Source organism: Chionomys nivalis, chromosome 1 (assembly GCF_950005125.1).
Source record: "Chionomys nivalis chromosome 1, mChiNiv1.1, whole genome shotgun sequence".
Lineage (NCBI taxonomy): Eukaryota > Metazoa > Chordata > Mammalia > Rodentia > Cricetidae > Chionomys > Chionomys nivalis.
Window position 1 is genome coordinate 20,533,102 of NC_080086.1, and position 72,089 is coordinate 20,605,190.

The 72,089-nt window shown below is 40.5% G+C and overlaps 2 protein-coding genes across 3 annotated transcripts; both read right to left on the reverse strand.

Annotated features, from left to right (window-relative positions):
- Positions 1-23,783: 23,783 nt before the first annotated feature.
- On the reverse strand, positions 23,784-47,852 carry LOC130879673 (C-type lectin domain family 2 member D11-like). 2 transcript variants are annotated; one of them, XM_057778431.1, is made up of 5 exons: positions 47,809-47,852; positions 37,593-37,724; positions 27,491-27,669; positions 26,814-26,920; positions 23,784-25,965 (listed from the first exon to the last, which is right to left on the reverse strand). In XM_057778431.1, the coding sequence occupies exons 1-5, from the start codon at positions 47,837-47,839 to the stop codon at positions 25,797-25,799; spliced, it is 618 nt and encodes a 205-aa protein (XP_057634414.1). In that variant the 5' UTR covers positions 47,840-47,852; the 3' UTR covers positions 23,784-25,796. The 2 variants fall into 2 exon arrangements, with proteins under 2 accessions (XP_057634414.1, XP_057634405.1); XM_057778422.1 differs by having other exon boundaries at positions 47,800-47,844.
- Positions 47,853-52,926: 5,074 nt separating this feature from the next.
- LOC130888649 (eukaryotic translation initiation factor 4E-binding protein 2-like) lies at positions 52,927-54,444 on the reverse strand. Its single transcript, XM_057791891.1, has one exon. It carries the CDS (start codon positions 53,957-53,959, stop codon positions 53,597-53,599), a length of 363 nt encoding a protein of 120 aa, XP_057647874.1. The 5' UTR covers positions 53,960-54,444; the 3' UTR covers positions 52,927-53,596.
- Between the last annotated feature and the right edge of the window lie 17,645 nt (positions 54,445-72,089).

Below are 72,089 nucleotides of genomic sequence, written 5' to 3' on the forward strand. Positions count from 1 at the left end.
CAACTATTTGTAGAATGGAAGCCTATGGATTGTGATTGGTTAAAACATTACTTTGCATTGCACAGTGAGTGATCACACCACTCAGGTCTTTATGTGGGAGAAGCACATAAAGGAGACCTGAGAGTGCAGACTCTTGAGCAAGCCAGTTACAGGCTGCCAGTGTTTCGACTTCTGGGGATACCCAGGAGCATGTTGTGCCATGCTTCTTATCTAGAAATGCAAAATGCCAGGAAAGCTGACACCCAAGTCATGAATATATTTTCTCATACAGTTCCCCGACCAGATGATTTTGCATTCCTGAGAGCAGAGCTTCCAGATCAAAGAGCTGAATATGTTAACCAATACATAACAAGTAAAGAGATAATAACACAGATAAATAGATTAGGAGGGTTATGGAAACACAGAGGGTGTCTGGGCATGGGAATTATGTCATTTCAAATTTTAGAATCTTTTCTTATACTATTTATATCAGGAAATAGGTTGGAAACATTACCAAACAGCTGAGTACAAGGTCCTCTGACCTTCACTTAACAAGAAAGGATTAGGTACCTATACTTAATGAATTCAGCATTGGAATTTTCTGAACTTTGTGCAGTAGGTAAACACATGAGCAGGACAGGTGCTTGCTACTTTTTCTTGCAGCTGCTCAACTTCATCTGCTGTGTTGCTCAAATCAGCTGTCCAGCATCTGGTGAGCTGGCAGGGATCCAGATGTGCTGAAGTCTGTTTTCGGCAAAGACACAAGTGAAATATCTTGCACTGATAATTAATGGGTTGATGATTACGATTTGACCTGTTATTAATCTTTCCAAGTCACCAGAGATACCCTTATAGGCCCTGTCAAAGTCCAACTACAATACCCTGGAAATAAGGAAAGAAATGAGAGAACTCTTGGCCTCCAAAATTTTTAGAAACAGTTAACATTCTATTACAAAATTCAGTGCCCTACATGAATGAAGTCATAGAGAGGATTATATACCATATAATCTATAATTTAATTCTTTGAAAACTTTGTTAAAATTTTTTTGTTCTTTATTTCTCAGTTTATATTTTTAATTATAGTGAACTAAGAAATTTTGCAAGCAATGTCATTTTACTTTATTAATTTTTTGATAATTTTATATAACAGCATGTCATTTTAGTTTTACTTTTTATTTGATTCATTTAAGATCAGGAAAGAGTTAATTAGTGAGACTTTTAAAGTATTTGATGATATTCTTGTAATAGTTTCCATTTTCTTGAGTTGTAAGACCAATATATTTTAGTTTTTGTTTGATAATTTATGGCACTGTGCTGACAAGTCCCAAAAAAGATAAAATTACTGCTTACAAACCTCTCCTTAGTTAATTCTGTCTTCTTACTGCATTGACATATAGATTAGAGTAACTCACACATGTTTAGCAAGCCTCCAGTATTAATCTCTGCCTCCATCCCCTTCTATAAACTTATTTTCTAACAAGATCTCTATGTAATTCCTAGATGGCTACAATTATGGGTACATATTACCACATAGGCTTTATCATTAATATTCACTTTTCAATAAATCTTCTGTCCTATCAGTGTTTTTCTTTGCTTTAAGATTTATTTATTCATGTTTTTGAGTGCTCTGTCTGCATGTATGCCTGCACGCCAGAAAAGAGCATCATGTTATATCTCTAAAGGGAAAGGCCTCACCAATGAAAGCGTTACAGACCTGAGGAGGAAGGTTCCCACAATAAAAGTGATATAGCTCTGGACGGAAATGTATCATGGCAGTGGGGACCAAAGAATCCACAAAGTCATACTGCACAACAAACATCATGCAAGAGATTTATTGGGAGGGAAAACCCAGGAGGGTGGCTCTCTCTGCTTGGGCAAGAAGCAGCAGAGAAGTGGGCAGAAGGCAGGGATTTGTATAAAATTTCATGGGGAGGGGATAGTGGAGTTTTCTAGGGTGGAAGTCAGCTTGAGTTCCCCTTTGTTCAAGCTACATTCAGTGCCATAGACAATTCATTTCCTCTTGCCTGTGGATCAAGACATAGAACTCTCAGCTCCTTATCCAGCACCATGTCCGCCTGCATATCCCCCTGTCCTGCCACGATGATAATGGATTAAACCTTTGAAACTGTAAGTCACCCCAATTAAATGTTTGACTTTATAAGAGTTGCTGTTGTCATGGTGTGTCTTCACAGCATTAGAAACCCTAAGACAAAAGTTGGTACCAGGGACCAATACTGGGGTATTGTTAGGCCTGACAATGTTTTTCTTAATCTAAAAAGCAATTTTTTCATTTATTTTGCATACTGACCACAATTTCCCCTACCTACTCTCCTTCCATTCCTTCACCCCACCTCCCCATCCATTCATCCTCCATCTGCTCCCTGAAATGCAGGCCTCTCATGGATTTGAACAAAGCATGGCACATCAAGCTGAGTCAAGACCGATCTTCCCATGCATCAAGATTGGGCAAGGCAATCCAGATGGGGAACAGGTTCCCAAAAGCCAGCTATGCACCAGGGACATGTCCTGATCTCATTGCCAAAAGCCTTGCAAAGAGACCAAGCTATACAATTGTCACACACATGGAGTCAGCCTATGTGGGTCCCATGTAGGCACTGTAATTTTTGGCCTAGAGTGCATGACCCTCATGAGCTCAGGTCAGCTGTCTCTGTGGGTGTCTGAATCATGACACCAGAGGCTCATACAATCCCTTCTTCCCCTTTCCAACAAGTTTCCTAAAGCTCAGCCCAGTGCTTGTCTGTGGATCTTTGCATCTGCTTCCATCAGTCACTGGATATAGTATCTCTATGACAATTAGGGTAGTCACTAATCTGATTACAGTAGATGACCAGTTAAACATACTCTACACTATTGCTAGGATTCTTAGCTCGTGTAATCCTTGTGGATTCTTCGAAATTTCCTTGACACCAGGCTTATCCCTAACCCTGAAATGACCCCTCTATCAAGACATCTCTTTCCCTACTCTCCTCCTCCCTCCCACCATATCCCACCCCCCAATCCCAGCCCAACCAACCCATTTACTCAGGTTTCTATCTCAGTGACAACCCTCCCCTGTTCCCAGATCACCTAGGAGATCTCTTTTATTTCTCCTTCCCAGGAAAATCCATACATTTTTCTTTGGGCCCTCCTCATTATCTAGCCTCTCTGAGGCTATGGATTAAAGGTTGGTTATTCTACACTTTAGTCCTAATATCCACTTATGAGTGAGTACATTCTATCTTTGTCTTTCTGGGTCTGGGTTACCCTCAATCAGATTGATTTTTTTTCTAGTTCTATCCATTTTCCTAGACATTTCATGGTGTCATTTTTTTTACAGCTGTGTAACAAATACACCATTTTGTAAATGTACTGTATTTCCCTTCTCCATTCTTTGGTTGAAGGGCATATACGTCATTTCCAAGTTCTGGTTATTATGAATAATACTGCTATGAACATATTTGAGCAAGTGTCCTTGTAGTATGATTGAGCATCCTTTGGTCATATATCCAGGATTGGTATAGCTAGATCTTGAGGTAGATTGATTCCCAATTTCCTGAGAAACCACTATATTGATTTCCAAAGTGTTTTTTACCAGTTTGCACTCCCACCAGAAGTAGAAGAATGTTTCCCTTACTTTATATCCTCTTTATCATAAACTGTTATCGGTATTTTAGATCTTAGCTGTCCTGACAGGTATAAGATAGTATCTCAGAGTCATTTTGATTTGAATTTCCCTGATGACTAATGATGCTGAGAAATTTCTTAAATGTCTTTTGGCCATTTGAGATTTTTCTGTTGAAAATTCTCTTTTTAATTGGTACCTTATTTTTGATTGAATTATTTGGTATTCTGATGTCTAGTTTCTTGAGTTCTTTATGTATTGAGATCAGCTCTCTGTCAAATGAGAGGTTGGTGAAAATCTTTTCCCTTTCTGTATGTTGCTGTTTTGTCTTATTGGCCATGTTTTTTGCCTTACAGAAGTTTTTCAATTTCAGGAGTGTGGTGTGACTCAGTTTCCATCTGTAGTCAATTTTCCTCAAGTTCAGGCTTGCTTACTTGGCCTGCGTCCTTGAAGGCTGTGAGAAAGTTCTGATTAAGCCCGTGGGAAAAAACATTTTGCCCAGAAGTAAAGGAAATACTGTCTAGTAGAAAGAATACTGCTCATGCCAAATCCCAGGAAAAATGAGATAGAAATTGAAACTGCTCACTTAAGGACAGAAATGGTCTTGCTAGGTACTGTGCTGTTCTGTGCTTTGTTATGCTTTTGTATATAAGCAAGCTCTGAAATAAAATTGGGACAGGTTGGTATTCAACCTTCGTCCTCCCGGATCTATCCTGTGATTCTGTCACCTTTTCTCTCAATCTGCCGTTTCCTTTACCTCTGTGCACTTGCAGATACCCCATGCTGAATCCTGTCAGAGCAGGCTCTGACACAGGAGGTCACCTTTATTAATTGTCAATCACAGTGTCTTTGCTACTGGTGTTATATTTAAAAAAAAGTCTCCTGTGCCAATGAGTTCAAGGATATTTCCCAGTTTCTCTCCTATCAGTTTCGGTATAACTGGATTAATGTTGAGGTCTTTGATCCACTGGAACTTGAATTCTGTCCAGGTTAATAGATAGGGATCTTGTATTTTTCTGCATGCTGACATCCAATTAGACCAGCACTGTTTATTGAAGATGTTCTCTTTTTTTCCACTGTATGATTTTGGCTTATTTGTCAAAAACAAGATGTTCATAGGTGTGTGAGTTTATGTCAGGGTCTTCAATTCAATTCCATTAATCCACATGTCTGTTTTTATCCCAATACCAAACTGTTTTTATTACTATAAGCTTTATAGTAGAGCTTGAAGTTAGGGATGGTGATGCCTTTGCAAGTTCCTTTATTGTACAGTACTGTTTCAGATGTGCTGGGTTCTTTGCTGTTCCATATAAAATTGAATATTGTTCTTCTGAGGTCTGTGAAGAACTGTTTTGAGATTTTGATGGAGATTGCCTTGAATCAGTAGATTGCTTTTGATAAGATTACCATTTTTACTATGTTAATCCAACCTATTCATGAGCACGAGAGATCTTTCCATTTTCTGATATCTTCTTCATTTTTTTTCTTTAAAGACTTAAAGTTCTTGTCATACAGGTTTTTCACTTGTTTGGTTAGAGTTGTTCCATGATATTTTATATTATTTTATATAATATTATATTATTTTATATTTGTGACTATTATAAAGGGTCTTCTTTCTCTGGTTTCTTTCTCAGTCCATTCATTATTTGTATATAGGAGGGCTCCTCAGTTGTTAAATTAATCTTGTATCCTGATACATTACTGAAGTTGTTTATGAGCTCTAGAAATTCTCTGGTAGAATTTTTGGTGTCACTTATGTATACTATCATATCATCTGCACATAGAAAAAGTCTGACTTCTTGGTTTCCAATTTGTATCCCTTTGATCTCATTTTGTTGTCTTATTACTCTAGGTAGAACTTCAGATACTATATTGAATAGATATAGAGATAGTGGACAGCCTTGTTCCTGATCTTAGTGGAATTGTTTTGAGTCTCTCTCCATTTAATTTGATGTTGGCTGTTGGTTTGCTGTATATTGCTTTCATTATGTTTAGTTGAGTTCCTTGTATCCCTGCTCTCTCCAAGACCTTTATCATGAAGGGGTGTTGGATTTTGTTAAAGGTTTATTCGGCATCTAATGAGATATCATGTAGCTTTTTTCTTTCAGTTTATTTACATAGTGAATTCTATTGACAGATTTTCTTATGTTGACCCATCCCTGCTTCTCTTGGATGAAGCCTTCTTGGTCATGTTAGATGATTTTTTATGTGTTCTTGGTTTTAGTTTGGCAGCAGTATTTTATTTAGTATTTTTGCATCAATGTTCATGAAGAAGACTGATCTCTAATTATCTTTCTATGTTGCAACTTTGTGTGATTTGGTTACCAGGGTAACTGTAGCCTCATAGAAAGAATTTGGCAATGTTTCTTCTATTTCTATTGTGTCGAACAATTTGTAGAGCATTGGTATTGGGTCTTCTTTGAAATTCTGCTCTGAAAACAGCTGGCACAGGGATTCTTCTTCTTGTTGTTGTTTTGAATTTTTGTTTAGAAGGCTTTTAGTGAATGTTTCCTTTTCCTTAATCTTAATAGGTATATTTAAATCATTTATATGATATTGACCTAATTATGGTATGTGGTACCTAGCAAGAAAATTATCCATTTCTTTTTAGATTTTCCAATTTTATGGAGTGCAGTCTTTGAAGTACAACCTGATGATTCTCTGGAGTTCCTTAGTATCTGTTGTTATATTCCCCCTTTTCCTTTCTGATTTTGTTGAGTTTGATATTCTCTCTCTGCCTTTTAGATAGTTGGGATAGGGTTTGTCTATCCTGATGATTTTTCTTAAAGAACCAGCTCTTTGTTTCATTGATCCTCTGTATTGTTCTCTTTGTTTCTATTTTATTGTTTTCATTCCTGTGTTTGATAATTTTCCTGCCATCTGCTCCTCCTAGATGAGTCTGCTTCTTTTTGTTCTGGAGCTTTCAGGCGAGCTGTTAAGCCACTAATGTGCAATTTCTCCAAATTCTTTATGTAGGGACCTAGTTCTATGAATTTTCTTCCTAGCACTGCTTTCATCATATCCCACAAATTTGATTATGATGTGCACAAATCTTCATTGAATTATGGGAAGTCTTTAATTTATCTATTTCTTCCTTGACCCCGTGGTAATTCAGTTGAGAGTTGTTCAGTGTCCATGAATTGGTAGACTTTTGGTAGCTTGTGTTTTTGTTGAATTCTAACTTTATCCCATGGTGATGTGATAAGATATATTTTTTGTTGTTTGTATCTGTTGAGATTTGATTTGTGTCTGAGTGTGTGGTCAGTTTTATAAAAGGTTCCATGGGGTACTAAGAAGAAGGTATACTCTTTGTGTTTTGGTGAAATATTCTATAGGTATCTGTTAAGTTTATCTGAGTCATAACGTCTATTACCTCCCTTATTTCTCTGTTACGTTTCTTTCTGGGGGATGTGTTCACTGGTGAGAGTGGAGGTTGATGTTTTTAATGTGTGATTTAGACTTTAGTAATGTTACCTTTAAAAATTTGGATGCCATTGTATTTGGGGCATAAACGTTCAGAATTGAGACTTCATCTTAATATATCTTTTCTTTAATGAATATGATATTCTTCTTTACCTCTTTTAATTAATTTCAGTTTTAATATTTTATATTTAAATAATTTAATTTAATATTTTAGATATTAGAATAGCTATACAAGCTTGTGTCTTGGGAGTCATTTGTCCCTAAACCTTTATTCAGAATCCAAATAAGTCTTTGATATTCTCCTACCACACACTAGTTTATACTCTTGAGTTAAACACTTGTTACCCTGCTGTAACTCTAAAGGCCCTTTACACCTGCCCCTTTCTTGTTGCAAGGAAAGGGGGCCCCTTGTTTATCCCAGCCATCCGGCTAGCTTACACCTGATATAACCACACAGAAATTGTATTCATTAAAACACTACTTGGCCCTTAGCTCTAACTTCTTATTGCCTAACTCTTACATATTACTTTAACCTATTTCTATTAAACTGTGTATTACCACATGGCAGTGGCCTACCAGGAAATATTTGACAAGTCTGTCTCTGGTAGAAGTTCCATGGCATCTCTCCCTTTGCCCTTCTTCCCAGCATTCAGTTCTGTATTTTCTGCCTACCTACGTTCTGCCCTATCAGGCTCAAAGCAGTTTTCTTATTCATTAACCAATGAAAGAAAAACATGAACAGAAGAACCTCCTATACCATTGTAACATGAGGGCCTACCTGTTGGGGTTTCTGTCCTGCCTCGTTTCTGTCCTCCCACCAGGTCCCACAGCCTTTAGCCCCAAAGAGATCACACATAGGTCTACAAAGTTATAAACTGATTGGCCCATTAGCTCAGGCTTCTTATTGGTTCTTAAAATGTATATTAGCCCATTATTCTAGTATATGTTAGCCACATGGCTTGGTATCTTTTTCATCGAGGCAGGTCACATCTTCCTTTTTTGTTGTCTGTACAGGACTGCGGGGAAAGAGCTTTCTTCTTCCCAGAATACTTCTGTTCTCATTGCCCTGCCTCTACTTCCTGGCTGGATGTCCTGCCTACACTTCCTGCCTGGCTACTGGCCAATCAGCTTTTATTTAAAACATAATTGACAGTATACAGAATTGTCTTGCACCACACCATTTTCTTATTTTAAAAGATGCACATAAATCTCTTTTGGGCAGTGAGTAATGTGGGTAATTAAAATTCTGAAGATGACTGGAAGAAGGATAATGACTTTGAAATTGATAATTAATAATCTATATTGACAACAAGCTGAGAACCAGTTTAACCATCATGTTGGTGATCTGTATATGATTTTAGAATATCTCTGATCTACAATAAAACAGAGGGGTAATATAAAAATCTGTTATAGTTTGACATGGTGTGGTTAAGTGTGTCAAAAAGTTGTAGTTTTGAGTTATCAAAAATGAATGTTAGTTTAGAATGTTAGTTTTATCTATTAATCTTTGATTATGATTAATCTGTATATTGATGAAACATTATTAGAAAAGAGTTTTCCTGAATTAGCAGTGAGCATCTTTAGGATCAAGGCTGTCATTGAAGGTTGTCTACTAAGTGAAATTTGTAACCAAGGCAATAATAAACAATATTAGCTATGAGAGGACATTACCACCTTATCTCAAAATATACATAGCAGGATTTTCATATACAGAACAATCTCCAGGAATACATATGGAGAATATCTGATAATATGTACATTACAGGGTCATAGGTTGAATTTATACAATCAGTAGTAGACTATTTTTAAAAGCAGTCCAGATCCTAGGCTGTAGAGTTTAATAGGGGTAAGTGACATAGGGAGGTAGAAACGGCTAATTGTCTCTTCCTGCTGATGTGAGGGCAAAACTGCAGATCTTGAAGTCTGGAATACAGTGAAAACTTGAGAAAAGCAGGGTGTTCCATACTTTGTGAGGCATGTAGATAGCTTTGGAGCTGTGTCTGGAAAATGCAACAGCGCCCCCTGCTGTGAGAACTGGAGGGTGGAGCATAGGGTAGTAGCAAGACAGCAGCCATGGCCACAGGATGAGCAATGCGTAACACTTTAAAATGTTTATGAATCTGGTGGAATAAGTAAATATTAAGGACAAAACATGGAGTTAAGGAATTTTTGAAAGGAAACTTTTTCTCTTAGGTGTGCACTTGGAATTTTTAATTTTATGATTTGGGCAGATGAAAGAAGGGCATTTCAGGCCCAGGAGAGAGGGAGAAGGAACGCGCCCCCCCCAAAAAAAATAGGCAGAAAAGCAAACTGTAGACAAGTACGGCTTACCTAAGTTTATTTTGATCTGTGATGATGTTGACGGATGTAAATTGATTACTTGCAGCTTATAAGAACCTTTCTTAAGAGGCAAAAATGTGAGATATTTCAGGTTATTATTATTTGGCATCACCCTAAGGAAGTGAGGCCTGTAACTTGACTTTCACCTAATGAGAAAACTGAAAAAGCATCTTAAGCTTTGGGGAAGGATGTTTGTTGTATCCAGCCATGGCTTAAAAAGGGACAGTGATTGCAGATGTTAAATGTAAGTTTTGAGATTATGTTTGGCAAGGAATAACTTGGAGAATTGACCCTGTCTTTTTAACAGATAAAAGAAAGTGACTTTAAAGTATACATAATTAAAATAAAGCCCTTGCAGAAATTAGAACAGGCCATACTTTTGTTAATTTATGAGAAGTTTAAAAATTTTAAATGGCAGCAGGCTAAGTAAGAAATTATTTCTATCAAAAATAGTATATTCATAGTTTTAGGTTAAAGTATATAAGAGAACATATTCAAAATTATTTAAATATATTGGAATAACATTTTAAAAATTAGTCAGTAATCTATATTTTTAATTAGTATCTTATAAATAAGTGAATTTTTAATTAATAGGCTGTACAGTTTTAAAAAATTATTCTTAACAATTTTTGAATTAGCTGTTCAGATAATTAGGCATGAGATGGTATTTCTTAATTATCCTTAATAGTTTAGGATTTAAGTAAAGTTATTGTTAATAGTTTATAAGTTATTGTAGCATCTCCTTCCGACTCTAAAATCTTTGGACACTAAAAACTCTAAAGAGTGGTATAAAACTCTGTAACTGCCTTACAACTTGGAACCCCAGAGCTGCTGGAGCTCCTATTTAAATAACAGAGCAAGTTTAGCTGACAGCCTGACAGCATCAGGCTGTTCTAAACAGACAATTTGTACAGCTTTTCCTCCTACGGTTAACCTCAGTTTACCCCTACCCTACTAGGGCCAAGGAAACAATCAGCTCAACAAGTCCCTCTTATTGTTCTGTCCTGCTGTAAAAGTGTCAACTTATATTGGTTATTCTTTTGGTCCCTGCCCTAGCCACACCCACTCCTTTTTTTACCTCTGACCTCCGCTGCCATCTCTCTCTCTCTCTCCTTTTGTTCTCTCCCGGTGTACACACGGGGCTTTGCCTCTCTCTCTCTCTCTCTCTCTCTCTCTCTCTCTCTCTCTCTCTCTCTCTCTCTCACTCTTCCTCTCTCCCTCTCTCCCTCAATAAATGTTTTATGGCTACCTTTGTGTTAATGGGTCTGCTCACATGCGCCCGCTGCATTGGGAATTCCACTGCGTGGCTCCCCGCTAATGGGAACTCTGCCGCCGCTTGGGTGCTGGACTCCAGAGCCGGACACCCGCACACCCTGCTGGCACCCGCTGGAGCTCGCTGCTCCTCCGTGAGCCCCGGGGGGACTCCCCCACATATTTTTTAAGAACAACAATATTAACATGCAAACACAATTAACAATTCTCTGGCAAAAGCATGGGTATCAGGCATGCATTTCAGGGCCATGAAAACAGATAAGGGCTCACAAATAGGGCAAGGCACACATCTTATCTTACTTACTGGCTCAGGGAAGCATGACTTGTGAAATGCCTGGGCATATCTTAGGAGGTGAAAAGGGTCCATAGAGGGATGGGCTATGATTTCTAAAAGGGAAGAAGGGGAGTTTATGTGTTAAAATACATTTGTGACTAGTTAAGATAAAATTTTGTAACTAAATAATTGTAGAAAAAGGGAAAGAAATGTGGAGCACTGTACACTTTCTAAGCACTTTCCTCTGTTTCTGCAGTGACTGGGAACACAGTGTTGTGGCAGTCAAGGCAACCAGTGTAAGCTGCTGATCCACATTAAAATTTTTGCCAAATATCTAAAGTGCCTAGATCAAAGGAAAATTTTATGGCTATGTATAGTAAAATCCAGAGGCTGACTCTTCCAGTCTTGGGCTAAGTTGTTCCCACTGATACCCTCTAGGGGTAAAGCTACAAACAGTAAATTTTCTAGACAAATATCTTTTATCAATAAAACCCAGGTGAAGTCAAATAGTACAGCAGGAATAAACTGAGATTGACCTCTTCCAACTAGACTGTGGGAGGATTTATGTCACCCAGCATATATTCTATATATCAAAATTGTGAATCCAAATGAAAAGTCATCTTCCTGATTAGCCACAGATATATGTGTCCACTAGATGAAGTGTTTTCATGAGCTAAACACACAGGCAGTGGAAAACACACAAAGCTCTTCTTAGGGAAGAAATGAAGCTCTTTGGGAAGAAACGAAGTAACTCATAAAAGAAATTCCAGACAGGAGCAACTGATTTCCATAGCCAATAACCCCACCGTCTTCTCAGTTGGGCTCCTTACCATAGAATCACTCATCTGGTAGGTCGGACTCTTGAACACTAGTTACTTGTATTTCCCATGGTCCTTGACAGTGAGTGAACATGGACTACTTACTACAGAAGGAGGGTCAATAACTCAGATCAAGTTATGAGCCTGCTAACAGCCTCTCATCTTCCCATAAGAACTATGTCCACGATATTCACATATATTCAGTCATAGTCCACAGTCTATCGCACCAAGCAGACAGTTTTACCAACTCTAAGGGAAACAACTGAACCAAAGAGGTGACTAGAGCCATGTGACTCCAGTCCTGGATCCTTTTCACACATGACAGGACATCCTCACTTTAAAACCTACATTTACGATCATCCCCAGACACTCAACAAATTCTATCCTATCTGTACCAGCTCTTCCATCCTAACAGGCAAGTTTTGTCTCATTTCATTAGAACTGATTTACAGCCAACCACTGAGGGCTTATCTTTTCTAACGTATGTCACTACTTATTGAAAAATTTGTCAAACTTCAGTCTCAGCTGCAGGCATTAGAATCTTCCTTTCTCCTCCCATCAAGCCAGGGAATCTCTACTTGGAACAGAATGGCAGCTCACTTTCACCTGTATGTCCACTGTTAGACACTTCAAATGCTTTTTAGTTCAGGCAGACACATTCTTAGGAGGGGGAGAAGCTTTTCCCCACCTCTAGTGAGGAATCACAGTCTCCAGTCTCCATCTCAGGGAAATCATTTGTAATTTCAGAGTTCCAACTTCCTTTCAATCAAAAATGGCCCTGTTTAAACATTCTCTAAAGTCTAATTTCCTGTGGTATAGTCCTTTCCCTTATCATGCCCAATCCTCAAACAAGGTCAAATGAACCAATTGCTCTCTCACAAACAGCTTTTCTAAGCTCTCTGGAACTCCATATAGATTGGATAAAACTCCTGCCATTGGCTCTCCTACAACTGATAGCCCTCCCAAAGAAATGTCTCCTCCCCTAGAGATGGTCAAGACCACTCCCACAGGGTACTTAAACTGCCCCCAGACAGCAGATGCCTGCTTTCCAGTCTTCCTTTCAAGTCACTCTGTGGGGCTAGAAAATCATCCAGGAAATCTTTCCTTGCTTTGTCTCTGTCCTTCTCCCATCTTGACTGTCCCATTCCCTCATTTTCCTTCCCCTCCCATTCTCCCCTCCTCCTCCACTTCTGCTGTCCCTTCTCCCTCCCCCATGCTCCCAATTTTCTCAGGAGATCTTGTTTATTTCCCCATCCCAGGGGGGAATCTATATATGTTTGTCTTAGGGTTCTCCTTGTTACTTACTTCTCTGCTAGTACCCACTTATGAGTGAGTACATATCATGCTCATCTTTCTTGGTCTGGGTTACCTCACTCAGAATGATTTTTTTTCTAGTTCCATTCATTTGTATGCAAATTCCAAGATGTCATTGTTTTTTACTTCTAAGAGGTTGCTGACTCTCTCTCTCTCTCTCTCTCTCTCTCTCTCTCTCTCTCTCTCTCTCTCTGTTTGTGCCTTTCTCTCCCCCACCCCCCGCCCATCTGTTTCTCTCTCTCCCTACCCCTTCCCTTTTCCTTTCATAACCAACTAAATAAAGTCTATACTTAAACTCTCTCTGCATCAATATCTGTCTGTCACCTTCAATGGTCTCTCACCAGCATGGGACCTGCCAAGGCCCCCAGTGGTGGTACCAACTGTTCCTTGTGGCCAGCCCCTCAGGGAACAATACCATCACTTTTAAGAACCATAACACACAGTCAGTATCTGCCACCAGAACATAGGGGATTAGAAAGGAATTTCCAAGACTATCCATAGAGGGAGATAGCTCTTGGCAGGGGTGTTCCCTGAAAAGAATCCCCCCCAAAATATGAGAGAGACATTTCTGTAATCTGGCAGCCACAGACAAGCCCTCATTGACTGGATTCTGCAGATTCAGGGTCTTGAGCACCCTACAAGGATGACAAGAGGCAACCCCAGGAGGTCCCTTCTGGAGGAGACAGTTTCTCAGAGAGTCCTCACTGGTAGAATGCTACAAGTTCCAAGGACACTAATACCCTGTTAAGGGTGAGTAGTTTTGACGCCCAACACTCTCTAAGTGCTTGATTTATATGGTTTTTTTTTCTCTATGGGTCAAACAGATCTACAATACAACAGCTAACTGTTCAGATTAGCAGATCAAAAGAAAATGCTAATAAAAAATAAGTCAGACTCAAAAACAGATAATGACAGACACTGGAGACTTTACTCTTTCTTCAGGAGAGGACTCTGCTGCTATCTCATTCAGTTTCCTAAGGACAAACAAACATCAAAATACCATAATCTTATTTGGCTTCCTCGGCTAAGCTTAATTTTTTTTTTTTATCACTCTGCTTGACCTCCTGAGAGAAAACCCACAGGGGTTGGCAAAGGTTCCCAAGCTCTCCCCCAGCTTTCCAGGGCTGGCAGCTAGAATCCTGCCTGCTCCAAACAGCTTTCATTGCTTTGTCTCACTGGGAACTAAAGAGTTAACTTGTCCTTCAGCTTGGAGCTTGGAGCTCTGTCAGCTCCTTATTTAAATATCAAAACTGGCTTCACTGAAGGGGAGCCGGACAGCACCTGCTTCTTCAGGCTGATTTATAAACTCAAATGGTGATTCCCCAACATTCACAAACCGTTTCTCCACGCTGTTTATCTTATCGCTGCACAAAAACTGTTTCTTCTCTCTTTTTCTCTCTATGGATGAGACTACAGCTGAGCTCCTGGTTTGTTTACAAAAACTCGAGGCTGCAGCAGGAACTTCCGGTTAGCGCATTCAAAGGAAGACGTAGGAAAAAGCCTTATCCATGTTGTAAACATTCTACACGATTTTTCAATTTGGTTGGAGATGTCCACAAAAACTGGATAAAACTTGCTGTATAAACGCTTATTAACTCTCTGCGTCTTTACTCTCTGTTTTAAATTCGGCCTGTGTCACCGCCCTTCCCCCCCAGGCTCTCTGTTGGTAACTCTTTAACTGCCCAAAGCTACTCCATTCTCCACCCCCACACCTTGCTTTAAACAATCTTCCTGCCTGCCATGGGCTGTTTCATCTTGTCTGTCTTCCTGTTAAAATGTCCTTTTGAATGAGAATGTGACCCCAGTGCGCCTCATTTTTGTCTGGTTTTGAATGTCTGAATTTGTGTGTTCTGTATGTTTTGCTGATGTGCTCACAGCTTGCTGACTGCTTCCTTTTCTGTTTCTCATTTTTCATCTGAGCCTACTTTGAAATAAACCCTTCTCTCTTTTCACTCATACAACAAAAATTTTGGTTTCCTTAATGCACCTATTATATTCCATGATGCCCTAGAAGGATGTATAAAGTTGCCAGTCTCCCTATATCTTGTTTTTGTGATTAAAAGGTTTCATGTCAATGATAATAGAACTTTGATTCAAAATGATTATTTTTAGGCTACATATAACAGGGATAAAACATAAAATTCTAGATCTATAAGGGCAACTCATTTATAAACTGTTACCGCGCCAGCGCGGGCTGGAACCAAGAGTCTCGGCGGAGGGTGTCCAGGCTGAATGAATACACAGACCAGAAGGTTGAGGTGGAACAGCTTTCTTTATTGTCTGCTGGGCTGGTTTTATAACATGGCACCAAATGAGGAGGGGGCTGCGAAGGTGCTGTAACCTGACCCTGGCAGGGATCAAGGACCAGTCACCATGCACTCAAAATTCCTTCCTTCCCCACTCCAGGAGCAGAGGGAATTTATTATGTTTTCCTTGCAGATAAGCACCTCAAATGGGGGCAGGGATATCAACTCGGGGCTGCAATTCCCACAATTCCCCCTACTTTATTTTATAATGAGGGGTCCTGTCTTAGGTCCTGCGAGAGATGTACCTTCCCTTACCCGTCATAGGGCCCCCGATGCCCTGTCTTAGGTGGGGGGTCTCCCCACAGGTTGACCGTCCTTGGAGACCCTCATTTTTTCAGCATCTGTAGCCACACCTCATGACTTCCGGGAGAGTCATGCGCCAGACTGAGTAGCACCTGATGGTGGACAAGCTCAGTCAGGGTGAAGATGTTTAGGACTCGTTTTAAGAGGAGCAGGCCTACTGCCACCCCTACTAGTTCCAAGATCCCCAGGGATAAGGCACCTCCCCATCGCTGTGCCCAACCCCCAATCTGGGCCATGGTATTCCACCATCCCTCAGCAGATACAGGTTTAACACGAGTTTCATTAATTGCAATAATTTGATGTACCAAAGAGTGGGTAAATTTTACAAAGGTAAAGTTTCCAAGGTCCCCTAAGGTAAGCATTAAGGCGTTGAACCTCAAAGGGCATATTTTTCACTTCCATAAGGGTCACACAGGCAGAATGATAAAAATGAGAACAAGAGGCTTGTTGCACCATCCACAACACATTAATCTGTTACTGTAATAAGGCCGTTTGCTGGTTTAAATTTAACATCCCCAACTGAATATGTGAGTTAATGGTATTTTGAGTTTCTAAGGCCTGGGTAACACGGGCAGCAAGAGTGTTAACAGTCTCTGCAGTAGCTGCACTCTAGGACACGGTGATTCCTGCAATGGTGGCGGCTGTGGCTGATATGGCGATAGCTGCGATGACTGTGGCAGTGATTCCAAAATCTCTCCTTTCTCTATACAAGATAAGCTCTCGTCCATCATGTGGGTCTTCTACCACCAGGGGAACCAGGGCAGGAATTCTCACCATCAGCACGGACTCATCCGTCGGGAACCAGCAGTTGCTCAAAAAGCAGGAGCTGGAAGAACAATTAAGGACACCATCTTCCCCGACCAACCCATTAAAGGAGACAAACATAAAGGGAGGTAGAACACAAGCTAGGCTGACAATAGAGAAATTCATTCCCGCTGCATAATTAATCTGGAGGGAGGTTTCAAAGATGTCCGATGTGTTCCATCAGGCGGTGGCATTGAAGGCCAAACCCCTTTGAAGGGCTAAAGATCTAATATCTGTACATGCACAAGGGCCATAGAGAAACATGCCTGAGAACATAGGTGAAACACCTGCCATATTTGAATTTCTATAGGAAAAATCAAAGGCCCCTCCTAAGGAGTTTTTAAAGGTAGGTCGGTGACCAAACCACCATAAATATTTATCTCCCTCCAATTTTCATGGTTCCTTAGGAGCACAATTTCCCCAAGGCAATGGTAAATATAATTTGAAGGATTGTGGCGTCTTCCAACACAAGGGAGCTGGTCTCGGAGGGGTAGGGAGTCCAGAAACATTTCTTTTAAAATTTATTGGGTAAAAGATATCTCTCAATCCAAAACAGGGATGTCCAAAAGAATTAGAAGAAAAGTCTCCCAAAGAATAATTACTAAGGACCACACATGGCCCAGAAAGGGAGACACTAGGCATCTCTGAAATATTGTTAATCCTCCGGAAGCAGAGCGCATGGGATATATCAAACGTTAAATTACCCAGTGAGGATCTTTCTAATTCTGTATTTGCTGCAGGAACTCCCAAGGTATAATTGGTGGAGTAAAAGGATGGAAAAACAGAGCTTATTTTACTTACTGGCATCAGTATGGGTGGATTCCATACCAGTGCCCATCTCAGGCCTCCCTCGATGTTCTTCACTTGAACCCATATTATCAGGGCCAGTAGGGCCCGACTCCACCGGCCGAACATTCCACTCTGGCACCCAGATGGGTTTTTTGGTTCCTGGAGGGAAGACACAAATGGCTCCCCTCAACCTAGCCAGCATAGTTGTGAGTGATTGCCATTGTCCTGTGATACTATCCTTCCATATAACCCAGCCCAGAGATTGGGAGGGTTTCTGCCAATGTCTTTCCATTGCTGATAGACCTTGTTTATCTACTGTTAAAAAATTTAAAATGTATAAACTTGTAGATAATTGGGTATTTGGGGAGGTGATATACTCCCCCTTCTTTATTTTACAAAAGAACTATTTAAGGGTAGCATGCATGTGCTCCATTAAGGTCTGTCCTGTGGGATTATGTGGAATTCCAAAGGTATGTGTAATTTGTTGTTTTTGGCAAAATTTTGCAAACCGTTGGCTGGTATAAGCCAGTCCATTGTCTGTTTTGAGAAAGTCTGGGATGCCCATATAGGCAAAAGCCTGTAGGCAATGGGCAATAACATCCTTAATCTTTTTCCCTGAATGTAGGGAGGCATAAATTACCTTGGAATAAGTATCTACAGAGACATAATGGGTAACATCCATCTGCCAAAGGTGGTTAGGACGGAGGCCTTGAGGATTAACACCTTCGTTGGGGGCATTATGAAATGGAGCACAAGCTGGACATTGGGACGTGATTTGAGTAGCCCTGGCTAGAGAACAGCCAGAGTGAAACTTTAGAGATGAGGCATTTAAATGATACTTTTCATGAAGATGACGGGCTCATTGTTCCTCAGAAAGGAACAATGTCATTGGGCGGGTGAGGAAATCAGCAAGCTTATTTCCCTCTGCCAAGGGCCCTGGCAAATCAGTATGGGCCCGAATGTGACCAACAAAGACAGGAAACACTCTTTGGCATATAAGACTTTGTAGCTGAACGAAAAGGTGGAAAACCTGAGAGGTAGGTAATATGTATGGTGAGGTTTCCAATGGCCCAACAATTCTTGCCAAATATATACTATTAGTATACAAGTTGAAGGGTTGATCCTTGAAAAGAGAAAAGGCCATAAGGCAGGCCGTGAGTTCTGCAGCTTGGGCAGAAATTGGACCTAGGGGCTGCTTTTCTTTAATTGAATCAGAAACTACCACTGCATAGCCCTTGGAAGAACCATCAGTGAACACTGATCGCACTCCCTTAAGGGGGGAGGTTTTAATAATTTTTGGAAACATAATAGGATGATTCTTAAAAAAGGAAATTAAACGGGAATCAGAATAATGGTTATCAAAAATGGCTCTAGTGGTGACGATGAACAAGGTCCATCCATTTTGAACCCTCTGTAGCCTTGCTATTTTTTCCTTTTGATAAGGGATTAGAAATTTATTTGGGATCCTGCCAAAAACTTGTAAACTAAAATCATATGCCTTCCATAGGAGCTGTAGTACCATTTCATAATATGGAGTCACCACCTTCTTAGGGGAAAGTGGGTAAATGCAGCCAATACAAGGGTCCCCTTTGCCAGAAAACTCCAGTAGGAGAAAATTGTGAAGAAAAAACCATGAAACAAAAAGGGCGGGCATAATCAAGGCGGTGGAGATGTGCTCACTCAGGGGCATTAAGCAAGGCATATAGAACTTCTTTTTTTTTTTTTTTTTTTTGGTTTTTCGAGACAGGGTTTCTCTGTGGCTTTGGAGCCTGTCCTGGAACTAGCTCTGTAGACCAGGCTGGTCTCGAACTCACAGAGATCCGCCTGCCTCTGCCTCCCAAGTGCTGGGATTAAAGGCATGCGCCACCACTGCCCGGCAATATAGAACTTCTTTTGTCGCTAGAGTCATGATCCTGGGGGAGGCAGGGGAAGGGTCCCCAGGCAGCATATCATAAAGGGGCTTAAGAGCTCCTGTAGGAATGGAAAGGGAGGAACGAATCCACTGAACATCTCCCAATAATCTCTGCCAGTCATGGAGGGTCCACAAATGGGAGCAATCCAGCTGCAGCCTCTGAGGCTGAAGCCCAATGGATTGGATCTGAAAGCCCAGATAGGAATAGGGGGGCTGCATCTGCACCTTCTCTGTACCCATGTCCCTCCAGAAGGGTCTGTAACTTTTAAACATTAATAAACTTTTCTCTTTTGTTGGTACTGCCAGAAGTATATCATTTATATAAAGGACACTATGGAAGGAGGAAAACTTAAGCCAAAGTGGATCCTAACAAGCTGCACCATACATTTTGACAAATTGAAGGACTGGCAGCCCAGTCCTGGATTGTTAGGGTCAGGAATTTTTATAACAGGGGCAATCACAGGGCAGCACCTAATGCCTCTGCGGGGAGCCTCCTCCTAGCGGAGCCTCCTAGAGCCCAACCAAGTGGGAGGGGCCTGAGAGGTCCCCGAACTGGTCAGAAAGAGGATAGGGAGGGGGCTTGTCCTGCTCCCCAGAGGTCCCCTTTGTCTTTTCTTTTAAATGGGCCCTGCATAATTCCCGCTGCAGCGCTGCGATTTCTCCCTCCAAAACTTCTTCTTCTGAACCTGTTGATTCCCCCAAGCTCTCTTTAAAATCAGACAAAGAAGCGTCGAGGCGTATTTGCGCCAAAGAATTTTGCTTGGGACGAGCCCCTAAGCTCTCAGAGGAAACTTGGTCCTGGGATTCACTTCCCTCCCCCTTGTCTGGAGGTTTTCGCTTTCTTTTAATCTTTCTCTTTTCTACCTTGTCAGGCCTCCCCTCAGCAGCTGAGAGAGTGGTTAGGCCTCTGTTTCAGAGGCATTATCAGAACAAAGGGAAGCTTTAGTCTCACAATGGATCTCAGATAACACCTCTTTTGTTGCTTCCAAAGCCTGTTTAACCCGGACTTTCTCTGTAAGCAAAGCATCCCTGATCAGTCTCCAAAGGGAGAATGTGGCCATTGGCAGGACCTCAGGCCCCTCCTCTCTCAATGTTTTCTGAAGATCCCCGAGGAACCAGGGACTCCACGTCTCTATAGTTTTAAGAAAATCTTCTAAAGTCTTAGTTTTTACAGCTGTTCCCTGCTCTTTCAATAATCTCTTTAGGGCTGGAGAGATGGCTCAGAGGTTAAGAGCATTGCCTGCTCTACCAAAGGTCCTGAGTTCAATTCCCAGCAACCACATGGTGGCTCACAACCATCTGTAATGGGGTCTGGTGCCCTCTTCTGGCCAGCAGGCATACACACAGAATATTGTATACATAATAAATAAATATTTTAAAAAAATAATCTCTTTAACTGAAACTTTAACTCCAATTTATTCGTAATATTTCCCATATTAATTAATTAATTAATCAATTAATATTCCTTTAATATAATTAATTCCCCAATGCGTCCCGGCCAGCTTACAGGATGACCTAGTCCACTGTACCTCACTTTCCGATCTCGGTTGGGACCTCCAGATGCCGCACCAGTGTGGGCTGGAACCAAGAGTCTTGGCGGAGGGTGTCCAGGTTGAATGAATACACAGAGCAGGAGGTTGAGGTGGAACAGCTTCCTTTATTGTCTGCTGGGCTGGTTTTATACCATGGCACCAAATGAGGAGGGGGCTGCGAAGGGACTGTAACCTGACCCTGGCAGGGATCAAGGACTGGTCACCATGCACTCAAAATTCCTTCCTTCCCCACTCCAGGAGCAGAGGGAATTTATTATGTTTTCCTTGCAGATAAGCACCTCAAATGGGGGCAGGGATATCAACTCGGGGCTGCAATTCCCAAAAACTGTTAGTAATAACTTATTTAAATTGAAACAAATGAGGATAATTAGGAATGCAGGTTGATGTATGCTAACTAATATAGATAATTCCTTAGTGCCCCAGCATTTAAAATGTTTAAGTTTCCCATGTTAGATAAAACTGTGTCATGCCTCTTACAAAGCCAGGGCTTTGTTAAAATATACTTTTGAGTCATCTAGATTGTATTTCTTGTTACACAGGTCTAAAATTCGTTGACCTTGTTACCAAATTCCAAATAAAGGAGAGCTTACCAAACAGATTTCAAAGTAACTTTTAGTATTCCTTTGGTTAAAGAAACTCACTCTACATTGACTGCTCAAATAATCTATGATCTATGTCTCTTGATTCATTAATTAAAAAATTTAGGATGTAAAATTGTTTAAGATTCTAAAGATTTAATAAAATAATTTTGGGGGACTCAAAAAAATAAGCTCTAGGTACATAAAACAATCAAGCATGTCCCAGATTTATTTCCCCTTCTGTGATATTATTATATAAGATTTTAAGAATTCAAAGTTTAACATTAACAAAATTCTACATAAACTAATACAACATTGATGCTTCTTATTCAGCCATAAGCTCAGGATTCCATATTCTCTGGTCACTGCTTAAATATAAACAAACATGCTACAGATTTTAATGGAGACATTTTCTTGATTTACATACAACATAAAAATATTACTGCTTTTAATGAAATTAGTTTTAGGTTTCCAAACTACTTTTATGACTCAAAAAATGAGATTCCTAACTTCTATATCATGGATTTCAATATACCCTACATATAATAATAATTATAATAATAACATATCTGACACTTTTGCCTCTTAAAGAAAATTCTTTTAAGCTTCAAGAGGTCAACTTGGATCAACCAGTGTTATGGTTTAGGTAAAATGCTGCACTGAGGTTCCCAGAGTGGCCACTCAGCAGGAGAGAGACCTCAGCAGGGCAGCCAGTCCTACAATCCTGGCAGGTGAGAGACAGAATGATAGGTAAGCCCTCATCAGGGGAGAGATGGATGGGAAAGACCTCACGTTGGAAGCAGAAGGAAGATCTGCTTGCCTGGCAGATGTGGGTAGGGAGTGGGCAGGACTTGTCTCTTAAAGGGACAGGACAGACCACTACATTCAGCATCATCACAGGTCAGCATGGATTCAGAAAATCATTACTTGTCAACAGTTTATTTGCCAACCTGTCTATTTGAATTCTCTCTCTCTCTTTCTCTTTCTCTCTCTTTCTTGCTGTGTGTGTGTGTGTGTATGTGTGTGGGGGGCTTTTCCTCTCTTTCTGGCCTGTAATGACCTCTTTCGTCTGCTAAAATCATACACATAAAATTCCAAATGTGCACCTGAGAGAAAAAGTTTTCTATTTAAAATTCCTTAGCTTCCTGTTCTGCCATTAATGTATATTTACTATACTAGATTCATAATCACTGAAGGAGTTACAGCTTGCTTTGTCATCTTCCTAGGCACCAGCCTCATCTATCTGCAGCCCTGTACCCAGCCATCAATCTCACACTCCAGGGGATTCTCCTGGACTTCTCTCAGCACAGGGTTTTGTTTGCTTGTTTTTTTTGTTTTAAAGACACAAAATTGGATGAGTAAGGATGGATCAGGTGAATCTGGGAATCAGAAAGAGTGTAAATAGGATCAAAATAATTTGGAGAAAATTCTCAAAGAATAAAAAATATCAAGAATAAATTTGAGGAATCTGAATTAAGAGAAGGTGTAAATCCAAAATTACTTGGATGCTTCCTATAATGTGTCTGAACCATTTTTTATGCTTTTATAGTCATAATTTACATTTTCTTTATTTGTTGTGTGAAACATTGTCTCTCCCTGAAACAGATTGGTGCCCAATAAGTCCTAGGGATCCTCCTGTCTCTGTCCTTTGTAGAGCTGAAAGGACAGAAGTATGAGGAAAAGTATGAGGAGAGCCATGCTTGGCCTGTTATGTGAGTGATGGGAATTTTAATTCAGGTCCCTGTGTTTCTATAACAATGCTCTTACCCACTCACCTTTCTCTCTAGCCCATATAAACCTAAGCCAGGCATTTTGGCACACTCCTTTAAACACAGAAATCAGGAGGAAGAGGAAGAGAGATCTCTGCGTTCAGGGACAGCCTGCTATACACAGTGAGACTCTGTCTCAAAAAAGAAAAAAAAAAGAAAGAAAAATATTTATTTCCAATATGCTGTTTAAGTGATTCATTTAACTATTGATAAATTCCTTGTCTGTAAGAAACTGGTTTGAAAAGCTTGCTGGCTGCTTCTGGGGAGATTCCTTAGAATGGCCAATGCTCAGGAAAACCTACTGTTACTTTGAGAACCATTTCCACAGAGCAATGGAAGAAAACTTACCCTGTGTTTACTATGGGTCATCTGGAGACACTGGCAAGACATTTTTCTGGGTTATCTCAACTGAATCTGAGGAGTTGGTATAAGTAGACCTAATTTTCAAATCTATTGTGAACAAGATTATAGGGTCAGATAAGGTCATAAACCTATCAAGTTTCTTTTCCGGATAACGTTTACATAGTTTAATGATATAAAATGAATTTTTGTAGAAATATAACCTTCTTTGTCAGAATTTAGTTGAAACTAACCAGTCTCACCACCATAATTGTGACAACTTGGTTCATTCTATGGGTATGCTTTGAAGACTTCTGTGTTGGATACACTGCTAGTCCCTGAATGAAAAGTGATTAATAAAAACTCAGAGTCAGAAATTGGGGTTCAACCTGAAGATCTGAAAATCAAAACAGCCAGCCACTAGCTCTTAACTCCACCTCAGTCTGAAATTGCAATCCTGCCTCCTTAACCTCAGAATGAAACTGTCTCTGAGAGCTGTCTCCCCCTCACCCCCCTTATATTCCCCTTTATGGTTAGGATTAAAGGCATGCACCACTGGGATCAAAGACATTTACTGCCCAGTTTCTATGGCAAACTAATACGGCTACTGGGATTAAAGGTGCCTTCCATTAGGGCTACTGCGATTAAAGGTATGTATCACCATAACCTGGTCTGTAAGACTGACTAGTGGGACTGGATTAATCTCAGATCTTCAGGTAGTATTTATTCATTAAAATACATTTGAAATTCCAGTACACATGGGATGGTTTCTCCTTTATTATGATGATGCAGGAAATAAAACAGATTGAAAGAAATTTTTTTTATTAATGCTAAATGAAGAAGTGATTTAGAAAGTGATTTTCCAAAATAAAGTATTCTGTATTCATCTAATAAATAGTAGAGTATAGATATAACAAAAACACAATTATTTACTTATTTTAATTTACATCATTTAAAAGGTATTTGTAGTTTAACACCAAAGAGCAGAATATATTGTGTGATAACACACACCTGTGATCCCAGTTTCTTGCATAGGGTCACAGGTTCAGGTCAAGTGGAAAGACCTTATTGAAAATAAAATTAATGACTGGCAGTGATGCACACTCCTTTGATTCCAGTGCATGGGAGGCAGAGGCAAGCAAATATCTGCGATTTTGAGATAGCCTAGTGGTATAGGAGGTACTTCTATTTGTGTGTTCGTTTCATTGGTTAATGAATAAAGAAACTGCTTTGGGCCTTTTATAGGGCAGAATTTAGGTAGGTGGAGAAGAGAGAACTGAATTTTGGGAGGAAGAAAGCAGAGTCAGAGAGAGAAGCCATGGATCCCCCACCTGAGGCAGATACCAGTTAGAATTTTACCTGGTAAGCCACTACCATGTGGTGATACACAGATGAATAGAAATGGGTTAAATTAAGATGTAAGAATTAGACAATAAGAAGCTGCAGATAATGAGCCAAGCAGTGGTTTAATTAATACAATTTCTGTGTGGCTATTTCAAGGCTAAGCTAGCCAGGCAGCCGGGATGAACAAGCGGGCCCTCTCCTTGTAACAGCCTAGTCTACAGAGTGAGTGCCAGGACAGCCAAAGCTACACAGAGAGACCTTCACTTGGAAACAAAAAGTGAAAAAAATTTAAAAAGCCCCTGGGATTAAAGGATCATACCACCACTGCCACCACTGCCTGCTGCTTTTCATTATTAAAGTGCAAGGACAAGTGCACTTTGGAAAAATCATTTTGGTGGTCTCATATTCTCATGAGGAAGATGATCTGCAACAAAACTTCCAATCATGCCATTAGGATGTGGGAGTCCCCTTCATGTGCTATAATTACCATTAATGAATAAAGAAACTGCCTTGGCCTGTTGATAGGGCAGAACATATCTAGGCAGGGAAAACAGAACTGAATGTTAGCAGGAAGAAGGGCAGAGTCAGAGAGAAGCCATGGATCCACCGCTGGAGAGAGAAGTGCTGAGGATTTACTGGTAGGACATGACCCCATGGTGATATACAGATTATTAAAAATGTGCTAAACTAATATGTAACAGTTAGCCAATAAGAGGTTAGAGCTAATGGGCCAAGCAGGGAATTTAATTAATACAGTTTCTGTGTGATTATTTTGGTTGTGGGCAGCTGGGACAAACAAGCGGCCTTCCTTCCTACACAATTACATAAAATACCTCCCAAAATTTAAAAAAATTATAGAAAAAATATATAAAGTGCATTAATTGTACTAAGGGTTAAGACAAGTGTCAACACCCATTTTAGAAGCACCAATGTTGTTCAAAACCCTGTTATATGTTGCTCTCCATGATGATTTTTAGTTGTGATGCCAACAAATATTCAGTTTCTTTTGATAACAATGTTGGAAGATAGCAGATAGAGCAGCAACTGTTGATACAGGTTACAAAGAATCTCTTGACAAAGACAAGAAAGAAGCAAAAGGAATTTGACATTGCAGGATACAGCTGTTGGGCATGCTACAGATCCATCTCATGTCTGCATAGATCCTCGCACTGCTGATCCACTTGTTGTTCAGGTAGGCATGTTTTTCCACTCCTCGGATGGGAACCCTGAAAATAAACCAAGCACAGTAAATCTGCAGAGCCCAGAAATGCATTCGTCCCTCTGGGAAACCTTGTATGTCTCTATTTCTTCTTTGTATTGTGAATCAAACAAAGGCAGAGTCCAGGAGAATCATCTGCACTAGGTTTGTGCCTTCTGTCATTTATTACGTTCTCAAGAGTTTGATTTGAACACAGAACCTTTGACATTCATCCATGTTGAACCAACCCTTCAGTGTCTGTTCAAAGCATTTGCCCTGTTTAAATGAATTATAACCATTGGTGGCCTCACTGAGGGTTCTTTTCACTTCTGTTTTGACTCATTACACATATGGGAAAAACCTCTTTTTAGTAAACTTCTGACTGAGGGACAAGATTGGGTCTGTGATCTACAATTCCCATATAATGACTCCATTCAAAACAGCTATGCTCACATCCAAGAACTTTCCTGGGTGCTCTCTGATTGCAAGACTTTATAGGAAGTTTCCAATGTCTCTGGAGTCTCTGCTTCTGTGAGCAGGTATAGGTCTCAGCCTTGCCCTTCTGCAGTGGCTTCCTGAAGTTTCAGAGCCCTCATTGATCTTCTGAGGTTGTTTCTACATACCACACAGGACATTTATCAATACCAAAAATTTTAAGTTGGTGAAGGAACAGACAATAGCTACCCCAGATGCCATTATTATGCTAAACATTTTGAGGAAAATCACAGTAAGTAAAGGTTTTGAAAATGATGACCAATATGCCTCTAAAGCAGTACAACTGGCTTCACATGACATAGACATTCCTCTCTAATAGACACAACAAACACACTTCACAACAAATGATTACAGTATAAGGAAAATGGTTTAAAAACATACGAGCTGTTATATTCTGTGTTGTCCATCCACCTCCAAGGGTGCTCTGGTGACTCTCTGTGCAGGCCAATCCAGTAGTCAAAGGTCCCTTTGTATCTCCTCAGGAAGTTCTGTCATAAAACATGGAAAGTGAATATATGTGTCTCTCTCTTTTGGATGACCTTTTAGGGTCCCCACCCCACAGCTTTCTCTTTAGATGATAAGAGGGACACAGACTTTGGAGCCATAATAGCCCTCAGTTCTCAGTGGATCCGGTTGACAGTCATAATTCCTAAGTACTTCATTTGAATTAAAGTACTGAGTGTAACAACATATTCTTCTATGGCTGGGTTAGTTCCTGGTTAAGCCTCCCCTTGTGGTTATTAACAGTTGTCAACTTCAGGATGCAGCATTTGCTAGCTTGGAGGAGAATGCTCATTACCAGCAGGTATCTCAGTAAAATGGCATTTCTGACCTTCCTGACACTACATGACAGCACTACATGACAAAAGACTTCTTGAATGTCTCAGGACTTCACTTAGAAGTGTCATCATCAGCAAATGGACATATTCATGTGTTTCCCTATGTCTCCATCCGGAAGGGATAGGATTCTTCCTCATGTTCATCTTTAACCAGTCTATCTCAAGGCAATACATAGTCAACAGAACACACAAACAAACTTATTCCTGATCATCTCTTACCAGCTCCTCCATGTTGTCAAATCGAGCTAGCTGGGCCTTTAGTTCCATGCAGAAGTTCTGACTGAATGTCCAGTTACTTGTGTCTTCAGAAAAATAATAACATTTACTTCCAAATCCAATCCAGTCTCTTTGGCAAGGAGCATAGGCATTTTTGATTGAGACATGTTCTTGGTTTTTTACTAAAATTTGGATGATAAAGTGAATTATGACAAGAATTGGTATACCCTATTCAGATCAGATGTGAAGTGTGAATTTGACTGCCGTTTTTCTAACTGATGTGTCAAAACTATCTCCTTAGCATGACATTCCTCTGTCTAAAGGTGTCCTAGATTAGGCCTGTGCCCCAATCTTTCTCAGGCACACACTAAAATTAGGGCTCCTAGGAAGTTAATTTGGACCCCTACCTTGATAGTCAGTTTGATAACTGAGATAGCAGTGAGAACTATTGGGAAGGCAGTGTATAAAATGTGGACCTGTTGCACTAAGGGATTGTTAATATGTTTGAAAACATTGCTGACTGGTTAGAGGTCACAGTCTGCCATAGCTGGTTGTAAGAAGTCCTACAGTCAGTAGTTACCCACCCACTGGTGTAGAGAGCTGTGTGGAGCCGCACCTTAAACCCAAAAGTGAGCGCTCTCTGATAAATAACTCCTTATTTGGCTAAGGCCGGACTCTTGCGATCATCACCTGATGATTGCAAGCTGCTTGCGTAAGCGTGGACCAATGAACAGTGCCCATGTGGCTATTCAGGGTTAGTTTCCCAGGCCTACTTAAGGGCTGGGAGAGGTTTGCCCCGGGGGAGAGAGAGATTTCTTCGATTGTCAAAAGGACCTGAATAAACTGCTTGCAAGAAGAGCTCCGGTGTTGCGTCATCCTTGCTGGTCGAGGTGGTCATGATACACTGGGTCGTGGCCTCTTATACTATTTATGCCCATGTAGTGCATGCATCTGGCCTCTTTTCTGGCTGTGGGATTTGGTTTCTGATCTCTGTTCCAGCAGAAGATTCTGATTTGTGAGTCTACCTTTAAATAAATAATGTCTATCTCTCAATTCTGAGCTAGTATGGGATTCCTTTTAAGTGTCCTTCTTCATCTGATACACATGTAGATTCAGACTCCATGCCTACCTGGTTGACTGCCTACAGGCCTAGATGGTCCACAGCCCAGAGAGTCTCCCAACTCTGCCTACTTGGTTTGCTTTTACCTAAGCAGTTTTTTGTAGAACCCCTGCCACAGGGGAGCTTATTGTGTATGGCAACTTGGAAATGTCAAAAGCACTTGCATTACTGCTGCATTCCCTGGCTCAGTTTCCTGATGTGGTTCCATGCCATATGGCAACTTGTGCAACTTTCAGTTTCTTCCCCCTGCCCATGAGTTTTGATTTCCTTTCTACATGTATGGAATTGATTTAATTGCTTTTAATTTGTCAAGCAAAGCATATTTCACATTATTTAACCAGCACCCAGGTGGGAAACTAAAGCGGCTTGGAAACTAAAAAATTGGCTCAGTACCATTCCTGTTGCCACTTTGGCTCTGCAACCACAACATCTGCTGGACAATAAAGATTATTACACCTAAAACAATTTATAGGATCTCATAACAGGTAATTAATAAACCAATATAGCTGATTACATTAATATTGAAACTTTTAATAGCTTTTTGGCTAATAATATGGATTGTATTATATGTGACTTATATGGTTATGGTGATAGTTCAATTTATTGGGTATTGGGACTCAATTTTTTATTCATATTCTCTCATTAAGAAAGAATGTGGCACTTTTAGGAATGATACAATCTTTACAGGTTAATAATAAACAGCTAGGTGACAGTATTAGTACCACTGAAAATCAAAAGTTACCTGAAAAAAATAATAGTATTAAAAAGGATAACATTAATTTCACAGGCAAAATTAACTTTATATCTAAGGGTACTAAGAAATAGTCTGAAAGAATTTATACTGTTGAATGTGACAATCAAAATTTGTTAAAAAGTTATGATAAGTTAGCAGATAGAGTATCTCTCCGGAATGGCAATCTGCACTCTATGCAAGTAATGTCCAAGGATGAGGTGTTATCTTTAAAGGAGAAATGTCAGACCTTGGAATCACATGTGCAGAATGAGAACCAGAGGTTAGGTGCCTCAATTAAATCACTAGAATTATATACAGGCCAGGAGATTCGGGCTTTACATAAGACAACAGTAAAAAGATTTGAAATAATTGAGGAAATTATTGGAGCTGATGAACAGGGAAATAGGCACAAGGACAGGATTCAACATCACCAGTAGCTGTCAGAGATGACTTACCCAGGATTTTAACTTCATACCCTGTAATCTACTCTGATGAAGTGTCAAGTTCTAAAGGTCCAAAAGAATCCAAAGAAGGTAGATGGATACCTATAGGAATGAATGATCTAAAAGAAATTAAGCACACTGTTGTAACTTATGATTTACATTCCACATTTGTTAGGGAGATAATAAAGACATGGTCTTCCAGCACCAAAGCAATGCCAAATGGTTGGATTCAGTTAGTTTCAGCAGTCCTGGATGATGGGCCTCAATTAATGTTTAGAATTTATTTCAGGAAAGAAGAAAAATTTTGGAACAACAGGGAAAAACAAAAAGCCTTGAGACTTCCCAAGATCAAATTTTTGGTGAAGGCACATATGCTAACCCAGAGGTTCATGCTCTTTACAATGAACAAATCTTGTCCCTATGCCACAAAGCAGCCGTAAGTACTTTGGACAGGATTCAAGAACTAGGAAAACAGATGAAATCATATACCAGGGTTAAACAGGGCCAGAGAGAATCCTTTACTAACTTTTCACAAAGATTAATTAAGGTTGTACAAATAGGAGTAACAGACCCAGATGCTAGACGAGTACTTATTGAATCTCTAGCTTTTGAAAATGACAACTTAAAATGCAAAAAGATACTTGGGCCTTTAAAGGTTAGATCAGCACCTATGGCTGAATGAATCCTGCATACAATGAACATTGAGACATTTGAGTTTACTATTAAATCTTGGGTAGGAGAAACAATTTCCAAAGTAATGAGGTGACATCAAAATGCCAAATGCTTTAATTGTGGTAGAATAGGACATCTGAGAAGGAATTGTAGACAAGGAATTCCTAAGAATAATTATCTCCTCTGGAAATGGCAAGAATAGGAGGACTCAGCCTTCAAGTATATATAGATGGTATGGCAAAGGCCAGCATTGTACCAATGAATGCAGATCAACAAAAAATAGACAAGGCATTTCAAAACCATCAGGAAACTCCTTGAGGGGTGTCTCACAGGCCCCCAAGCCAAAAGTGGCCCAGTCATTCCCACTCACTGTGGAGGATATGTCTCACCAGGAAAATTAAAAAAATCCAGAGTCTTTTGTAAAATACCATAATGTTCTAGATGATGACATAAACATGGAGGATAAGTCAAAAATCCCAAATGATCAAAGACCAAAGCTAAGAGTGCATATAAATGGCATTGTAATTATTGGTTTGATAGACACAGGTGTGGATATGAGCTCCTTACTCCAGAATCTTGGCATCCAAATTGACCTCTTAAAGAGGTAGATGCTCATTTACTACAAATTGGAACCATATCTCAAGGCAAACAAAGCATGATTTGACTGCACAGTTGACTGCGTAGTGCCAGAAGTTCAAAGAGGGAAGCTGAGGCCATATGTGGCTAATATCGTAGTAAATTTATGGGTTTGTTACTTGCTGCAGCAATGGAATTCCCAGATTAACATTTCTGCAGTCCCAGGAACTCATAATTCTGGGAAGGATATTGTAAGGTTCTATACACAAGGGTCACCAGCCATTCATGCTGTACAAGAACATAAAGAAAATAGAAAACCTTTAGAGGTACCAGCAGTCCTACTTTTAACATGGTTAACTGAGAAGCCAATATTGGTTAGGCAGTGGCCTCCTGAGGAAGATAAGTTACAGGCTTTAGAACAGATGGCTCAAGTGTAACTAGATGTTTTTCTTCAATAAACTAGCACTTGTAATTCTCCTGTATTTGTTGTCAAAAAGAAATCTGGCCGGGCGGTGGTGGCGCACGCCTTTAATCCCAGCACTTGGGAGGCAGAGGCAGGCGGATCTCTGTGAGTTCGAGGCCAGCCTGGTCTACAAAGGGAGTTCCAGGACAGACTCCAAAGCTACAGAGAAACCCTGTCTCAAAAAAACAAAACAAAACAAAAACAAAACAAAACAAATCAACAACAACAAAAAAGAAATCTGGTAAATGGAGAATGGTGACAGATCAAAGAGTAGTCAATAAGGTAACTCAGGCTATGGGCCCTCTACAATCTGGAATCCTTCTGCCTTCCCTATTACCAAAAAGATGGCCTCTTATAGTTATTGGTTTGAAAGATTGTTTCTTCACTATACTTTTACAAGAAAAGGATAGAGAGAAATTTGCCTTCACATTGCCTATTTATAGTAATTCTCAACCTACTAGGTGATATCAATGGACTATTCTTCTACAGAGAATGCTCAATAGCCCTATTCTGTGCCAATGCTTTGTCAGTCAGCCATTGGAAATAATGTGTAAGCAATTTTCTAACTCTATAATTTACCATTACATGGATGACATTTTGCTATCTGATTCAAATATAGATACTTTAGAAAGAATGAAGAAGTACAGCACACTTTGCCAAAAAGGGGATTAGAAATTGCTCTTGAAAAAATACAGAGAGGAGATTATGTCAATTATCTAGGCTATAAAATAGGCTTGCAGAATATCAAAACACAAAAGGCACAAATTAGGAGACCGGTTGTAGATTCTTAATGACTTTCAAAGATTGTTAGGAGACATTTCCAGCCTATGACCAGCTGTTGGATTAATACCTGATGTAATAATTCATTTAAGCAAAACTTTAGATGGTGATAAAGACTTGAATAGTACCAGGGAATAACACCTGAACAGACAAAGTATTGACAATTGTTGAGGAGAAATTACAGGAGGCACATGTGGATAGAGTGAATCCAAATCTTAATTGTATTCTAGTTATATTGCCTTCCAGAATTTTTCCTATAGGACTTTTAATGCTGATGGATAATATTATTTTAGAATGAATCTTTCTACCACAGAAACTGACTAAAAAACTTCTGTGGAAAAAGTCTCTGAATTAATTATAAAATGTAAATTGAGACTTTGTCAATTAGCAGGTATAGACACAGCAGAGATTATAGTGCCTTTTACTACTGATGAAATAAAAATAGATATGGGAAGACAATGAATAATGGCAAAGAACTTGTGCTGATTTTTCAGATGAAATTAATAGTAATTATTCCAAAGTGATAGACTTATCCTTATAAAGAGAACTTCTTGGATTCTTTCCCAAATTCTACATGATACTCTAATAACTAAAGCCCATACATTTTATACAGATGATAATAGATCAGGGAAGGCAGGTTACAAATCATAAGAATTAAGTAAGGTGGAACAAATCCCTTATAATTCTGTCCAGAAGGCAGAATTATATGCTATTCTCATGGTGCTAAGGAATTTTAAAGAACCTCCAAATATAGTTAGTGATTTGCAGTATGTAGACAGAGTTGTCTTGAATTTATACTGAATTTATACCAGATGTTACAGAATTGACTTTATTATTCATCCAGGTGCAAGACACAATCAGGAACAGACTTTGTCCTATATACATAACACACATCTGAGCCCATACAGGTCTGTCAGGTCCTCTAGCACAAGGTAATGCAGAAATTGACCAATTATTGATTGGAAGCGTGTTGCAGGCCTCAGAATTTCATGAAAAACACCCTGTCAATAGCAAAAGGTTAAAAAAAGAGTTTTCTGTTACATGGCAACAAGCTAAGGAGGCTATAAATAGCTGTCCTACTTGCTTACTATAACCAAACACCGCTACCTGCAGGGACTAACCCAAAGTGTACTTACAGCAATGAAATCTGGCAGATGGGTGTGTTCTGCCTTGTAGAATTTGAAAAATTAAAATATGTACACCACACCATTGACACTCATTCAGGTTTTCAGTGGGCAACTGCTTTAAGCTCAGAAAAGACAGATTCAGTAATCACAAATTTATTAGAAGTTATGGCCATCATGGGCATTCCTGCACAGATAAAGACAGATAATAGTCCAGCATATGTCTCTAAGAAAATGAAACCATTTTTTGCTTGTTATAATATTAAGCATATTACAGGTATACCACACAATCCTACAGGTCAGGCAGTTATAAAAAGATCAAATCAAACGATAAATTATGTTACACAAACAAAAAGGGGTAGAAAATGCCCCCAGAAATAGATTACATAATGCTTTATTAACCTTGAATTTTCTTAATGCTAATGAGAAAGGGACAACAGCAGCAGAGAGACATTGGATAATAAAAAAGTCTTCTGAATTAAATTAACTGGTTTATCTCAAGGATGTTTTGCCAGGAGATGTACTAATTTGAGGGAAGGTTTTGTTCTTTTGTCCACAGAAGAAGAAAAACTATGAATACCATAAAAATAATAAAGATTTGGTTTGAAAAGGAGAAACCTCTTGAAAAAGAGAAATGTCTGCTCATCTACAATGCTGTTAACCATATATATGGTAAGGAAACCTCATAAGAGTTTGGGCAGTGTTCTGTTCTTGTCTTTGCAGGAAAATATTCATTTTCAAAAATTCAAGAGAGCTTGGATGTTTGAATGCTGACAGATGAAAAAATAACTATCTACTAAGGATCATCAAGAAAAATGACCATGATTCTTGATATCATGTAATTGATACACACACACACATATATATATGTATATATATACATATATATATAATATATATATATATATATATATATGAATATATAGAGCTGTCTTTGGAGTTGGACAATGGCTCTGTCCTATAAATCTAAACATATTGTTAAAAAAAATTCAGAGTTTCTGTCTTATGTCGGGACCCATGATATGGGACAAAAAGAAAAAAGAATTTATTAAAGAATTTACTTTTCTTCATACCTATTTCTTTCTCTATCATACCTTTCATTGAATATATATGTCTGTATATGCCTATATAAATAATGTTTATGTTTTCCACAATAAGCAATGAATTTTCCTGAAGTAATCTTTAAAGTATCCAGAAAGAAGAAGATAGGACACTACAACAAAACTTCGACCTGGTTGACATGATGTCATGATACTTATAGAGCTACTATAAGACCTGTTTTGGGTACCATCTGCTCAAGATGGTTCCAACTTGGTTAGCTGAAATGGTACACATTTTTACAACATTTTGTCCAAAACTTCAAATAGGAACCTCAGAAAAAACCTTACCAATACTCAGATACTATTTAAAATTATACCAGACAGTAATCTTGGAACTTAAACATTACTTTCACGGGATCCCATAGAATGAACATTGCCCCCATGACAGCTGGAAGTAATTCTAGAAGATGACATCCCCTCTCCCAACACAGTTTGTCCTTAGGGTTAGGGACATCATTTAGTGGTTTATTATAATTTGTTTAGGTTTAGAGGTTGGGGGGAAATTTTATAGGCTCAGGCATCTCTTTGGAAAAAAAAGGGAAAATTGGATGGGATAATAGATTAATGTGAGCTTACTTACACTAATAATAATAGTGAGCAATAGAGTGGATACTTGTGAGGCATTATTTATAGGCAATTACATTGGTATAGATACTTGTATATTGATATAAAGTTAAATTTTATTGAATATGTTTCTATTTTTGTCCATCGTATTTGTATACCTAGGCAAACTTAATTTGTCATATTGTATGCATGCATGCTTCTACCACTGCTTAAAAACATTCTTGAATATTGATATAATTTTAGGATATATTTATCATATTGCAATGTACATTTCTACCTATCTATCAAGATACTTATACATTGTCTTCACTTGTTGCACAGTTGTTTATTGTATAATATTCTAATATGAAGTCTTAGTCTTTAAGTTATATTGGTATTAGGAAATATAGATCAATAGTCATCTATGTTTGTCATGCTTATAGTTAGACTAATCAGGTTCTTTAGAAACATAGAGATTGTATTCTACATAGATAGGTAATCTTCAACCTCTTCAAAGAGCAGTAGAATATGGCATATAAATAACTTAGGGTACTGTTGAAGTGAGATACCATTGCTCCTGGCAGCACCAATCTATTCCTGAGAGAATGTTGAGCATGGAAGACAGTCCACTTTGAGTTTTCTTCTAGGCAAAACTGGCCTTTGGACAAAAAAACTGCCTATGCCTCAAACACTGACTAGGTACATGGTATCCCGAAAAGGATAAGCAGGACTGTCAAATCTTGCCAAGACAATGTAAGGGTTTGGAAAAATTTCCTAACTCTGAAAATGGTCTGTCAGTTATTCTAGGCCTTAACCAAAGTTGGTTGCTTCAACATTACAAATGAGACTTTGGGTGATTGCCCAGGTAGCCACTTGTCTCTCTTATTTGTTGCACATTTTGGAAGCTGCTTGATTGTACTTTCTTCTTATCCAAGTAATATTATTTCTCTTTTCTGATCTTTGATGGGGTTGAAGACTAGATAGTTGTAGTTACTTTCCTCTTGTGACTTGGCCAAGTTATTTATTATACAAGAAGTTCGGATATGATAATTTTTTTTTTTTTTTTTTTTTGGATTTTTCGAGACAGGGTTTCTCCGTAGCTTTTGGTTTCTATCCTGGAACTAGCTCTTGTAGACCAGGCTGGCCTTGAACTAACAGAGATCCGCCTACCTCTGCCTCCCAAGTGCTGAGATTAAAGGCGTGCGCCACCACCGCCCAGCTGAGAATTATTGAATATATTTGTTCTTATTGTATATAATTTTGTAGTAGGCTTATAACTCAATTATTTAAATGAAAGTGGGAGATGCCCTAGGAAGTTATATGGCCAGTAGTTACCCAACCACTGGGGCCTGGCCTCTTACACTATTTATGCCTATGTAAAGTATGTGTCCCACTTCTTTTTTGGCTGTGGGATTTGGTTTCTGTTCTCCATTCCAGCAGAGGATTGATTTGTGAGTCTACCCCTAAATAAATAGCCATCTCTTTCTCAATTCTGAGCTAATGTGGGATTTCTTTTATGCATCCTTCTTCAATATCCTAGCAGCTTTCTCTCTAAGCTTGACAATATGGAGCTATATGGAGCTTCTTTCTTCCCAAACAAAGCTTCTTGCTCTCTATCTAACCTTATCTGGAGGATATCCCTGGGCCTGGAAGACAGACCTTATCTGAAAGATGTCTCTGAACAGATGCCTTTCTCTAAAACCAGATGCCTGATTTACCTTTAACTTGACCCTTTATACAAATCTCTGCTAAGAAAATTTGTGCTAGGAAATCTGTTAAAGGACCTTACAGCCACATACCATGCCTTGTGACAGGAGCATACCACTTTGTACTAATGAGGGTTTGTCCCTAGGCTCTCAAATCCTATATATTCTTTATACTCTGGAATAAAGTTGAGCTGATTTACCAAAGTAAATTTACCACAGTTCTTCTCTGCTCATGGAGTGCATACAAAACTTTCTGTCACCCCATCTTCATCTTTTCCCTCTCAACCTGGTGACCAATAAGCCAAAGGAGAAAGAAGATCCCCCACAGATGGCAACAGTACAAGACTTTTATTACACTGTTAGAATAGTGTGGTTCTAAAATCCTATAATTGATCAGCTCAAAAACCTTTCACTGAATACTTTAAAAATTCAATTGAACATGGGAACTGACATGATGGGTAATTGGGGGAGGGGTGCTGTATCTTCTTGGCCATATTACTCTTCTCTGTCCTCACATTTCCTTGAGGTTCCTCCTTTGGGTATTGCTGTTCTTGTTCTCTGTTTTGAATAGTTTCCCAAGGTTAGACATATGTCTTCTGCAACTCTCTAGAGGTTGCTGAATGTCCTCTTCCCAGGGATGCTGATCCTGGCTTCCTGTGCACACCACAGCCTGTGCTGTTCCTTCACTGCAGCTTCCTGCTAGACCCTAAGTGCCCAGAGAACAGGAATTTCCAGTGTGTTTTCTCTCTGCCCTTCACACAGCCTGGCTCACAGTGCTCAGTAAGTGTAACTGACAGTGCCTATGAGGACAGAATGCTGCAGAATCTGGACAACGGGTCACTCACCTGACAATGACAAAGCCACAGAAAGTGCAATCACAGCTCCACTGAGGGCGATGATCACTGCATAGCAGCAGTAAAGCTTAGCAGGAGAAACGAGGGAGATGATTCTGAGACATTGTCCTTGGACATTTTTACCTGAAAAATATAAATATAAGAACATTATTCTCATGAACCTTTCAGGGAAAAAGATAGATTTACTCCAAATCATCTGTGTATTTGGCTTGTACCCCTCTACTAAAAATGCCTTTCATGAAAGTCCTGGTCTATAAATTATGTCTGCAGTTCACAGAAAAGTTGAAGACAAGCAAACAGAATTGTTGCCATGGAGTGTTTCTAAGGTATTGAACTAAGAGCCAATAAAGGAGCAAGAGAAAGAAAGAATAAAGATCAAGATTTAAAAAAAAGGCACCCATAGATAATAACAGACTGATTAGGACTGAGGGAAACACTGTGGGGGTTGGGGGTGGCAGGGATTTGCAAGAGCCTGGAGAGATAGCTGAGGTGTTAAGAGTAGTGATTTCTCTTCTAGAGGATCGAAGTTTGGATTCCTTAGTGGATCATGACTGTCTGCATAACTCCTGCTCCAGTCAGTGAGTCAGACATGTCGGTACATTTCTGCAATTCCAGTGCTTGACCAGCTGAAGCTGGAGAGGGAGGGTTACAAGGTTAGCCTTGGATATATAGGAAGTTTGAGGCCAACCTGGATAATATAAGGATCAATTTCAAAGAACCTAGTAAATAAATAAATTAGTAAACACACACATAAATATAATAGAACACACTGACTTGATTAATGGGTGAAACCACATGTCTCTCAGACACAGAGCACTTTGGGCCTTGTTCCCATGTGACAATATAGGGTTATGGCTTGTACCCACACACTTCCCACTCTCCATGGACCTTGTATGTGATGATCCAAGGCCAACGTGAGGGGTGGTCCACACTAAACCTCTGGGACACTGGACCATGTCTCTACCTCCTTCACAATAAATATGCCCACTCCAATCAACCTTTCCTCAGATATCAAACCATCTGCCGGTTTATTAGCAGCCTACATTCCATCAGTGAGCCATAGTTGGAAGTTCAGCCTCTGTTTTTTCCTTTTATCTACACTTGTCTGACTCTCTTCCCTACCTGTTGCTGCAGCAGCCTCCTGCCACCTCCCCTCATGGTTAAGCCTGTCTCCAGGAAGGATATCTCTCTACCTGGGAATATTCTGTTTAACTAGGCATCTCATGATCATGTTCAAAATGTCTCGCTCTTCTCTTTGTCCTGTCCGTGAATCATCCATTCCCGGGTGGTAGTTCCCTCTTTCCCACCTGACTGTGCTGCTACTCTGTCTCTGTTCCCACCCTTTCTGCTACAATCCAGGGTGGGGGTCCCTCTTTCCTGCTGGTCGCATTTGGGCAGCACATGTTCAGGATGTTTCCTGTCTGCTTCATGTATGAAAGAATGTGTGAATGGTGTGGTCACATGGGTGTGATTCTGACTGCTTTAAGTGTATGTTTTATGCAGCTTGTGTGTCTTTGTTCTTAATTGTGTATGTCTAAAGTTTACATGACTGCTCTAAAAACATGTGGTTTCTCAGAGCCTTGCAAAGTGTGGGTAGACACTGACTTGAGCAAGGGCAGGTCATATGTCTTAACCACAATCTTTACTAAAGGTGGTCATATGACCAGCTCCTCCTGGGATACTCTGCCCCAGGTGGCAAATGGGCCTGGGAAGATCTGAAGACTCAGACAGTTCCAGTTCCAGCCCTAAACAAAGGGCAGCCAGAGCACTTACATCAGCACCTGTCACCAGTTGCCTTTACACCATTAGTTATGCTTTTAAAAGTGTCTGCTAGGTAGAGACAGTCCATTATCTTTCCTTTGTCTCTCTTCACACTGACTCTGTTGCTTGTGGTGTCTTTGCAGGATGGTATGCCTTAGCAGGGCCCACTGAGGCATTTATTTCACTCAGGGATCCTACTCCCGGGTAACACATCTGCTCTCTCCCACCTGTAACAGCTCTGCTTTGCATTTCATTCAGTACCAGCAGCTGGGTCTGCCACGTGGAAGTCAGAGATGGAGAACTTAGCTCTGGATCAACATACATTGTTTCACACTTCTTATTTATTCAACTCCTGTTTAATATAAATGTGTATGTATGTGTGTATGCAATGCATGTATATGTACATGTACTTATAGTTTAAAAGATGCTTTAAATAATCTCAATGAGCTCTGTTCATATTGTCAGTTTTTACTGTTAAGCTGCTCTTGCAAAAGAAAATTTTTCTTTACTTCTTTGTCCCTAACAAGCCTAAATCTGACCTGCTAAATTAAAAACCAGTTATAGTCAAGCTGGAGAATGCTGTGTAAATCATTCTTCCACAACTTCTCAGCTGGAATCCAGCTCTCGAGGCAGATACTACACTGTAGTCATAACTCAGATATTCCCAATACATAGACATCCTCTATTCTCAGAGAGCTAGAACATATGTCATTTAAAAAGTTTAGTTATTACCAAGGCTTTTCATAATAGAGAGACAGGTTAGCTCATTACCCCATTTTCTCCAAAGACAGATGATAACAGAAGAACTTCCACCTGGAATTTGTTTCATAAGAGGCAGTGATAACCACTGAGAAAAAAAACCCTGCCTTTTACCTCAACTGGTACAAAGACACTCTTCAGACCATGGACAACATGACACTAGAGAACCAACTGCCTCAAGTTGCCTAAGACAAAGGTAAAATCCTCCCATGCATCCTTACTCCACAGAAGCCTATGGGACCTTCTGGGGCCTTTCAGTCTTAGCTCTGCCAGCTGAAAAGTGGATGTTGACATAGATCTTCCCTAGACAACCAACTGGGGAGTGGTTGTCCAGGCATCAAATGAGTAAGTCTGTCATTTTTTAAGGCATTAGCTCAAGTAAAATTTATCCTTATTAAGATCCCTGAGGCAGTTTGATGACTGTTAGCTGTAGTGGGAGCTGCGGGCCACTTCCTGCCACCCAGCTCCCGGCCACCTGCTAGCTTTACCCCGAAGTAACAAAATACAAATTGTATTCATATAAACACTGCTTGGCCCATTATATCTAGCCTCTTCTTGGCTAATTCTCACACCTCGACTAACTCATTTCTAATAATCTGTGTAGTGCCATGAGGCAGCAGCTTACCAGGAAGATTCTAGCCTACGTCCATCTTGGATCGGAACTTCATCGTATCTGCTTCAGAGAGAAGAGGCATGGCGATTGCCTCACTTCCTGCTTCCTCCCAGCATTCTGTTTTGTCTACTCCACCCACCTAAGGACTGGCCAATCAAATGGGCCAAGGCAGTTTCTTTATTAACCAATGACCTTCCTCCATCAGTTAGCTTTATCAGCGACCTTCTTAATTATCTGTGTAAAATTCAGGTCACAGACTTCACTCTACTCGATCCAATACTAAGTGTAGACACAATTTACCTCATTACCACACTCAGAAAAGAGATAAACTCACAAAACAGATTTCAGTATAACTTCTTACCATTTCTTTAAATAAAAGTGTTTTAAGATGCAAAGCTTAAGATGTAAGGGTCTAAGAATGTTTAAATTCTAAAAATGTGCTTTAAGGTGTGCCAAAGCAAGTTATTCATGTGTATATAATATTAACATTAGTCAATAAAGTTCTAATAAGCTACTATTCCAACTCTGACAGAGTAGTAAATACCATACTACACCATTATCATCATAGCCACGAGCACAAAATTTCAAATTCCCATTTGGTGATTTCCTAACTATGGTCCTCAAAGATACTTTTTATCATGCAAAAACATTTGTCATCGTCGTTTCTGACCTGAATATACTGCTGTTTATATAATGTAAATCTCAATACAGGCTAAACAGTAAAAATGTTCATGCCTAAGACTTAAGCATTCACAAACTCAAAGAATTCTTGAAAGTTTCAGAAGGTGTACATGGATTCCCTTCTAACAGATCATATGCATTCCTGAAAAGTTCTGTCAATTGGCAACCAAAGCCACAACCACATTTCCCTGGGCTTTACACCTATCCTCCCTCACTTACTAGGACCTATGAAAAAAATTTCCCTAAACTTAGCCTTGTCCTCTGCTCTGCTAGCACTTTGCTAGGTCCAAGAGATACCAGACAGTTCCACAGAGCCTAGACAGCAGTGAAATAACCTTGGACATGGCAATAACCTCAGCTTTCTCAGGTTCAAGATTTCAACACCCACAAATCAGTAGAAAGCAGTCTTAAAAACCCAGCACCCCATCCCTGCCCCACTTGCTATGCCCTTTAATTTTCTCACCTTTTTGTAATAAGAAAAACATGGAAATATTAGGATTCAAGCAGTGTGCCTGACAGGATGCCCTCAGGCAGTCCACTGGCCAGTCCAGAGTCCTATGGCTGCTATGCTACTCCCTAGTCCTTATGTAGGTGCATAAGGTCTTTTTAAGAGACAAGCTCTGCCCATTCTTACTTAACCACAGTTCTTCTAAACAGGCAAGCAGGTCTCAGCCTCTCTCTCTCTTTCTCTCTCCCTCTTCATTTCTCTCTCTCTCTCTCTCTCTCTCTCTCTCTCTCTCTCTCTCTCTCTGTGTGTGTGTGTGTGTGTGTGTGTGTGTCTGTGTGTGTCTGTGTGTGTCTTTGTCTTTTCCCTCCCCTTTATCCTTCTCTCAATAATCTCCACTCTACAATTCTGCCTGCATGGCATATTTGTCTCCTGCCTGATCCCTTAGCCTGCCAAGGTCCTGCTATTTTACAAAAATCAACAGCAAGATTTACTGATAATCTTTTGTAGTTATAGAATTATTGTTCAGATAAGGTACAAGGGGGACCCTGGAGGGTGAGCCCATGATGGGTAAATGACAAACACAGACAGGCAGATAGAACTGAAGTGAAAAGTATTATTAGGGGATTTGAAGGGAGTGGGGAAAAGGAAGGGAGACAGGAGAAGAGGAGAAAGAAATAGAGACAAGAAAAGAGAAGAGGCAGGAAAAGTCCTGCCTGTCCCTTCAGAGGAACAGCAGGAAAGAGTGATCCAGAGTGGGCAGAGCTTTTTTTTTTTTAAAAGGGACCTTTTGCACCTGCCTACAAACTAGCACCTTGGGCTGGCCAGAGTACAGTCTGTGTGAATCCTGACAGATAACAGGGCTAATCTGCATAATGACTGAATCCTATAATTCCCAAAGATGCTCAAACATATTATAAAGGCATTTGTTCAACTATGTTCATCGCAGCATTATCTGTAATAGTCAGAGCCTGGAAACAACCTAGATGCCCCTCAACTGAAGAATAAATAAAGAAAATGTGGCACATTTACACATTAGAGTACTACTCAGTGGTAAAAAAAAAAAAAATGTCTTCTTGAATTTTGCACCCAAATAGATGGAATTATAAAACACTATCCTGAGTGAGGTAACCTAGACCCAAAAAGGATGAATATGTTATGTACTCACACCTAAGTGGATACTAGCTATAAACAAAGGATATTGACCCCATAGTTCATGATCCTAGAGAAGCTAAGTAATAAGGTAAGCCCTAAGAAAAAACATATATAGACCCACATGGAATGTGGAAACAGACAAGACAGCCTGACAAAATTTAGACCATGGTGGTGGGGGGAGAAAAGAGGGTGGAAGGGGAAGAGGAGAGGACAAGGGGAAGGATGAGGAATACTTGAGAAAATGGGATAGTTGAGAAGAAGGAAGGACAGAGATGAGAGCAAGGGAAGAGATATCTTGATTGAGGGAGCCATTATAGGGTTAACAAGAAACCTGGCTCTAGAGAATTCCTAGGAATCCATAAGGATGACTCCAGCTAAGGTACAAAGCAATAGAGGTAAAGGGGCCTGATCTTGCCTTGCCTTGTAGTCAGACTGATAATATCACCATAGAACCTTCATTCAGTAACTGATGGAAACAGAGGCAGAGACCTGCATCGGAGCACTGGACTGAACTCCCAAAATCTAGTTGAAAGGTGGAAGGAATGAGAATATAAGCAAAGAGGTCAAGATCGTTATGGGTACACCCACTGAAACAGTCTACCTGAGCTAATGGGAGATCACCAACTCCAGCCAGACTGGGAAGGAACAAGAAAAGGACCAAACTAGTCCCTCTGAATGTGGTTGGCAGTTACATGGCTAGAACAGACTGGGGGGCCACTGGCAGTGGCTCCAGGATTTATCCCTACTATACATACTGGCTTTTTGGGAACCTACTCTCTTTGGGTGATACCTTTTCAGTCTATATATATTAGGAAGGGCCTTGGACCTTCCACAAAGCAATGCGCCTTACCCTCTCTGAGGATTGGATGTGGGTGGGGTTGGAGGGTATGTGGAGGGAAAATGGGAGGAGGGGAGGTAGTAGGAACTTGGATCTGTATATTTTATTTTTATAATTATAAATAAAAAATACAAAAAAAGGTGGGAAAATTAAATGAGATAGCAGGTAGGACGGGGATGGGGCACTGGGTTCTCAAGACATCTTCCTGCTGATTTGTGGGCATCGAAATTTTGGCAACCTGAGAAAACTGGGGTGCTGGTCACATCTGGGAGTAGTTGGTTGTTTCACTGCTTTCCAGGCTCTGTGGAACTCTCTGCTGTCTATTAGACCTAGCAAGATACTGGCAGAGCAGACAACAGGTTATGTTTAGAAAAAAATTCTGTTTCTTTAGGACCTTATGATTGAGGGGGAGGGTGTTAGGACCAGGAAAAGGTGAGGAGGCTTGGGCTCTTAGGGCCTGAGAATTGAGGGAGGTGTGCATCTGACCTGTTCTAGGTGAATCCTCCAAGTCGGCTCCCTGGAACTTACAGAATTATTTGATTTGTGAAAACATAAGTTTCATACATGTTAGCATTCACTGTTCATAATCTGTATTGAAATTAGTTTTGTAGAAATGACGGTGACATTTTGTTTTTGTACCATGAAAAGTACCTTTTAAGTCTGTAGTTACAAAACATAATTTAAAATCCTGATCTCATAGCTATGATGGTGGTAGTATTCTGCCAGAGCTGTATTAATAATTTATCAGAATTTTGTTGATTAATGTTAAGATTAAGGACCCTTGGGGTCCTAATATAACAGGAGCAAAATGAAAGAAAAAAATTTGGAACATTTTATTCTTTCAAATGTCTCAAACCAATTGCCTTTGTCATCACTTAAGCTTTTATGTTCAAACTTTCATAACTTGCATTTACACACCTTAAGTATCCTCAGACCTTTATGACTTGCATGTACATATTTTAATAACTTGCATTTGCATACCTTAAAACATCTTCTTATACCTGATTTTCTTAGATCCTCACATCTTAAGCTTTGAACTTTTATGTAAGTGACCCCTAAAGTACCTGTTCCTTTTCCATTATTGTGAAATCACCTTAACATTCAGGAGAAATCTGTTTTGTGAGTTGATTTTTTTTTATCAGAGCCTGGTAACAAGGTAAATTTTGTCAAGACTTGGTATTAGCTCTAATTGAGTGAGGCTTAGAACCTGCACTTTACACAGAGAACAGAGAAGGCAGTTGACAAAGCTACCAGTCTTCAAACTCCATCAGAGATCTTGAAAAGGATAAATCACATGAGTTATTGAGAGAGACTTACTTGATTGGCTACCTAGACAGCCACCTTTGCAAACTCCTTGATCATTGAGGGAAGGGTGTAGGGAAACACCTGCCACTCATTTCTCATGAACTCCCGTTATTGTCTCAAAAGCTCTGTCCTGATGGATTCACTACAACAGGCTTGAGTCCCCATTGGCATGGGCTTCTGAATGGGTTCTTGCCATTAAAAGCTAAATTCTCAGCTGCACCTGGGATGCCTTTTACAAAATTCCTTTTAAATTGGGACTGTCTAGCACCTAATGTAAAAACAAACAAGGCTACAAAAGCCCATGGTTTCTAGATGCCTGCTTCAGGCCCCACTTCTCCCCCTCCCTGCTTCTCTAGCTGTTTGCTATTGGTCTCACTCTGTTTCCCCTGCCTTCCACTCTAAAACCATATATAGCTCTTCAGTTCTTTTGTTCTTCTTCCCCATTGCAGCATCTGCTAATCTGGTCCTTAACGGGACCATCTCTGTGCTTCCCTGGCTTCTGCCAACTGCCTACACAAGGACTTTTAAGTTGGTCCTCTGACACAGGTTCTTAAAACTGTTTTATTTGTCTGTCTGTTAGAATAATGTGACCACAGTATTTCTGTATGAGTATGTGGGTTCGTTTTCATAGTATACTACCTTTAGGCCAGGCAGATAGAACTTAATTGGAATGTTTTATTGGGTGAAGGGAATGGAATGGAGACAGGTAAGGGAGACAGGGGAGGGGAAGAGAAAGAAAGAAATAGAGACACAGAGAGAGAAAAGAGAAGAAGAAGAGGCTGGAAAAGTCCTGCCCACCACTTCATAAGGGAAGTGGGAAAGAGAGATCGGGAGTGGGCAGAGCTCATCTCTTTTGCACCTGTGTATGGACTAGGACCCTGGGATATCCAGGGTACTGCCTCGATTCATCCGGTCAGAGGGCAGGCTGGCATAATGCTTGAACCCTAACAGTTATAATGTCTGATACTGTTTGTTTCATTTTGATATATGAGCAATAATAATTTTCCTTCCAGAGGGTTCCAACAGGATTCCATACCAGACATTCCTAATATGTTATTAACTGCAAGAATTACTGATCATCCTCTGTATCTACAATGCTATAAAATCTGAAATTGAGTGTTTCATTTTGATACAGGAGTAGTAGGTATTTTCTTCCACCTTTTTTATACTGTATATACATAGATCTCCTTCTAAAATCTAATGCCTGCCACAGCACAGTTGGAGCATAGGTTTTGTGTCTTTATTTTGAAGCAATATTAGGGATGATTTTACAAAAAACAAAGAAACAAAACATTACTGATCTCATATATATATATTAAAAATGCTACGTGATGGTGACTCAAGTCTTTAATCCCGGCACTCAGAAGGCAGAGGCAGGCATGTGAACCTCTGAGTTTGAGGCCAGCATGGTCTACAAAGTGAGTTCCTGGACAGCCAAGGCTACATAGAAAAACCCTATCTTGAAAAACATAAAAAACAAACAAACAAACAAACAAAAATACCAGCTTCACTCATAGAACAAGTTACAGACTGAGAAGAGTGAAATTGCAGAATGCATCCAGTTACACAGTATCCACTCTTTGGACTGGATTTCCACGCTCACAACAGCTATGTTCTCATTGGGAAAGTATTTGATTTCAAAAGTCAACCTTGCTGGGGCAAATGGAGCAGGAATTATCAGTCAACTTGGAATACAGTATGAGATGTTCTCAAAGAGTCAACAAACAACAGGCAGAAATAGTAGCAGCACCATCAATTATTAAGAATAATATTGATAATAATAATAATAGTAAATTTCAGTTAGAAGAATACTTGACTTAAGTGACAAGCATTAATGTTTGATATGAACTTTTTTTGGTAAATACCAGTGATATTTCCTAAAGTCCAATATTCTTTCCATAAATTAAAAAAATTAAGGTGGAGGAAAAGGTAAAAGAAAAAAAAGAAGATAAAAGAAATATAACAAGCATAGACAGTTTGAAAATGTAAGAAACAAGATTTTGCTTCCTTCCTGAAGACTGAAATGAAAGTCCCATCATATTCTTTTTTCATAATTTACTTGAGCTAAAAATTCAGATGATTTGGTCCCGGGTGGGGTCAGTCTGGACAACAGGCCTCCTGCCTTCTTACATCCTTTTTCTTTTTATTACAGTGGATCTGCAAAGCAAAAGCCGCAGCTTCCCAGGCAGCTCCTGTCACTGTGCACAATGCAAAGCTGTTGTTTGAATTTGCCTTTGCTGTGAGACTTGTAGAACAAGCATGTTCCACCGGAACTTGGTGTGATTCACCAGAGTGTAATTTACCAGATCCCTGGGAAAAGAGTGTGCTAGCATGCTAAGATCAAAGGAAAACAAACAAACAAACAAACAAAACAAAACCATGGCTCCACATTTTATATGATAATTCACTGTTCATTTTTCTTGTTCGAGAACTATTATTTAGTGTGCCAATAGAATAACTAATGCAACAACCTCTTCGGCAACAAAAGTCCTGTCTGCATTCTCTGGTTCTGCAGAGACCTACTGGGGCTGGCTCACAGGCCTGAAGTTCAGCTCTTCTGCCCTCTGCTTCCATTCTGACCCTGGGAAGCATTTCTCTGTTCTTGTAGTTAGTTCCATTTAAATACGCATTAAATACATACCAATCTCACCTTTCTGAAGGCTGTCTGTGGTACTGAGCATGCCAACAAAAGCCTCCGCAGACTCTGCAGCACTCATCTCTGATAGAAACTAAAAATGCTGAGAGGGAAAGAATGTCCTTAATGTTCCACTCCATCTGCCCTTCCCCGTGCAGTTACCTCACTGTGCAAACAGCACATTCCTCATTTGCATTGCCAGTCCTTTTCTGTTTTGATTGACTATTACATAAAAGGCACTGTGAGAGGTGAGCCCCGTGATGCTACAGTTCTGAGTTTTGAGGACATCACTTAAGAAGGGGGCACCAGAATCAGCTCAGAGGATTCTGTGTGCTAAGGATCCAGAGGCTGAACCTCTCGGAGTCTGAGTGAGAATGAAGAAAGTTGGAGACATACTGTTCACAGTCAGTAAACACACTTCTCACCACTCTGGGAATAAGAGATCATTTATGTTTGAGCCAATTATGAGTCATTCAGTCTGTCTCATACAACAGGTTCCAATATGGAAATGTTTGATAAGTGGTGTGGGGACAGAAAGACACATCTGACAGCCACCCTCTCTAGTCCTAGATATGACTGTAGACCAGTGGTTCTCAACCTTTTTAGTGCTGTGACCCTTTAAGACTGTCATACTGTGGTGACCCCAACCATAAATTTGATTGCTACTGTAGTGTGTTATTGTTTTGAATAAGAATGTAAATATTGATATGCAGGATATCTGATAAGTGACTCCTGTGACATGAATGTTCAACTACTCCCCCCCCCCCCCAAAAGAAGTCACAACACACGGTGAGAACTGCTCAGATTTCCAGGGACCATTGGCTCAGGCCAAACCAAAATTCATAGCTTTGATGTCAAGAAGAATTTCAAGGCTAGACAGTTTATGAAGCAGTGTTGAAGTTTTTCTAAGATTATTTGTGTTGTATTCAATGTATTAGGGTGTGCCTGTCTGTGGGTTTGTGTCTGTGAGTGCAGGTGCCTGCAGAGGTCAGAAGGGGGCATCAGGTTGCTCCAGAGCTGGAATTGCAGCCTTGAAGAGTTTGGATTTAGAATGCAGGTGCCCCAAAAAAGTAGCAATGGAATATCATCATCCTCAAGAAAAACAAATTTAGCATTTATTTTTTATCATTTAGGAACATATGCCAAGGAAAACTGTAAATAACTCAGAAAAATTTTAAAATACTAGAATGAAATATTTTGGTGATGGATATGACAGTGTATGACTCTGATCCCAGAACTGGGAAGGCTGTGACAGGTGGATCTCTCTTGAGTTCAAGGCTACATATTGAGAATGACCTACATAGGGAGCTCCAGATCTGCCAAGACTACGTACAAAAACACTAAAAAAATTAATGTATTAATTATATAAAATATAATATATAATCAATACAGTAATATAACATATTAAATATAAATTATTATATATACTATTAAAATATGAATTAAGAGAAATCTAGTCAGAAGGATTTTCAATTCAGTTATTTGGGATATTCAACTGGCAGTGTAGTTGGAGATGTCTTCCAGACTTTCTGATGTCCAAGAATGTTGCAGAATATTTGTTTACACTGCATGAAGATGTGACTATGTTTTGACTCACCTGCCTAAGGCACTTGATTGGTTTAATAAAGTTTTAAATAGAAAATAACCAGGCAGAATAGAATAAGCAGGATTTCTGGAGAGAGAGGAGAACACTGGGAGCAAGAGAGGAGATGCCAGTGTTGCTGTGATGACATGAGTGGGACCCTGGAGGGTCCCAAGTTGGGTGAGGACAGAACTAGAGAGATCTTTGTGGTGTGTTCCATGGTAGGAGCTTCCAAACTGTGTCAGGTGACAAACACGCCATGCAGAAAGAATTTGAATGTGGAATTTATTGATTTACAGGGAATGTGAAGGGAAGAGAGAATGGGAGAGACAGGGAAACGGGGGAGGCAGAAAGCTGTCTCCTCAGAGAGAAAGGCAGAAAAGGAAGGAAGAGAGAAGAAAATGGGCAGAGCTTCTCTCTCTTTTTCTTTCTTTCTTTCTTTCTTTCTTTCTTTCTTTCTTTCTTTCTTTCTTTCTTTCTTTCTCTCTTTCTTTCTTTCTTTCAATTTTTTCAAAATAGGGTTTCTCTGTAGCTTTGGAGCCTATCCTGGAACTCGCTCTTGTAAAGCAGGCTGGCCTAGAACTCACAGAGATCCACCTGTCTCCCAAAGGCTGGGATTAAAGGCAGGTACCACCACACCTGGCCAGAGTCTCTCAATAGGACCTTTGCACCTGCACACAGACTAGGACCCTGGGAGGGCCAGGGTACAGCCTGGGTACATCCTGCCAGATGAAAGGGCAGGCCAGCATAATGCCTGAATGTCAAGAGTCAATGAGACACAGAAGGAGTTGGATATGCAGAATGGAGAAGAGATAAAAACCATGAATGAATATTAATAAAACATGGCCACTTAATTAAAAGAGCTACTGGAGCAAACCTAAACTAAAGGGCAAGCTTTCATATAGTAATTAGTCCCAATGTCATTATTGGGAAGCTAGTAATCCCAAAAGAAAGTTGGACAAGAAGGTCCTGTTCTGCAAATAAAGCTGAGTTATTATTTTTTTTTATCTCTTCACCTGTCATAAAATTCTTTCTGCTTAAGCAAACCTAATTCATCAGTTTTTCTGTTGGCTTTTCTTAACCTCCTGCAAAATAAAAGCAGACATTCAGTTGCTTTCAAAGTTCTGAATCCAGAACTGTTTGTACACCAGTGGTGCTTGGAACATAAATCTAAGGTCAACTGTTTGTCCTTGACACACAAGTGTCACATTTAGAGGACAACGAGACTGTAGGATCTATGTGAACAGTTTCTGTGAAGGAAGTGTCAGATCAGGAGTGGCCATGGTTTGGGAACAGAGGAAGAGATTGTCTGGGAAGAATCTGCAATGGGTCTCACAGGAATGTGGGTAGAGTTATAGGACTATATTTCACTGTGATGGAAACAGGAGCATAAGTTTAAAAACTTAGAAATGTTCCCCAAACAAATGGATTTTATTGAATATAAAATGTACTTTTTAAATAAAGCTTCCACTGACTTTAGTCACTATATTTGCTCATTTTTATACTTCTCCAAGTCAAAGGAGAACTTACCCTTAAACTAACAAGAAAGATAATACTTACGATCAAAGGATTGTAAACATTATATATAATGCATTTTTTTTTTTTTTTTTTTTTTTTTGGATTTTCGAGACAGGGTTTCTCCGTAGCTTTTTGGTTTCTGTCCTGGAACTAACTCTTGTAGACCAAGCTGACCTCGAACTAGCAGAGATCCGCCTGCCTCTGCCTCCCGAGTGCTGGGATTAAAGGCGTGCACCACCATCGCCCGGTTTATATAATCCATTATTTTTCTTTTTCTTTTTCCTTTTCTTTCTTTCTTTCTTTCTTTCTTTCTTTCTTTCTTTATTTATTTATTTATTTTGATTTTTCGAGACAGGGTTTCTCCGTAGCTTTTGGTTCCTGTCCTGGAACTAGCTCTTGTAGACCAGGCTGGCCTTGAACTCACAGAGATCTGCCTGCCTCTGCCTCCTGAGTGCTGGGATTAAAGGCATGCGCCACCACCACTCAGCTATACAATGCGTTTTTATTGTGTATATTAGACAAAATGTCTTTAGAAACTCAATTATCATGATTTCTACTTTTTTTTTTTTTTTTTTTACTTCTACTAAGGTGATACTCAAAGTGTCTCCCCAATAAAGACCCATTTGTTTCATTGGTTTCCCTGAGGGTCAGTCCTTACTCAGGTTTTAATGTCCTCTCTTCCTTTTTTTTTCCATGAAATAAAACTTGGAGCTTAATTAAAAACAAAACAGATACATTTAACAAAGAAATAAAACTCTTCTGATTATCAACTTGGAGACTCCAAGAATCCCCAAACATTGGAGACCCAGCTTATTCCTGAGACAGCGACCGTCACAGAGGGCTGCAGTACGAGCTATTCACATTATGTGGCAGGAGACAGAACAAGTTCTGCAGATGTCCTTCCTTTTTCCTAAAGTCTTCACAAAACAGGGTCTTTCCATGGTCCAAAGGAAAAACAAACAGCTTTCTTTCCCAGCCAATGGGGATCTGAAATCTTACTAAGAGGGCTTAGACAGGCATCCAATAGAACCAGAAACTCCCAGGACATCAGTGGCTGCTGTACTGTCTTCCTGTAGGAGGACAGATGCACCAGCCTGTCTATGGGGGTCTCTCTCCCGGGATCTCCCTGTCGGTCCACAGTACCAAGAGAGTGGGGCAGGGAGGAGCAAGAGAGCAAAAAGGAAAAGGAAAAGAATGACGTTTTCGCCAACAACTCATAGCAAGGCAGACTAGTCCAGTTTCACAAACCACTATATTCCAAATAGCCCCCTAAACTCGAGAGCACGGGAAAGCACTCAGAAGGAACTATGAGAGGTAACCAACAGTGAAGACAGCAGACTTGCCTAGGAACATTTTTTAATAACCTTTCTAATACTGGAAGATGTTTTGTTAAAAAAGTTGCAGTTCACAATTGTACTGAAAACTTATCTAAAAATAGGTCTGTCATCTTAAAAATAAAACGTCTCTCCTCTGATAAGAGAAGAGACAGATATTATCAGATACTAACATGGGAGGTATCTTTGATGTAGATTTAGAAAATGGCCTGGTGGAAGAACCAGAAGGAAAGAGAGTGAGGTTTGAAAGGAGAGAAGGAAGGGAAGCAAGAAGGAAGGTCTACAATGAGGAGGAGAAGGAAACTGGGAGGAACGCACTCTTTCAGCCCATGCTTCTCTCTCGGCAGCCAAGGATAAAGCAGATTCAGAGGAGGGGAATGGGGGGGGGGGGTCAACTTTAAACTCAAAATATAATAAACTGCAGGGCAGCAAACCTGCTAAAGTCTATCAGGTTTAAACCATGACTACTAGGGCTGGCTACTTGTGTGGCTCAGTCCTCTACAGAGGCCAGAGTTAGGGCATTCTCAGGCAGACCGCTGGGACCAGCTATGCCCACCAGGTAACGAACAAAGCACTGGCACTACAAATGACTGCTCTGGGAGGAGACAGAAGTCCCAGGGCATCTTGGAGTGAAGAGGACTCTGCCTGCAAGATGCAGGTAGGAAGAATGGCAGACAAGCAAAGACCACTTGGTCACCCAGGGGTCTCTTCAGAAGGAAGGCTTAAAAAATACCTGTGCCAATGAATTAGATAAGGGAATGGGGAGATGAGCCATCACACCCAGGACAGAAGTCTTCTCCCCAGAGAAAAGGGAGCTCATGTCATGTGTCGCAGGAATGCAGTTGGAGCTACACACAGGAGGTACAAGAGCTGTGCTCCAGTACCAAGGACAAACATCTCCAGGGATAGGGCAAGCAGCTCATTTTGTTTATCATTCTTCGGAATGGTTTAAAGATCCCACATCCAGCACTGACTCGCCAATGGGATGCAAGGAGGAAGACAGAAGAGAGTACAGGAACAGCAATGGGCACCAAACCTCCTTCCCTCCCCAGTCACCCCAAGCAGCAGTGCTTCTTCTTAGAGAGTTCCTGGACTTGGGGCAAATCAGAAGGGGGCGGAAGATTCTTAGGAAATGAACAGGCAAGTTACAGGAAACGCTTTCCTCCAAGGACCAACCGCTTAGTTCCAGAGTAATCCAAGGGCTTTCATCCTAACCTTAACGGGGCAGGGGCAGGAGCTTTATCTCCCACCATTTGGCTCCCAGAGGGAGGGGAGGGGGAACTGCCGGCTTCTCGGTTCACTGCATTCCTACTGGCCCAGTCAGGTCACGTGGGCCGCTGTGCTGAAGCCTCCTTAGATTGTGTAGCAGTCAGATGTCCAATTCAAACTGGGCCTCATCCCCAATTGCGTGCTTCCTGTCATGATTGTTCAGGTTGTTCAAGTTGTTCACTTTTACTTTGGAGTCATCAATTAAGGTGCCAGGGCTGGTGACTCCAGGGATATTGGGCAGATGGCAAGGCGGGGTCTGTGCCATGGGAGAATTGCGACGATCCAACAGAAACTTTCGGTCATAAATGATTCGTGTTCCTCCCGGCGTGGTGGAGAACAGCGTCCCGCCGGGAGTGGTGCAGTAGTCCTGAGGTAGCTGCGCGGCGTCGCTGATGGCCACGGTGCGCGTGGGGATGGCGCGGCTCTGGCTGGGCTGGTGTCCGCCGCCTGCCGACGCAGACATGGCTCAGGCGGGGCCCGGGAGGCACTGGCTCCTAGAGCCGGAGAAAGAGAGCGCTCGGCTCTCAACTCGCCGGCTCTCGCTCGGTCGTCCCGTTGCGCTCCCGCCGCCACCGCCGCCCGGTCCTCCGGCCTACGCCCGCAGCCTCAGCAGCAGCAGCAGCAGCAGCAGCAGCAGCAGCAGCAGCAGCAGCAGCAGCAGCAGCAGCAGCAGCGGTAATGGTGACTACCGGAAGTGCGTTTTTTTAGCATAAAAACAAGGCATTTGCTATTGGGTATTGCAAGCCTATACAAAAATAGAGAAAAATATGCTAAATTCTCATGTACTCACTACCCAGCTCCAACACTGGTCTGCATGTGAGGAATTTATTTTCATCAGCTTTCTATTCCTCTTGTCGCCCCTATGCCCAAGATTACTTCTTAAACAATATCAGATTTCCAAACACCTTCAACCTTGAAATGTCTAGACTTACTTATGATTTCTGAGCTTAGCATTGTACTTAAACTTCTTCCAAACTCTGAAGAGACAGTCCACACTCCTAACTAATCCCTCTAACTGTCAATCAGTGTTAGGCTTTCCATGCCTAACTAATTTTACTCAACATGTCAGCCAGGTCTACCCATGCTATCACAAAAGGCATGGTCTTATTCTCTCTTTTATATATATCACCAATTTATTCGCTGCAAGATGCAGGTGGATTCCATGTGAGGGTTATTATGAACAATGTCACAATACACACTTAAGTATAAATATCTCTTACTGGTCTTGGGTGAGTAGAGAGGAAAGAGGAAATATTTGATATAAAGAGGTGTCAGCTCTGTATTAAAGGCACAGTAAGATAGAGTTCATAATAAAGTATAGTGTTCCTGAAAATAGCTGAGGGAATTTCTAATGTAGTCACCGTAATGGAACAATAAATGTGTGTGGAAAGTGTAAAATGTCAATAAAAAACAGGAGGACAGGAATGGAGAAAAGAACCAAACTGTGTTAAAGAACAATACCTGATATCTTCTAGAAGAGACTGCAAGCATGTAATCACCCCGGTTTTACAGTAGGATTCTAACCAAACATTTCATATATATTATCAACAGCAAGATTTACTGGTCATCCTCTGTATTTACAGTGGTATAAAATCTGATACTATCTGTTTCATTTTGATACATAAATGGTAATTTTTCTTCCACCTTTCTCAAACTGTATATACATGCATCCCCTAAACTCTAATGTCTCCCACAGCACAGTTGGAAGATAACTATTGTGTCTTTCTTATGAAGAAATATTAGAAATGATCTCTCCAAAAGCAAAGAAATGAAGTACCGCTTTTCTGGTTTTTGGCTTTATTTAAAAAAAGGGGGGGGGGAAGGTGACGGTGACTCAAGCCTTTAATTCTAGCACCCAGTAGGCAGAGGGAGGTAGGGGGAATCTCTGAGTTTGAAGCCAGTTTGGTCTACAAGAGTGAGTTCCAGGACAGCCAGGGTTTCACAGAGAAGCCCTGTCTTGAAAAAGCAAAAAATAAAATAAAATAAAAATAAAAGATAAAAAATTATAAAAACATGCTTCAATCACAGAACCAGCTATGGTTTCAAAGGGTGAAGTTGCAGAATGCCTCCAGTTACACAAAATCTGCCCTTTGGACAGGAGCTCTACATTTGCAACAGGTATGTTCCCGTTGGGTAAGTATTTGGTTTCAAAAGTCAATGCTGCTAGGGTAAAGGGAGCAAGCTTGAAATATAGTAAAAGACTGTCTCAAAGAATTAGTCAGTCAGCAGCAGGCAGAAGCAGAAGCAGCAGTATCAATAGTTAATAATAATAATGATGATGAAAAAGGTAATAATAAAAATAATAATGTTTTAGTTAGGAGGATACCTGGTTTAAGGGATAAGAGTTAACATTTTGTCATGAATTTTGTATTTTGGCAAATATTAGTCTCGTTTTCCCCAAATCCAGTAACTTTTTCTGAATGAAAAAAATTAAGGTGAAGGAACAGGAAAGATGGAATAAAGAAGATATAACAGTGAAGTATGATGAAACATTGACATTTTCAAAATGCATGAAACAGAATTTTGTTTCCTTCTGCTGTAGGGAGGCTACTTGGTTGGCCTGACCTCTTGGCACCTCAGACCCAAAATAATCACACAGAAACTGAATTAATTAAATTAAATGCTTGGCCCATTAGCTTTACCTTTATACTGGCTAAATCTTATATATTAATTTAACCCATTTTTATTAACTTGTGTATCACCACATGGCTGTTGCTTACTGACTAAAGTTCCGCCATCTGTCTCAGGTGGGGAGCCATGGCTTCTCCTTAACTCTGCTCTTTTTCTCCCAGCATTCAGTTTTGCTTGTCCTGCCTACCTAAGTTCTGCCCTATCCACAGGCCAAGACAGTTTCTTTATTCACCAATGGTGTTCCCAGCATGCAGAGGGGAACCACACATCATCCTTCCTGAAGTAGGAAGTAGAAAACCCATTATATTCTTTTTCCATAATTTACTAGGAGCTCAAAATGCAAAGGATTTGGTTTTGGGTGGGGTCAGCCTGGACCCATTACCTCCTGTCTCCTCCTTACTTCCTTTTCTGTCCCAATGGATCTGCAAAGCAAAAGCCCCAGCTTCCTGGGCACCTCCAGTCACTGCTCACATTGCAAAGCTGTTGTTTAAATTTGCCTTTGGTGTGGGACTTGTAAAGCAAGCATGTTCCACAGGAATTTGGTGTGATTCACCAGAGTGTCATTAATCAGATGCCTGGGAAAAGAGTGGACTAACAAACTAAGAACAAACAAACAAACAACAACAACAAAAATGTTACTCCGTTTCTTGTATAGCAATTTAAATTTCATTTCTCCCACACAAGAGTTACTTAAGTATTATATGCCCCTATAAAATAACTAATATAACAGACTTTTAGCTAACTAAACTTCTGTCTACATCCTCAGGTTCTGCAGAAACCCACTGTGACAGGCTCACAGGCATGAGGTTCAACTCCTCTGGCCCCTGCTTCTTCACAGTTCCTGGCAAGTAACTCTCTGCTCTTGTAATTTGGTTTGAATATGCACTAAATACATACCCATCTGGCCCTCCTGCAGACTGTCTGTGGTACTGAGCATGCCCACAAAAGCCTCAGTGGGCTCTGCTGCACTCATCTCAGAGTCAAGACGTTGAGTTTCAGTTACACCAAGACAGAAATTTAAATCTTTGTGAGAAAGAAGTACCATTTGTATTTCAGGGGCGGTTCCACTCCTCACTATGCCTCTGTATCCTGTCAGCACACTCCTCTTTCATAATTACCAACCCTTTCCTGTTTTGACTACCACACAAAAGACAGTGATCCTTTGGAGACATGAGTCCCATGTTGCTACAACTCTGAGTTTTGAGCACATCCCTTAAGAAGGGGGCACCAGAGCTAGGTCAGAGGACTCTGTGTGCTAAGGATCCAGAGACTCTATCCCTAGAATACCAAATCAGAATGTAGAGAGCTGGAAGCCAGAGTCCAAAGGCAGTGAACACACTTCTCTCCTCTCCAGGAACAAGAGATCATTTATTCTGGAGTCAATTATGAGTCATCCAGTCTGTCTCATACATCAGGTTCCAATATTGAAATATTTGGATACTGGTGTAGGGACAGAAACAACACCTCCCACTGCCACTGTTACCAGCCCAAGAAATGCCTCTAGATCAGTGATTCTCAACTTTCTTGATGCTGTGCTCCTTTAATAGAGTTCCTCATGTTGTGATGACCCCAGCCATAAAATTATATCATTGATACTGTAATTTTGCTATTTTTCTGAATTAGAACAATAAATAAATTGATAAACAAAACATCTGATACCTGACACCTATGGCATAGTCATGCTACCTCCTCCCCACAAAGAAATCACTACACTACCCACAGGATGAGAACTGCTCTAGGTTTTCAGGAAACTTTGGCTCAGGGCAAACCAAGGTTCAAAGTTTTTATGCCAAAAAGAGTTTCAGGACTAGACAGTTTATGAAGCAGAGTTAGACTTTTACTAAGATTTATTTGTATTATATTGAATTATATGTATTTATGAGGGTGTGCCTGCCTGTGGATCTGTGTCTGTGAGTACAGCTGCCTACAGAGGTCCGAAGAGGGTGTCAGATTGCTCCAGATCTGGAACTGCGGGCTTGAAGAGTTTGGATTTAGAATACAGGTGCCCCAGAAACGTAGATACAAAATATCATCATCCTTAAAAACAAATTTAGCATTGTTTTTTATCATTTAGGAACATATGCCAAGAAAAATTATAACATCTTGGAAAATTTTTAAAATACTAGAATAAAATATTTGGGTGATGGGTACAGTAGTGTGTGATTCTGATCCCAGAACTGGGGAGGATATGAAAGGTGTATATCTATAAGTCCAAGGCTAGCCTGGTCTAAAAGGGAGCTTCAGTCCAACCAAGGCTAACTAAAAAAACACTAAAAATTTAATATATTGATTATGTAAAATATAATATGCTATCAATATAGTAATGTAACATGTTAAATATAAATATTATACTATAAAATATGAGTTAATAGAAATATAATCATATAGATTTTTAATTCAGTTATCTGAGATACTCATGTGTCAATGTAGTTGCAGACAAGTATCTCCCAGATTTTCTAATGTCCATCTTGTATGTTGTAGGATATTTGTTTACACGGCATGAAGATGTGACTATGTTTTGACTCACCTGACTAAGGTACCTGAATGGTTTAATAAAACACTGAACAGCCAAAATCTAAGCAGAATAGATTAGGCAGGATTTCTGGGGAGAGAGGGGAACACTGGGAGTAAGAAAGGAGATGCCAGGTTTGTTGTTATGGCATAAGTGAGGGAGGACTGGGTTAGAGAGACCTTTGTGCTGGGTCCTTTGGCAGGTGTGTCCAAACTGTGTCAGGTGACTAATACACCATGCAGACAGAGTTAGAGTGTGGAGTTCTTTGAAATAAAGGGAGTAGGAAGGAAAGAGCAAATGGGAAAGACAGAGAGAGGGGGAAACAGAAAGCTGTCTCACAGAGAGAAAGATAGAAAAGCAAGAGAGAAGAGAGTGGGCAGAGCTTGTCTCTCAAAAGGATCTTTGCACCTGCATACAAACTAGCACCCTGGGATGGCCAGGGTACAGCCTGGGTACATCCTGCCTGATGGCAGGAAAGGCCAGCATAATGCCTGAATGCTAAGAGTCAGTGAGACACAGAAGGAGTTGGATATGCAGAATGGAGAAAGGTTAAAAAAAAAAACACTGTGGAAAGAAGATTAATAGAAACAGGTTAATTAAGTTATAAAAGCTAGTGGAACAAACCTAAACTAAAGGTGAAGCTTTCACACTTCCTAGTAAGTTCCAATGTCATTATTGGGAAACTTTTAGTCCCAAAAGAAAGTCTGACAAGAAAGTCCTGTTATGCAAGTAGTCATTTCCTCAGGTTGGAGGTATAAAACAAGAACACAAGAGCTAGCCAAAACCTGGAAACAACTTAGATGCCCTTCAATGGAGGAATGGATGAAGAAAATGTGGAATATATACATATTAGAGTACTACTCAGCAGTAAAAAACAATGACTTCTCGAATTTTGCGTGCAAATGGATGGAAATAGAAAACACTATCCTGAGTGAGGTATCCCAGACCCAAAAAGAGGAACATGGGATGTACTCACTCATAATTGGTTTCTAGCCATAAATAAAAGACATTAAGCATATAATTTGTGATCCTAGAGAAGTTAAATAAGAAAGTGAACCCAAAGAAAATCATATAGTCATCCGCATGGAGAGGGGAAGTAGACAAGATTGCAGAGCAAAAACTGGGAACTTGCGGGTGAGGTGGCATGGGGCAAAGGGGAAATGGGATGAGAAACATGAGAAGGGGAGGATGGGAGGAGCCCGGGGGATTGGGATGGTTGGGATATAGGAAGGGAGGATATGGGAGCAGCGAAGTATATATCCTATCTAAGGGAGCCATCTTAGGGTTGGCAAGAGACTTGACTCTTGAGGGGTTCGCAGGTGTCCAGGAATATGTCCCCAGCTGGTACCTTGGGCAACTAAGGAGAGGGAACCTGAAATGACCCTATCCTATACTGATGAATATCTTGCATATCACCTTAGAACCTTCATCTGGCGATGGATCGAGGTAGAGACAGAGTCTCAATTTGGAGCAACGGTCTGAGCTCTTAAGGTCCAAATGAGGAGCAGAAGGAGGGAGAACACGAGCAAGGAAATCAGGACCACGAGGGATGCACCCACCCACTGTGACAGTGGAACTGATTTATTGGGAGCCCACCAAGGCCAGCTGGTCTGGGACTGAATAAGCATGGGTTGATTCTGGACTCTCTGAGCATGGCGGACAATGAAGGCAGATGAGAAGCCAAGGACAATGGCACTAGGTTTCGATCCTAATACATGAACTGGCTTTGTGGGAGCTTAGCCTGTTTAGACGCTCACCTTCCTGGACATAGATAGAAGACCTTCGTCTTCCCGCAGGGCAGAGAATTTGGACTGCTCTTCAGTATCGAGAGGGAGGGGGAATGGTGTGGGGGGAGGAGAAGAGGAGTGGGGATAGGGGGAGGGGAGTGGGGGGAGGGGGCAATATTTGGGAGGAGGGGAGGGAAATGGGAAACAGGGAGCAGGTGGAAATTTTAATTAAAAAAAGAATAAAAAATAAATAAAAAGGAAAAAAAAAAAGAACACAAGAGCTTATCTCCTGAGGGTTTATAGCTCAGAAGGTAGCTAAAAGCAACCCCACATCTTTTTTTATGTAGGTTGAAGTCATTCTTTGATCAGTATTTTTCTTAACTAATAATGTAATCTTGTTTTGGTCCTCATTCATTTCTTTATCTCCCAGAACTCACGATGGGAAGATGCTGTAACCAATTTGAAATTTTAGTCATAATTCACTTTTTTTTTGATGTTTTGTGGTGTAGGAGGGTCTTCTTTGTATGTGTTGCTTTCATTGGTCCAATAAAGAAACTGCCTAGGGCTTTTGATAGGTTAGAACTTAGATAGGTGGGGAAGACAAAACAGAATTCTGAGAGGAAGAAGGCTGTGTGGCAGATGCCATGGCTCTGTGATGGAGCTGGTCAGACTCATGCCAGTAAGCCACAGTCAAGTGGCGATATACATAAATGGCAATGGGTTAAAAAGTATGTAAGAGTTAACTAATAAGAGGTTAGAACTAATGGGCCAGGCAGTAATTTAATTAATACAATTTGGTGTGGTTATTTCAGGGATAAGCTAGCCAGGCGGGTGGCCGGGAGCTGTGCAGGGAACACAGCCTCCTCCACTTACTACTATATATATTTTTTTTTTAATTGAAAATTTCCACCTCCTCCCCTACACCCACTTCCCTCCCCTTCCCCCTCCCCCCTCCCTCTTCAGTCCAGTAGCAGTCAGGGTTCCCTACCCTATCGGAAGTCCAAGGTCCTCCCTGCTCCCCCCAGGTCCAGGAAGGTAAGCATCCAAACAAACTAGGCTCTCACTAAGCCCGTCCATGCAGTAGAATCAAAAGCCAGCGCCACCTCCAGCCCTTATAATTTTGGCTTTAATGGATGAACCTAGCCTTTTACGTCCAAGTCATTTCATCAGTTCTTAGGCAATATGGCATTGCAATGTGGGTTCCACTATGATGAGCAAATAGATGATGGAGGAATGGGCGAGAAAAGGAAATGAAATGGTTCATGTGCTGGGGAAAGAGGCAGATCTGCAAAAACGAAGGCAGTTGGGAGCAGGCTGGTGTGGGTGGCCTGTTTGCCACTCTGGACCAGGTTGACCTCCAGGCCTATATTTCCACCAAAGTCCACAATGATGCTCTGGGTTTTGGCCACCAGCAATGGCCATTTTGGTGTCCATGGGTCATACTGCTACCAGGGCTATGTTGACCTGAGTGGCCTATGCTGCCATCAGGGAACATGATGGTGTCCAGGACTGAACTACTGCTAAGGGACATGTCAGGCTCCATGACCTTACAGCAGTCAGGGTCTGTGTTAAAGTTCATGATTATAGTAACCTAGGATAACCAGGTTCTGGTCATCTACCTGGCAACATACTGATGTCTGAAAGCCATGCGGCCTCTGGTACCATGCTAATCTGAGTGTCATGTGCTACCCAGGGCCATTCCCCAGATATGATGTATGACCATTTCTGGGTTTGTGATAATGTTCCTTGGCTTCTGTTACCCCCAGAAGATGTCCACTTACCCAGAGTCTGGCTTGTCACCTGAGGCCAAGAAGGGGTCTGCGGGTCATACTGCAGCTTGGGGTCATACAAATCTGAGTGTCCTACACTGACACCCAGGGTCATGGTGACATCTGAGTCCAGGCTACAATTGAGAACCTTGTCTAGGTCATGGCCCTACTGAAGATAGGGTCTGTTGATATTCCTAGCTCCTGATACCTCTGAAGGTCATGCTGATGCTAGAGGTCTGGGCTACCACCAATATGAGTCCATGTACTGGTGTCTGAGGGCCATGCTGTCAGAGGTACCATGGTGATCTGATTGACCTGTATTGCTACCTCGGGTCGTGGTAACATCTGAGTCAGGGATGCTGTTGAGGATCAAGTCTGGCTCTGTGGTCTTAAAAGAGTCAGGGTCTCTGTTGATGTCCATGTCTCAAGTTGCCATGTGGGTCAGGGGCTCCATGGTCTCACCACAAGAAGAGGTAGAAGCATACTCACATACAATATTCAATATAATTTAACTTTGTATTAATATACAAGAATTGATACCAATATAATTGTCTAAAAATAATAACTCACAAATGCCAATCTATTATCCCATCACCAATTATCCCTCTTTTTTGATTTTTTTAACAACAAATATAGTTTAATAATTGGAAACAGGAAAACTCACATGATGGGGGTCCAGCGAACACTATCCGCAGAGCAGAGAGAGTACGCCTGAATTCCCAGGTTTTTCTTCCCTGGCCCCAGGCGGCCACACTCTAGCCAAATGTGATTGGCTTAGCTTCCCCATCACATTCTTTGGTGGAGGGACATTTAGGTTGTGTCCAGGTTCTGGATATGACAAACAATGCTGCTATGAACATAGTTGAACACATGTCCTTGTGGCATGATTGAGCATCCTTTGGATATATACGCAAAAGTGGTATTGCTGGGTATTGAGGAAGGTTATTTCCTAATTTTTTTGAGAAATTGTTGCACTGACATCCAAAGGGGCTGTACCAGCTCACATTCCCACCAGCAATGCAGAAGTATTCCCTTTATCCCACAACATCTCCATTATATGTTGTCATCAGTGTTTTTGATCATGACCATTCTTATAGGTATAAGATGGAATCTCAAAGTTGTTTTGAATTGTATTTTTCTGATGATTAAGGATGTTGAACATTTCCTTAAGTGTTTTTCAGCCATTTTAGATTCCTCTGCTGAGAGTTCTCTGTTTAGGTCTGTACTGCATTTTTAAATTGGGTTATTTGTTCTTTTGATGACCAATTTCTTGAGTTTTTTTTTTGTATATTTTGCAGATCAGACCTCTGCATAATGTGGGGTTGGTGAAGATCTTTTCCCACTCTGTATGCTTCTGTTTTGTCTTGTTGACCATGTCCTTTGCTTTATAAAAGCTTTTCAGTTCCAGGAGGTCCCATTTATTATGTTTTTTCTCTCAGAGACTGTGCTACTAGGGTAATATTTAGGAAGTGGTTTCTTTTGCTAATGTGTTCAGTGTACTTCCCACTTTCTCTTCTATAAGGTTCAGTGTGGTTGGCTTTATGTTGAGGTCTTTGATCCATTTGGACTTGAGTTTTGTGCATGGTGATAGGTATGGATCTATTTTCATTCTTCTACATGTTGATATTCAGTTATGCCAGCACCATTTGTTAAATATTATTTCTTTTTTCCATTTTATATTTTTTGCTTCTTTGTCAAAAATCAGGTATTTGAAGGCGTGTGGATTAATATCTGGGTCTTTTATTTGGTTTCATTGGTCCTCCTATTTGTTTTTATGCCAAAGCCAGGCTGTTTTCAGTATTGTAGCTCTGAGGTAGAGTTTGAAGTTAGGGATAGTGATGTCTCCTAAAGTTCCTTTATTGTACAGGGTTGTTTTGGCTATCCTGGGCTTTTTGATTTTCCGTATGAAGTTGAGTACTATTCTTTTGGGGGGTCTGAAGAATTTTACTAGGATTTTGATGGGCATGCATTGAATCTGTAGATTGCTGTTGGTAAGATTGCCATTTTTACTATGTTTAGTCTGCCTACCCAAGATCATGAAAGATTTTTTTCATTTTCTGGTGTTTTCTTCAATTTTTAAAAAAAAATGTAAAGTTTTTGTCATACAAGTTGTCGAGTTGTTTGGTGAGAGTTACTCTGAGATATTTTATGCTATTTGTGGCTATTGAAAGGGTGATGTTTCTCTGATTTCTCTCCCAGCCCATTTATCATCTGTGTAAAGGAGGGCTACTGTTTTGTTTTTGTTTTTGTTTTGTTTTGTTTTTTTAATTTTGTATCCTGCTACATTACTGAAAAGGTTTATGAATTGTAGAAGTTCCTTGGTAGAATTTTTGGGGTCGCTCATGTAAACTATCATATCCTCACCATATAGTGAGAGCTTAACTTCTTTGCTGATTTGTATCCCCTTGATCTCCCTTAATTGTCATATTGCTCTAGCTAGGACGTCAAGAACTATATTGAGTAGATATGAAGAGTGGACAACTTTGTCTTATGCTTGATTTCAGTGGGATTGTTGTGAGTTTCTCTCTATTTAGTTTGATATTGACAGTTGGATTGTTGTATATTGCCTTTACTATACTGAGGTTTGTTCCTTGTATCCCTGCTCTCTCCAAGACGTTTATCATGAAGGGATGTTGTATTTTGTCGAAAACTTTTTCAGAATTTAATGAGATGATCATGTGGGTTTTAATTTTTAAGTTTATTTATATGGTGGGGTAAATTTACAAATTTTGTATGTTGAAACATCTGTGCATCTCTGTGATGGAGGAAGGTCATTGGTTAAAAAGTAAAGAAACTGCTTGGTCCTCATAGGTTAGAACATAGGTGGGTGGAGTAAACAGAACAGAATACTGGGAGGAAGAGGAAGTGAGCTCAGATGCAGGGCAGCTCCTCTGAGAGACAGACGCCATGCTCTCCTCTCCAGAGCAGACGCGATGAAGCTCCAACCCAGGATGGACGTAGGCTAGAATCTTCCTGGTAAGCGCACCTCAAGGTGCTACACACATGAATAGAAATGGGCCAAGCAGTGTTTAAATGAATAGAGTTTGTGTGTTGTTATTTCGGGTATAAAGCTAACCATGCGGGAGCCGGGCTATGTGAAGAGGCCCGCAGCTCCCACTACATCTCTGGGATGAAGCCAACTTGATCATGGTGGATGATGGTTCTGATGTGTTCTTGGATTCAATTGGCCAGTATTTTATTGAGTATATTTGCATCAGTGTTCATGAGTGTGATTGGTTTGTAATTCTCCTTCTTAGTAACGTCTTTATGTGGTTTGGGTATCAGGGTAATTATAGCATCATGAAAATAGTTTGGCAATGTTCCTTCTGTTTCTATTGTGTGGAACAATTTGAGAAGTATTGGTATTAGTTCATCTTGGAAATTGTAGAATTCTGAGCTGAAACCAACTGTCCTGGGCTTCTTTTAGGTTGGAAGACTTTTGAGGATTTTTTTTCTTTTTCTTTAGCAGTTATAGGACTATTTAATTTTCTTATCTGGTCTTGATTTCATTTTTGTAGGTGATATTTATCCAGAAAGTTATCCATTTCCTTTAAGTTTCCCAATTTTGTGGAGTACAGGTTTTTGAAATATGACGTGATGATTCTCTGGATTTTCTCTGTGTCTGTTGTTATGTCCTTATTTTTGTTTCTGCTTTTGTTAATATGGATATTCTCTCTCTGACTTTTGTTTTGTTTGGATAAAATTTTGTCTATTTTGTCAGTTTTCTCAAAGAACCAACTGTTTGTCTCATTGATTCTTTATATTGTTTTCTTTGTTTCTATTGTATTGATTTCAGCTCTCAATTTGATTATTTACTGCTGTTGTTCTTAAAGAAATGTGGGGGGTTCCTCCCTCCACGGGCTCACGGAGCAGCAGCGAGCTCCAGTGGATGCCAGCGGGCGGGCAGGTGCCATTTGAGCGGCGGCAGAGTTTCCATTGGCGGGGAACCACGTGGTGGAATTCCCAATGCAGCAGGCGCATGTGAGCAGACCCATAGACACAAAGGGTAGCCATAAAACATTTATTGAGGGAGAGAGGGAGAGAGAGAGAGAGAGAGAGAGAGAGAGAGAGAGAGAGAAAGGAGGAGAGAGGCAAAGCCCCCGTGTGTACACCGGGAAAGAACAGAAGGAGAGAGAGAGAGAGAGATGGCGGCAGAGGTCAGAGGTAAAAAAAGCAGTGGGCGTGGCTAGGGCAGGCCCTAAAGAATAACATTTCCACATCTTGTTTTTAATAAAAAAAAGCAAATTAGACACCCCAGTTTGAAGGAATTGGGGTGGCGAATTCTCAAGGCTGCTTCTGGCTGATTGTGGGCGTTGTCTTTTGTAGAAGGGGAACCCGACAGAAGGCTGGGTGCTGGTCGCGTCCTGGCATGGCTGGTCTCTTTGCTTTTGACCAGTGTCTATGGCATGGAGATGTCTGGTGTCCCTTATTCTGTTTAAGGTATTGGCAGAACAAAGAACAAAGTTAAATTAAGAAAAAAATTTTTGGACCAGGTAATTGAGGGTGTATCTGACCTGTTTAAGATGGATTTCTTAATTCAGCTCCCTGGAACTCACGAGAACTCCTTGGGTTTGTGAAAACAGAAGTTTAGACATTTAATCACTGTGGCATAAGAGATAAATTTGATTTGAAATTTGTTTGGTGAGGTCACCTGCCAAACCTCAACCTGACAAAACCTCTCAGCTGTCAAACTGTCAGAGATCTTTGAGAAGGATAAGATTTTACTTGCGTTACTAATTAAAAAAATGACAGAGAACTTACTTGGTTGGCATCCAGAGCTACTCTTCTTGGATCCTCCATGGTCGATGAAGGTTGCATTTGATCTTTGCTGTTTAGCGCAGGCTCCAGAAGACCCTGTGGGCTAAGAAATCTGTAGGAAGACAGGCCTACCTTGACCTGAGCAGCTAGGCTGTCGATTCCAGTGATTCCGTTCACGTCTAGAGGTCTTTAGTTTAGACGAAAGGCAGTTTTTCCCAATGGTCAGCGCTCTGGAGTCGAAGTGAAATGCAGAAGGACGTTGTTCTGCGTGTGTCTGTCTTCTGTCTTCTTTGAAGGGAGCAGAGAGCTGCTGCTAGGAGCCAACCTATCTCTTTTTTGTTGTTGTTGTGAAAAGTTTTTGATAATTAAATATTTAAATATCACATTCCCCAGATCTCTGAGCAGTTGAGGGCAAAAAACTGCTTGTAATATAAGGTTAGTGGCGGGACTGACAATGGTAGAGAACAGCTTAAGAGACTTAAAAGTATATACCAGTTTAAAACGTATGGTTTTGAAGTCTGAAATGAAAGGTGGGAGTGAAACCGGGAGATTGTGGTCACGTGACCTGGCCCTCAGCCAAGATGGCAACCACCACGTGTAGTCTGGTCTGTTGGAGAGCCACCGTGCCATAACAAAAGCCCCAGAGAGGAGGGGCAAAAGGCTGGAACCCAAAAACGGCCCTCTATAGTTTTAATGGGGACATTTATCTGGACAGAGACTGATAAGTGTGAGGTTGAAGGGTGTCCAAAAGCTGTCCTAGGGAAGAGGAGCGGGGAACTTTTTTTGAAGGCTTAGCACCCATGGCTAGAACTGTGAAAATATCTGCAAAAGGCACCCAGAAGATGCCACGAACACTGGCAAACTCTGGACACCGGCGTCCGAGTGACCAGAGGGCAGTGTTATCTGGCCTGACTAGGCCGATCCTGGCCTCTGACGGGAAGCGAAGTCCCGGGCAGGAGGGAAAACAGTCAGGCTGAAAGGCCGCCCGTGCTGAAAGGCCGCCCGTTGCAGCCGAGGCGCTCATACCGTAATGAGCCTGTACGTAAAGAGGACAGAAAAAAGATCAGAAAGAAGAAGTGAGAACTGGAAGCTCCAAGCTTCCAGGCGCAGATAAAAACACAGGTCTAGCCGAGGGTGGAAGGCGGGGGTGGGGGGTGGGGGTGATGTTAGCACCCATACCCAGGACATGCCAGAGAAAGCCAGGAGTACAACCTGACAATCTCCGGGTGAGAGGGGACGGTAAGCCAACCCCAGGTGAACTCACGAATTAGCCACTGTTGGTCGCAGAGGGCCACGTTCAGATAAGTGGAACATGTGGGGGCAGTCACAGGTCATAGGTCCTGACCTTGTCCCGGGAGGCCCCGAGCTCCAGAAGACGCCAAACCTGGAGCCGAGGCCTCAGGTGAAAATACCAGGATGAAAAGGTCTCCCGAGTAGACGGCTCACAGAGCAGCAGCGAGCTCCAGCTGGAGCCAGCGGGGTGGGCGGGTGTCGGGCGCCAGCTCCAGAGTCTGAGCAGCGGCAGAGTTCCCATCAGCGGGGAGCCACGCAGTGGAATTCCCAATGCAGCGGGCACATGTGAGCAGACCCATAGACACAAAGGTAGCCATAAAACATTTATTGAGGGAGAGAGGGATGGAGGGAGAGAGGGAGAGAGAGAGATTGAGAGAGAGAGAGAGAGAGAGAGAGAGAGGGAGAGAGAGAGGGAGAGAGGGCGGTGGAGGTCAGAGGTAAAAAAAGGAGTGGGCGTGGCTAGGGCGGGACTGAAAGAATAACACCTGCCATCTAGTTTTCTTGGGTAAGTTTGCTTCTTTTTGCTCTAAAGTTTTCAAATGTTCTGTTAATTTACTAGTGTGGAATTTTTTTCCAGCCTCTTTATGTAGGCATTTAGGATTAGAAACTTTGCTCTTAAAACTGCTTTCATTGTGTCTTATAAATTTGTGTATGTTTCCCATTTCCCTCCCCCTCCTCCCACGAGGAGGTGGAAATTTTTTTCAACAACTAAAAAAAATAAACAAAAAAATAAACAACAACAAAAAAAGATTATGCTAACTAAAAAAAAATTGGGGTATGTTGTGTGTTCATTTTTACTGAATTTTAGGAAGTCTTTAGTTTCTCCCTTTATTCCTTCCTTGAGCCATTAACGACTCAACTGAGTGCTGTATAATTTTCATGTGTTTGTGGGCTTTCTGGATATAGTGTTGCTGTTGAATTTTAGTTTTAAGCCATGGTGATCTGATAAGATTCCAATTTTTTGTATATGTTGAGGTTTGTCTTGGTACTGAGTATGTGGTCAATTTTTGAGAAGATTCCCTGAGGTAATGAGAGGAAGGTATATTCTTTTATGTTTGGATAGAATATTGTATAGATATCTGTTAAGTCCATTTGAGTCATAACATTTGTTAGTTCCCTTATTTTTCTTTTAAGTTTTTATCTGTCTGACCTGTCCTATGGTAAGAGTGAAGTGTTGAACTCTCCACCTATTAGTTTGAGGGGTTTAATGTATGATTTAAGCTTTAGAAGTGTTTGTTTTACATATGAGAGTGACCTTGTATTTGGGGCATAACTGTTCTCTATTGATATTTCCTCTTGATGAATTTTTCCTGTGGCTAATATGAAATGACCTTCTTTGTCTCTTTTGATTGATTTTTGTTAGAAGTCTATTTTGTTAGAGATTAGCTTCATTTGATTGAAATTTTTTTTCTCAACCATTTACTCTGAGGCACTATCTGTCTTAAAGTCTGAGGTGTGTTTTTTGTATGCAGCAGAAGGATAGATTCTGTTTTTATATCCAATCTGTTAGCCTGTGTCTTTTTATAGGTAAGTTGAGTCCATTTATATTACAGGATATTAATGACCAGTGATTGCTATCTCCTGTTAATTTTGTCTTGTTGTTGGTGATGTTAATTTGTATGTTTTTCCCTTATTTTGGATTTGCTGCTGTAAGATCATCAGTTGTCTCTATTTTTGTTGATGTAGCCAGCTTCCTTGGTTTGGAGTTTTCCTTCTCATATATCAGGGACCAAAGGCCCCAACATAGAAAATTATTTTCCCTAACTGGACCAGTAACGATGCATGAGAAATAACCAGACACAGCTTACACCATCATCATGGAAGGGCATCTCAGGCTTCTCTCCATTCTGAAGATTTCCTGTGTTTTCTATACCAAACATCTCTTATCTCCCAGGAAACCCAAGGTGGATACCTCATTAATATTCTCTTTCTGGGGGAATGCAGGGCTAGGGAAACACCTGCAACTTAGTCATCAGCTTTGGCAAACACCTCTCCCCAGGTGATCTACATTTTTAACAAAGGAGAAATGAGCAGTACATCCTGGCTATTGTTGGGGCAGTGACAGCCTGTCTGCAGGGCTATGTGACAACCTCAGGTGGGACCTGTGCCTTCAGAGCCTGGCTGCCACACTATATAGAAAAATGGGCCTATACTCATACTTTGTGTAGGGATGGGTTTGTGACCAGGTATTGGTTAATTCTGGTTTTGTCATGGAATATCATGTTTTGTCCATCTATGGTGATTGAAAGTTTTGCTGGGTATAGTAGTCTGGGCTGGCATCCATGGTTTCTTAATGTCTGCCTAATGCTTGAGCATAACCTACTGGTTTTCATTGTCTCCATTGAGAAGTTAGGTGTAATTCTGATAGGTTGGCCTTTATATGTTACTTCATCTTTTTCCTTTGCAGCTATTAATAGTCTTTCTTTTGTGGTTGGGGTTTCTCTCCTGCCCAGTTCCCACAATTGTTAAGTGCCAATGAAATCACACAGAGATCTACATTAACTACAAACTGATTGGCCCATTAGCTCCGGCTTGTTATTAACTCGTATAATTCATGTTAGCCCGTTATTCTTGCCTATGCTAGCCACATGGCTTGGTACCTTTTTCAGCAAGGCATCACATCTTGCTTCTTCTGTGGTGAGCTCACAGCTGCAGAAGGAATTTGCATCTTCCCAGAATTCTTCTGTTCTCATTGACCCGCCTCTACTTCCTGTCTGATTGTACCGCCTATACTGCCTGGCTACTGAATAATCAGTGTTTACTTAAAATATAATTGACAGAATACAGACCAATGTTTCACAGCATTCTTTATTCCATATGTTTAGTGTTTTGAATATTATGAAGTGAGGGGAATTTTTTTTTGATTCAATCTATTTGGTGTTCTGTAAGCTTCTTGTATCTTCAAAGGTGTATCTTCTTTAGGTTGGGAAAGTTTCCTTTTATGATTTTATTAAATATATTTTCTGTGCTTTTGAGTTGAAATTCTCCTGCTATACCTATTATTCTTAGGTTTGGTCTTTTTATGGTGTCCCATATTTCTTGGATATTTTGTTAAGCTTTTGTTAGATTTAATGTTTTCTTTGACTGATCAGTCTATTTCTTCTATTGTATCTTCAGTGCTTCAGATTCTCTCTTCCATCTCTTGTATTCTGCTGTTTACGCTTGCAATTGTGGTTCTTGGTTATTTTATCATAATTTCTGTTTCTATAATTTCCTCGGCTTGTGTTTTCTTTATTGTCTGTATTTTAGTTTTCATGTCTTGAAACAAGACATCTGTAAGTATAATTTCTTTCATATGCTTTGGTTGCTTTTTCTTGATTTTTTTTTAAAGGGATTTGTTGATGTCTTCCAATATTTTGTTTGTCTTTTTCTCCATTTCCTTGAGGGAGTTTCTCATTTTTTCTCTATGGGTCGCAAACATTGTCCTAAAGTTTTTTTTTTTGAGTCATTTTCTTATGCTTCATCTATATTTGGTTGTTCAAGTCTTGCTGTTGTAGGATCACTAGATTTTACTGGTGTCAGGATGTGCTTTGTGGTATTATGTGTGTTCTTACCTTGTCTACCCATCTTTTCCTCTAATTGGTATAGTTGGTGCTGTCTGTGACTCTAGTGATCAATCTTCTAGGTGCCAGTGGATTCAATGTCAGATGGTTGCTTCTGGTGGTTCAGTCACTATCACAGTGCTAGTCACCCAGTTGGTCACTCTGTTTTCCTAGAAGTCACTCAGCATGCCCAGGGTTTGCTCTGCTCCTATGACATTTGCTGTCTCAGGCCTGCTCTGGCCTAGGTTGTCAGCTCAGACCTGTTTCTGTAAATGTCCCTGGTCTGTATCTGCTCCTGTGGATGTCCCTGGCTTGGGGTAGGTCCTGAAAAGGTCTCTATCTCTGATGTACTCCCTTGGAG

What these genes read in the sequence shown, in the direction of transcription:
- LOC130879673 (XM_057778422.1), bottom strand. Translation starts at nt 47,839, where the DNA reads ATGCTCAGTACCACAGACAGCCTTCAGAAAGGTGAGATTG. An exon ending in TTGACAACATGGAGGAGCTG is followed by an intron (nt 26,921 to 27,490) that starts GTAAGAGATGAT and finishes GTTTTATGACAG; the next exon opens with AACTTCCTGAGGAGATACAA. An exon ending in AACACAGAATATAACAGCTC is followed by an intron (nt 25,966 to 26,813) that starts GTATGTTTTTAA and finishes GTTTATTTTCAG; the next exon opens with GGTTCCCATCCGAGGAGTGG.
- LOC130888649 (XM_057791891.1), bottom strand. Translation starts at nt 53,959, where the DNA reads ATGTCTGCGTCGGCAGGCGGCGGACACCAGCCCAGCCAGAGCCGCGCC.